Source organism: Molothrus ater, chromosome 5, assembly GCF_012460135.2.
Source record: "Molothrus ater isolate BHLD 08-10-18 breed brown headed cowbird chromosome 5, BPBGC_Mater_1.1, whole genome shotgun sequence".
NCBI classification, from domain to species: domain Eukaryota; kingdom Metazoa; phylum Chordata; class Aves; order Passeriformes; family Icteridae; genus Molothrus; species Molothrus ater.
This window is the reverse complement of record NC_050482.2, coordinates 34,802,738-34,871,722: the sequence shown is the minus strand read 5'-3', so window position 1 is coordinate 34,871,722 and position 68,985 is coordinate 34,802,738. Positions and strand designations below refer to the sequence as shown.

The 68,985-nt window shown below is 38.7% G+C and overlaps 2 protein-coding genes across 5 annotated transcripts; both read right to left on the bottom strand.

Annotated features, from left to right (window-relative positions):
• Nucleotides 1-9,441: 9,441 nt before the first annotated feature.
• YEATS4 (YEATS domain containing 4) lies at nt 9,442-14,802 on the bottom strand. Its single transcript, XM_036401619.1, has 7 exons — nt 14,711-14,802; nt 14,498-14,617; nt 13,856-13,922; nt 13,671-13,765; nt 12,171-12,263; nt 11,999-12,086; nt 9,442-10,026 (listed from the first exon to the last, which is right to left on the bottom strand). The coding sequence occupies exons 1-7, from the start codon at nt 14,759-14,761 to the stop codon at nt 9,857-9,859; spliced, it is 684 nt and encodes a 227-aa protein (XP_036257512.1). The 5' UTR covers nt 14,762-14,802; the 3' UTR covers nt 9,442-9,856.
• Nucleotides 14,803-23,645: 8,843 nt separating this feature from the next.
• On the bottom strand, nt 23,646-55,535 carry CPSF6 (cleavage and polyadenylation specific factor 6). Of its 4 annotated transcripts, none has more exons than XM_036400287.2 (11): nt 55,432-55,535; nt 44,697-44,906; nt 43,440-43,543; nt 42,549-42,694; nt 41,726-41,899; nt 40,164-40,668; nt 38,862-38,954; nt 37,747-37,862; nt 37,255-37,408; nt 36,471-36,665; nt 23,646-28,975 (listed from the first exon to the last, which is right to left on the bottom strand). In XM_036400287.2, exons 1-10 carry the CDS (start codon nt 55,489-55,491, stop codon nt 36,476-36,478), a joined length of 1,752 nt encoding a protein of 583 aa, XP_036256180.1. In that variant the 5' UTR covers nt 55,492-55,535; the 3' UTR covers nt 23,646-28,975; nt 36,471-36,475. The 4 variants fall into 4 exon arrangements, with proteins under 4 accessions (XP_036256180.1, XP_036256181.1, XP_036256182.1 ...); XM_036400288.2 differs by having other exon boundaries at nt 36,471-36,662; XM_036400289.2 differs by lacking the exon at nt 38,862-38,954.
• Between the last annotated feature and the right edge of the window lie 13,450 nt (nt 55,536-68,985).

Sequence of the window (68,985 nt, the reverse complement as noted above, 5' to 3'; positions counted from 1 at the left end):
GATGGTGATTGTTTTAATCCCGTTTTTCCAATCTGAGTAGAAAAAATAAAATTCATTACTTCAAATTAACTTTTATATAAATAGTGACATAAATTGGACTCACTGCAGTTTCTCTGGGATGGATATAGTACTTCAGGAAAAACATAAAAGCTTCTCTGAAGAAGTCAAATTATCATGTTGAGAAACAGTAAAACACAGTCTCTCTTTTCCAAAACAATTCTGCCTACTCAGCAGTAAATCTACAGAGGGAACCCAAGCTCACACTGGCAGGATTACGCTTCTGCCTCTTAATCATAATTTGTTAGTGAAAGCAGTGGTCAAAGGAAGTGCAAGGTCAGCTGTTCTGAGCACTGGTAGAGCAGGCTTCACTCTCCCTCATTCATGTGCCGTTATCCCACAGGCTCCAAAATCACATCTGGACAGGAGTGGATGAGTAGATAACGAAGCATTGTGATTTTTACAGACAGGTGAAAACTGGAGCACTGAAAGGTATCACCTACCCTCCCCTGGAAGGGTCTCACCCCTGCTTAGGGAAAGGCTCGGTTTTTGAAGCTGTTGCTGAAGTAGTGATCATACCCTGATGTTTTAAGAGAAGAAAAGCATAAATGGCAGGGGTTTTTTTAATTCCTCCCCATCATATTAGGAGTGGGCTTCTTCAGGAAAAAAAAGAAACTTATTACCATGTGGGCAGAAACCACCAAGTGAAGGTAATGGGCCATCCAAAGTGATGAACCACTCCAAGCCCTTCAAAAAACAACTTTTAAAGTTAGAGTTGAGACAGCCAATGTAAAAGTCTGTGGAAATAACTTTGGGCATGTTCCCTCAGAAGAGGCATAGAAGAAAAAGAGGTGACTTGTGGCAAAGCAGAATTATTGGTAATGAAATGTAAAGCTGTTTTTACACTGCCTCATTTTGCAGCCAGCATATTATTTCTCTCTTTTAGGACTGCCTAAGTTCACACATAAGCCAGTGGAAGCAAACTACATAATTGCTTGAAACAAGGGAAATAAAAGCAGAGTTGTTAATGTAATGATATTTTAAGCAATAATTATTTCAAGCAGAAATAATTAGATTTCCCTTCAGTAGCATATAATAGCTTACATTTTAAGGCAATTTAGGGACAAAATCAAAATATATACCAACATTATTTCCTCATGCAGAAACAAGTACGGGGAAGAGTCTGAAGGATGGAAACCAAGGAAGCCTTGCTCATAAGATTTTTCCTGAAGCAGTTTGGTTCAGGTGGGACTAACTAACTCTATTAATAGAGATTTGCCCAGTTGTGTTTGTTATTCCCCACTGCTTCACTGCTTGCAGGAGGAGGGAATAATGACAGAACAGTTTTTGCTTTAATAAAGCATTTTTTAAAAAAGTTTTGTATTTACATCAAAGAACCCCAAAGAAACAGGCCTTCAAGATGAAGTGAGAAAAGGTGAAGAACTTCCTGCCTCTTGGGGAAGTTCATTGCACTGCTAAGGAAATTTCTACCCCTGGTGATAGAGAGCTTCATTATGTCAGGAGAGCCAAACTGGTAACTGTGGGCCATAGATGCTCCTTGGATGGGCTTTTCCTTCTCTCTCTGTCACACTCTTGGCCTTTCCTGAGATGTTCAATTAGTTGCTGTTTGTGTCAGAGCTCAGGGTAGACTGCATATCCTGGTTTTAAATGAGACCCACTCGTCAGTGCAGACCACTGTGAAGCAGCCTGAAGTATTTGGGGTTTTTGTTCTGCCTTCAAAATTGGTGGGTACGGGATTATTTTGTCAAAGTATGAAGCAAGATGCTTGGAGTTTTTGTTCTTAAGTTTGGTTTTTTTTTCCCAAGGCTACTTAATTCTGTAGCAAACATGCACCCACTTCAACCTTCAAGTAACCTTTTTGCTACACATTGCAGATTTTCAGAATATTTTTGCTCTTTTTCAATCTCTCCTTTTTTAAAGCCATAACAACATTTTTCATGCAAGTGACTTCCTGGAATACTACTTCTTTTAAAATAAAAATAAGTCTGATTTGTTAAAGATGGCGAATTCATAGACAGCAGTTGCTTCTCTTACCCACTACAGTCAGACTGGGTTGTGCTGCCACAGGATGAGAGCTGTACTGTACTGAATGCTTCTTCAGATCAAAGTGGATGAAGGGTATAATTTTAGAGCTGAAAGACATTGCTTACATTTTGAGTAAAGAACTGCAATTTATCATACCACCCATCCAATATTGCCCATTCAGATTGCAGGCCTTCAGGCCTGGAACTCTGCCTGTGCATTTTACATGTGCAGTATTCTCAGGATACAATATAAATAATAATATATCATCAGTGAAGGGAATAGACCAGTGGAGCAATCCACAACTGAGTGAACCTTTCAGATATTGTGGAACAAGGCCAGCAGTACTTCAAAAACATTTCTTTTTTCACAAAGTCAGTCAAATGCCTAAATTAAAATCCCACTCAATTGCTTTGGTCTTATCAGATGAAGTATCTGTGTGTTCATTTAATATGCCTCTCATGCATTTTATCTTTATGCTTCATTTAAATATGAGAAGCAAACACATTTTATATAGTTGTTATTCTCCAATTACTACAAAAGCTTCTTGGAATCTTTGATCATGAGAATGTTATTTCAAATCCAGTTCTGCTTCACTATTACAAAGTGTCTTCACTGAAGTCAGTTTGGATGCAATTCTAACTCCAGTAGAGTAAACCACAGTCAGTCCTCAAAAAACCTGGTATGACTATGGAGCACTAAAGAGATCAGAATGAACCCAAATAACTGAGTTGATTTATGTGGTGTTGGGTTTTTTTAGACAGAAATTCCAACCAAAGCTGTAATGGTAACAAGAATCTGATGTGAAACATCAATGATTTAGCATTACATGGCATTTACAAAATATTATTATTAAAATACAGTAGATCAGCAAATTTTATCATTTGTATCAGGGATACTAGGATAGAGGTTCAGCCCCAGAGTTTTGGTTTCTTAGGAGTATTTTTACACAAGGCCCCAGAGAAGTGATGCAGGTATATAATGACTGCTAACCAAGTTCAACAGCCTGGAATGCACATTTATTCAATGATCACAATGTATTCAGGATTATCACATAAACTGTCTCTAAATTTAAGTAAGACTGAAGCTAGCACTCTACAGCATCAGTGTCAGATAAAGCTCAGGAAGCAACAGCAGCAGCAAAACCAAGTTACACTGCTTTTTGTCTTACAGATTGTTTCTCTAGTATTTATTGAGTGGTGAAGTAGCTGTAGCATAGAACTGAGGAGAATGATGGAATTTAGAGAGGGCAAATCTTTTGGCAAATGTGTAAAATACAGTTTAAAAGATATCTTTACTGCAAAGTCAACAACAGGGCATGCAGTAGCAATGGCTAGGTGACAAATTGACAAGTGTTTTGTTTAAATTTGTACATAGGGTATCTTCAGATTTCCAAAAGCCTTAGCTTAATACTTGTAAAGTCTTAACTATCATGAAATATAAAACATTACTAAAGTGTCCTTTTACTATTAAAATGTGGCTTTTTCATTTACTGATTTATTACCTTCATTCACCAGAGGTCTGATTGAAATTCAGTCACTTCACAGGGATTGAAGGTCAGGTTTATTTAGTGAAGGACCAAGCATTTCCATCTCCAAACACAGAGACAGAGCAATTGCAAGCATTTAGTACCATATGGAGTCAGATTAAACTATGAACAAAGTATTTTCAGACAGTGAATCCATGAAGAGTTTTACGGCTTTTCCATTTTAAAATACATATACTGTGTCAGCCTGTTCCAAAAAGTATTGACTTTGTTTCTGCCTTTTATTCCTGAGGGAAAAAAGAACACTAGGAAGAATTCACAGCCTTAGAAAAGTTTCTTCTTTATTCTCAGCAAATTGCACAAGGACTAGGACTCTTTTCTTATTTACTAATAAAAACCAAGCAAAACTCACAACACAGTTTAGTTTAAATTCAGCTAGACTGTGTTTGCTATTTGAAGTTGTAGACTCCTGACTACTAAATGATGTCGAGTGAATCTCTCAGGATGCAGCACTAGCAGACCCATCGGTGATGGGACACTCCAGGAGCACAAAGCACCACCCAAGAGGAGCAGCCTTGTGGCCGGTGACTTGCAGGCCTGGCAGCTGAGCACACACCAAATCAGCCGTGCCCTCTGACATGGCCCACGACTTTCTGTCCTGATCCCAGGCAATGCCCATCTTCATCCAACACTGCACCTCCTGGCTGCTGCTGATATGGACTATACAAAGAAGATTCAGAGCAGCCACAAAGCTTTGCAAAGCAGCAGATGCTTGGATCATTTAAAAAAATATGCACTGGGTGCTGGAGTCCGGTCTGTCTAGTTTAGTCCTGTGTCTTTCTTCACCATGCAAACATACTTAACCTGTAGCAAGAAGGAAAAGAAAAACCAGTTCCAGTTGTCCAATATATGTATATATATACATATTTATTCTACAATCACTAAAAGGTTGTATAACTTCCAAAGGTAACAGGAAAATAATGCCATCTAATTTAGACTTATGTATTTACTAAGGATGCTACTCTTTCCTGAGATGTTTTTTTTTTTCAGCTTGAAAAAAAGCACTCCATTTGTTTCCTCTAATGCCCTAATCACTACATGAGGTTATGCTTTTTCTTGCCTGTTTCCTGCCCGGTCTTAGAGAAGTCCTGCAGAGCTGACTGTCCACAGCTCACTGAGGGCAACAGCACGGGAGAGTACTCTCATGATCTCATGGTGAAGAACTAAAACTGAGTGATGCAGTTTTCCTCAGGAATATTTAGCTTACCAAGTAAATGCTTCACCCACTACATAATCTTACATAAAGAGACCGGGAAATAACATCAAAAGTTAGCTGCAAGCTCCTCAAACATAACTTCTCAACATTCTCTTTTTTACCTGCTCAGAGTTCAGGTGGATTGGGACCTGAATAGAGCTTTAGGTGGAACACAGTTATCACTCTACTCAGGACAGTAATTAAAACAAAAATAACCTGGATTAATTCTTATTTTAAAAACATAGAGATGCTTTTTTAACATTCCAGATCAGAGGTTAAATAAAATGTTCAATTTGAAAAATGCTGGTTTGTAGACTGAAAAAAAAGTGAGATTTGCCTGACATTGCAGAATTAAGATATTAAGAAGAAAATAACATATTGGTCCCTTCAGGTGAAAAATTTGCAAAGCAGAAGCCAGTAGTAGATCAGATAAAATTGGTTTTCTGTCCTAAAGTACAGAATTCCCCACAAGTGTGGGGGAATGAACACCTAATATAACAAATGAACACCTTAAAAATACAGTCATTATTAGGGGCAGAGTAGGACAAATACTGTATATTGCAAAGTTAATGAAGTTATTTTTGTGGCCTAATCACTGACATTCAAGAGATTTTTCCTATGAAAATCAAGATGTAAATTTTAATTTTGGATATGTATTAGCTATTTGCATAGGCAAGACTGTTTCACTAGAAATTTACATGACTTCATGTGCTAGCTTAAAACATTTTTAAATGGAAATAGTATGAATGTATCTTAAGCGAATGTTACATACATTCCAACTAAATATATATATAACATTAATTTCTCATTGCTGCTATTCTTTTCTGCCATCCTAATTCTCTTTTTTCCTCCCTTTTTAGTGAAACTGTTCTTCCTTGCAGTATGCAGGAAAATTAAAGTTCCAACACACTTGGAAGCCAAAAGTTCATTTGTAGTATTCATTAAGCAGTAAGCAGTCAAAGAAGTTTATTAACTTTATCAACATTAAGTTGATAAAACAACAAAAGTAATTACTTTTACTGGTGGAAAATCCTGCAATTGAGTGCGAGCAAAGTATGCAGTCCAGTAGTGTGCCTGAGTTATGTTTCATGCACTCACATTGTCACACAATCTTGGCCTGAAAAAAAAAAAAAAAAAAGAAAACAACTAAAAGCAACCCCAGAGATTTGTATTTTGAAAGCTCCTTCCCTTCCCAAACAGGAGAAAAATTTTAAACACTCACGCTTATTTTATGTGCTTCCTGGAAGGCACACTTGATTTGTTGACAAGGCTGCTGAACAGTTCTTTAACATGCAAGAGATCATTTGGTCATCTCTACAGAAACAAATACAGGTGTTCTCATCAGATGACCAAGTCTCAAAGCAAATGAGATTAACCAAAGATGTCAAGATCTACTAAAATCGCAGTAATTAAACTGTTGTAGTGACTGGAGAATATTTTGGGCATACCTGCCACCTGGTGTTTGGAAAACATCATGTCTGAAAACAACCTGAAAATCTCTTAAATCTGAATTCTCATTAAGACACAAACACACATTGATGTATTTTATATGGATGAAATACATAAGCAGCAAAAGGTTGGTGTAATTACCAGCATCTGTCTAGAAAGAAAATGAAGACAGTGCTTTAATGTTTCTTCCAGCTCCATCTCTACTGACTACAGAAATTCTTTAACTGGACCTACATATCTCCTGTCAGATAATGGCACCTCTGGTGAGAAACATCCTGGGCAACAGCCTTATAGTACTTCACAGTCTGACTGTAACCTACAGCATGCCAAACCCAAAGAACTGACTTATATGAGATGGAGCTAGGTAAGAAAAGGACTAGTGATATATAGTACTGGGTACTGAGTAATGAATCATTGTCTGAAAATACTGTGATGAGTATTAATTTGTCTTATCTAAAACATTTAAAATGCCCAAGTCTTTATAGTGGAAGTGGCAATGACACTAATAGTTTTGCATACTTGATATTGATGCTCACTGGTAAAATTCAAAACAATAAGCATGTAAACTGAGATAAACCATGTTTATCTTTACCTAGCAAAAGGTTACTTCAAGTGGTGGCTAAAGCTTTAGTGCAGACAACTGAACAAATCACTGTGCAATTCAGTGATATCAAACTGTACTTATAGCACTTTGAGATTTTTGTCTCCTCCTCTGCAAAGCAAGATTTAAATACAACTGTGTTTCCCAATGATAACTCAGGGCGAAGCCACAGTCTAAGGTCAGTCTCAGCAATATAAACAGCATTTAAGTTTGCACCCTGGCAAGCACAAACTGGAACTATTTTTCTGGAATCACATCTTCGTAGGGCTGCCAAAAATGAAGCCAAGTGTAGCATTTGGGTTTGTCTTTTTCTTCAAGGCAATGGAGGTCAAATGCAACTGTGTCCTGAGGTGCCCCACTCCATTTCAGTTCTAATGACTTTGAAAATGACATGCACTAGAAGATCAACACTGTACATTTACTGTGTACACACACACTCCCGGCTGTTTGCATCAATAATTTTAACTGCAGTGCACATGGGAACAAACACAACCTCTCAACTAGCTGAGATCCATGCAGCTCTTGAGGATGGCCTGTGCACGGCCAGGAGCTGGATTCAATCCCTGTGGGTCCCATCCAACTCAGGACACTCTGTCACTGAGTCTATGATTAATTGTCATTAACTTCTCCCAGAATTTAGTTACTGTCTAATACAGGGCTCAGTTGCTTTCTCAGCACCTGAAAAAAGTGTTTTCTAATGAAAACACAGATCCTAACGTGGAACTTTGTAAAGCAGAACGTGCTCTTCCTGTCGTCTGTTGACTGACTACTCAGCAGACAGCTGTGTTAGCAAATTAGAACTATTTTCTTATTTTTGAGAGAGGAGTCTAATGACTCTTCTAGGATCTTTGCAAAGCGTGCAAAGGAGAAGAAAAAAAATACCAAAAAGTTGAAAGAAAAACTGAAGAAAAAAAGACCACTAACTCCAAACAGAAAATACATCAATGGTCTAGTATGCTGATCGCTACTAGCAGTGGAGCCAAGATCATTGCTTCTGTATCCTAGGAAACTAAGCTGTTTATTGGATGTAAACGAAAAAAAAATATTTCAGGCTCCCACAAAGGATTCAAAAGGTACATCTCCATTATTTTTTGGTCAGTTCAAGTCTGTTTGAGCAGACCTGTTCATGTTAGTCACAGCTCCTGCAGAACCTCTTTAATATTCCGTTTGAGTTGGTCATCATTACTATTATTTTAACTGACAAATACGAAAATAATAATGTTGTATACACCAAAAATTGTGCTTTCCATTCCCATTTTTATTTCAGCATGCACAACATACTGTGGCTCATGCAAGTCTTATTCTCAGTGCACAGCTCTGAAAATGGCACTCTTCTTCAGCTGCTGCTTAAAAGGAAATTGGCTACTGAATAAAGAAACCAAAGCACTTAGGTAGCCAAAAATTGACAAATTTGGATATTCTTCACTGCTAGGAAGGATCTGTCTGGATACCACAGTACAAGCTGCTCCTCAACCTATGTGTACTCACAATACCATAAACCAAGTATGCCAAGTAGCTGTTCTGAATGAAAACCTTAAGTCTACATACTGAGTGATGAAACTTTCACTTTACCAAGCCATGTAAAAGCCCATCAATCATCAGTTGTTTCAAATATGAAGAAAGGAGTGCTTTGTTCTAAAAGGATTGATGAGATCATGTAGATTTTAGGGGAAACACTTGCAAGTGACTTAAGAATTATGTGGCAAGGCTTTGGTAGTGAGGGGGCTATAGGGGTGGCTTCTGTGAGGAGCTGCCAGAAGCTTCCCCTGTGTCCACCAGAGCCAATGTCAGACAGCTCCAGGATGGACCTGCCATGGCCAAGGCTGAGCCCAGCAGGTGGCTGATTTAAAAAGGGAGAAAAAAACCCTGCTTGGGCAGGGGGAAGAGGAGCAGAGAGAGTGAGAATGTGTGAGGAACAGCCCTGCAGGCATGTGAGGAAGGAGATGCTCCAGGTGCTGGAGCAGAGATCCACCTGCAGCCTGCAGAAGAGCTCACACCAGAGCAAAGGGATGCTCAAAGGAAACTGTAATCCCGTGGGAAGCCTGCATTGGACTGGCTCCTGTGGCCCCTTGGAAAGGAGCCCACGCTGGTACAGGTTTGCTGGCAGGACTTGTGACCCCATGAGGGACGTCATGCTTTGTGAAGAAATGTAGCCTGTGAGCAGCTCTCCAATTGGAGGAATTAATGGAAGACTGTCTCTTGTGGGAGGGACAGCAGGCTGGAACACGGAAGAGTGAGAGGAGGAAGTGGCAGAGACAATATTTGATGAAGTGAGTGTAGTACAGTACAAATATGAAACAAAATCCTACAAAACAGTACTGGAATAATTTGCTGCTTCTGAGCATAGTCTGTAGCATTGATGCATTTGTATGTGTTAAAGCAGCTTTGGGGCTAGAAACTCTTACCTGTGGATATACAAGTTATTTAAAATCCTGTTTTCAGAAAGTTTCCATTGTGCTGGTAAAGAGAGACATGCCAAAAATCACTGTAACCAGACTTAAATAACTTGCATACCTTTGTATTTCAACCTCTGCCTGAAATCAGAGTATGCTAGTTACAGTAGCTTACTTACAGATGTTGAAGCCCACAGCTGGACAGAGACAAAAAACATTAAAATAAAAACTGCATATTTTATTTTTAGCTTTAAAGATGCATGTCTAAACAATCAGTAGAAAAAAAAAAGTAAAAAAAGTAAACACCAGCATTTTGTAAAATCACATTGAACTAATACAAGACTTAATACAAAGTTTTCATACACGACTCAAATGCAGTTTTCAAAGAAAAAGTAGTCTGGTCTTCAAGACCACTTCCACTTGAAAAAAATCGTTAAGTACCCACAGATTTTAACTATAAAACAAGGATACATTCTTTCTTTTTTCTTCCATTTTTGGAGTTGATTGCCACAAACTTCAATCATTTGCCAGTGAAATTCTCATAGTCTCAGTTACAGAACTGAAGAGAACTCATACAATGCCACGACTGAAGTCTTTCCATTTTCAGTACACACTCAAGTCAGCACAACTTGTCACATATCCTTAGACTGATCATCTTCTTCAAGTTTTCTGATTTCATTCTTTAAACAGTTGATGGTTTCACGACTTGCTTTTAGTCTTTCTTTAAGCTCAGCAATTTCAAAACTAGTCTTCTTTTTGGCAGCTTCAAGCTTCTCCCTGGTTTTCACTTCAAGATCTGCAACTGTGGCAGTTGATAAAGAAAAAATATCTATTTTAAGTGCCATGAAATTTGCCTTTTTTTTTTTAACTGAAACAGTAATTTGGATAGCATTTGTCCTGAAAGAAAAAAATCTGTTACTATTAGCTTTAGAAATTTAATGCTTGTAATCAAAATGGTATCCACATAAGAATCTGGATTTAAAAAAAAAAAGTTTGTTTTGCAGCCTCATTCATCCCTCAGCCCATCAGTTTTGCAGATAGCTATACAATTAATAAAATAATTTTCTACATATTTTTTTTAAAGATTAGGTGAAGAAAATAAAATCTGACATGGTGACAGCAAATACATGGGAAATTACAGAGAACTATGAATACGTGGTGCCCAGTGACAGCACGCAAGGCCACAGGCACAAACCGAAACATGGGAGTTTCCCTGTGAACATCAGGAAACTTTTCCTGTGGAGGTGACCAAGTGGTGGCACAGGTTGCCCAGGAAGGTTGTGGAATCCCCATCATTGGCCACATTTAGAGGCCATCTGGATACAGTCCTGGGGAGCCAGCTGTAGGTGGCCCTGCTAGGGCAGGGGATGGATATGATGCACCCAGAGGTCCTTTCAAGCCTCTACCATTCTGTGTTTCCTTCTCCATGTAACTGTAATAATTTTCTATCTCTCACTGGAGTTTAATTCTACAGATCTGAAAGTTTCAGTTGTGCTGCCCTGCTTTAATGAATATCTGACATCAAGTACCTATTTTTTACTATTTTTACATTCACAAGTTTTAGGACAAAGATGGTAAAGCCAACAAGTCCGTGAAGGCTGTGGAATTCACTCACATCCCACAAATTACATAGCTATGGGCAGTGGTAAATATTATCTGCTTCATTAGCACATTTTAAGGAAGTCTTTATACAAAGAAACCACACTGAAAGTTTCTACCTATTGTCTGGAGAAATATCCAAAAATTTTAAATGAAAAAAGTTTAAATTTGGATGTTTTTATCCATCATATTATTAAACATATTTCTAAACAAAAACTGTAACATGTAACAATAACAAAAATCCACCTCAAGACTAGCTGAACTGAGGCAGGAAATACAATTGGCTCACATATGCACAGAGATAAGCAGACATCAGGCAAATAGGAACCCTAACTTTGAAGAGCTTCAAATTCATAATCACTCGCCATTCTTAGCTCTGCTGGCCAAAAACGACATGACATTTGTTGTTGGGTGAACAAAAGGCCAGGTGGGGTGGACTGCAATGGATTAATGTTTGTAATTAACAGGGCAGGATTTTGGCTCAATAAATACTACATCTTCTACTCTCAGAAAGCAAATAACAGATGAAATATAGATGATCAGAACAGAAATAAACACTAAATGCATTACAACTTATGAACCAATGGATCTTTAATTTAGTTTCCTTAGTTCCTTTAATATTTTTGCTTATATTTGGAAACAAATTGGATAAAAAGGACACAAAAACCATTACGCTGTACTTAAGAAGTATGTTTGAAATTACCAACATACGTAGTTAAAGAAGTAGAAGGGAAAAAAGAGCTTTCAGACACTACTCTTTATCCACAAAGAGTTGCTGTTTTGACTTAAACATCACTAACTGTTCCGTACTTCAGGCCTCAAGTGTGACCTTTGCTTGCAGTGCTGAACAGAACTGTACCATAATGTGGCCTCCATTTATCCTCTGTTTTAATTCATTTCAAAGATGTCAGAGTAGGTATAGTTCATGCCATCACTCTTCATACCAAGTAATTCCTAATTCCTTTTTTTTAGAGCCATAGGGATAAGAAAATCTTAAAGTTTTCAGGAAAGTATTACTACCCTTGCAAAAGCTGAAGTTAAATTTAATGCAAAATTACCATCTTTTTGCAGCATCCAAATCCATTGTACTGTTACAGCTCCCCCCCAAAATACATTAAAAGTGAATCAAACTATTGTTATTTCTAAAGTTTAAAATATTTTAATTTTCAACTTACACTCTGTTTCATGTTTATAAGCACCTAGTGTTAGTTGACGAGACGTCGTTAACAGCTGCTGCATCATTGCAGTAGGATCTTGAAATATCTAATGAAGGAGAAAAATACATGGTATATGGTATCACTAATACTCTTCAAAATAAAGTGAGGATTACAATAAAAATGCTCATACCATTTCATCATAGAATTCAGAAACTACAGTTTTCTTCCCCAGGATGGCATTGGTATCTGACTGAAAAAGCTTCAGCAAGTGATATAAAGTTACCTATTCAAAAGACAGAATTTTATTAGCTTAAAAATTGTAGCAAAATAAAAAACTTGTTCTACATATCAACAAGTAGTATTTGTTCCTACAAAGTAACTGTATAAGATTTAAAAATATTTAGGAATGCAAATATAAATGTCATATAGCTTCAGCAGAGTTACTTTGAATTTAACATTAACTTTTAAAACATGCCAACTATCTAAAGGCCTCTTGAGACTAAAAATGTCTGGGAAAGTGGTTTAGGACTGGTATATAAAAAATACTAATACCACCATTTCCAAATGGGTGATTTAATTCAAATTGACTTTCTCAATTAATCAGTTAGAAAGTGCTTTCTGTGACCTTATCCTCTATTGAGAAAACGAAGCACCAGGGAGGCTGTGAATTGCTTTTCACTGAAATCTCTCTTTCTGGGGTGACTCTTCCATCCCTGCACTGCAAATGGCAGGGTGGGGAGAGGACTGGAACTCTCTGTGCAGCCCTGAGGAGCCACTGACCACCTGGCCTGGGAAGGGCACACACAGCCCACGCTTCTCCCCTTCCACAAACAGGCCCAGGAGCCATGGTGGAACAGAGCAGTACCTGACTTCCCTTGGGACCTCCTGGAAAGGAAGAATGTGACAGGCTCCCAAACAGCCTTCCAAGAACAGCAGCAAAGAAAAAACACCCAACCAACCTTAGGAGAGCTTGGTCAAGCTGTGAATGGAATTAATAAAAGTCAGGGTGCTACCGAGCCCAACAGCACGGGAAACCCATTGTGACCAATCACCACGTATTCCAGGAAAACATGAAATTCAGTTTCACTCTCATTCAGCAAAAAATGGATTAAAAAAAGGATTGTTCATGTGACAGAAGGAACTCAGTCCTTCCCGAAATAAACATCATTTTCCCTAAAACAGAGTAATCAAGTTTCCTACTAGATCTGAAGAGACAAACCTACAAGATATGGCTAAAACACAGGAATAGAAGAAAGAAATTAATTTCAGCACTTTACGCAACTACAGAGTTTCTTAACCTGGTCTTCTTAGGCAGAGATTTATGCTAGTATAGTAGCCCTGCTGCTTTTTGACTGATTTTGATCTGACAGAAAAAATAAAAATTAAAATACTTAAATATCCTAGAACTTGGAAGCTCTGTGGAAGAGAAATCCTCAGTGTGTGCTCAACCCAGGTAAGGTGCAATATGTAGTCACATGTTAGTAAATGTCAGAGAAGCCAAGCACAGGAAAAGCAGTCATGAATACCAGGAGTGTAGCACAGAAAGAAGAAAACGTGACCAATCCTTAGAATAATTTTCTACAAGAAGAGACTTTTATTACAGTGAGACTTATTTTGTCCAGCAATTTCCTAGAGCTGTCGGCCACCATAGTTAATTATTTAAGCTTTGTTAAAAGTTCAGTGTACTTACAGGTCTTTCATTTGGATCAATGAAAAATATCTTAATGATTATTTCAAATTCACCCCAGCCTGTTTCGGTGATTTCATATGGTGGTTTGGTAACAACTGCAATAGGCAACACAGAAGTGTTAATACCATGATAAAGCCGGAACAAAAGCCCAATTCTAGGAACAACTGCTGAAATGCAAAACCCACCTCTTAAAGGATTACCGTAGCTTTCATGCAACTTGAATTGAATTTTTTTCACATATGCAGACATGTCCTAAAACAGAAACATTGTTATTTCTGATTATTATTATTTCAGCACACCAAGGTACTATTCAGTCATCTATCCTATGTGCCTACATTCGTTCTGATTTTAAATACTATTTCTTCTGACTTTAAGCACAGAAGGAAAGCAAAGCGGTAAATCGAAAAATTAGTTCTTGCACACAGTTCTCTTTTATTTAGTTTCATCCCCATGAATGTTCTCCAGTCTTCCCCTACACTGGAAAGATCACTCCAAAAAACATAAACGAAGCATGCCTTTCCCACGGTTTTCCTTTTTGGAAACCCACCAGCCTCTCTATTTTCTCAGCTTACAGCCAAAGACCCTCCTGCCCTTTCCTCTAATCCCGGCTTTTCAAACCCCCACGTCCCGGTGCTGCTCGGCAGGAAAAGATCTGTAACATCACGGAGCGCAACCCTTACCCCAAGGCCATCACCACTAAGCCATGACATGACCCAGGTGCCACATCCACAGGCGTTTTGCACATTTCCGTGGATGGCAGTTCCCGGTTTCCTAGCCCGCCTGTTCCAAAGCCGCACCAGGCTTTCGGGGAAGCGGCTCTGCCGTACCTCGTTCCGGTACGGCTTCACATACACCGTCCACTGGTGAGTGTGACCATCCTCCTCTCTCTTCTTCCCAAAATACCGCGCGACGTTGCCGTACACGATCGGCTTCACGATGGTAACGCCCTAAAGAAAGGAGCACAAGCGGACAGAGCGCGTTCAGAGAGGCGCTGCCGTACCGCGCCGCCCCCCGCGGCCCGAGTCCCGCCGAGGCCGCACCTTCACCCTGCCGCCGGAGTCAGGCCCGAACTCTGCCATTCTCTTGAACATATTGCCCGGGGGCGCCGCCCGCCGCCGCCGCCGCCCGCGCCCGCCCCGTCCGGCCCCGCCGCCGCTCCCGCCGCCGCCGCCGCCCCGCGACCGCCATCCCCCGCGGCTTCCGGGGCGGGGCCGCGCCGCTGCCGCCGCCGGCCGGGGCGGAACGGAGCGCTCGGGAGCGGGCCCGAGCTGCGCCGCGGGAAAGGCACGCGTCCATGGACGGGACCCCAAAGGGCGCCCCGCTTCCACGCCCTGCACAGGGACACCTTCCGCTACACCGGGGTGCTCAAAGCCTCCTCCAGCCTGGTCTTGGAACGCTGCCAGTGATGGGGCATCCACGGCTGCCCCAGCAACCTTTTCCAGTGCCTCAGCACCCTCCCAAGGAAGAATTTCTTCCCAATATCAATTTAAAATCTGTCCTCTTTCAGTTTTAAAGTCATTCCCCTCGGCCTGCCACTACATGCCTTTGTAAAAAGTTCCCCTCCAGCTCTCTCACAGGTCCCCCATAGGTAGTGGAAGTCTTGCTCCGAGGCCTCCTCCAGGCTGGCCCCAGCTCTCGGAGATGACTCTGAGGGGGTTGTTTCTTTGTGGAGCTGCTCCGTGCCTCAGCTGCACCCTCTGGTCAGCCCAGCTCTGTCCCTGTGATGGACTGGAGAGCTCGGTGGACTCCTCTGGAGAGCAGCAGCCAGACCCTGCCTGCAAACCATTTTCCAGAGCATCCCCCGGCCCCTCCCGTGGCCATCCAATTCCTGTGACAGGCTGGGACTCCTGGCAGACAAGAACACAGTGAACATCCTGCTTAACCCTCTCTCAGAAGGTAAAATTTCCTACCCTCTTGCTTGTACGATCTAGATTGTGTGAACAGCACTGCTCAGCTCTGAAATGTTACAGCTGTTTTCATTAAAGCAAGTTGGCAAGACTGGCAGCTGGGCCAGTCTTTTACAAGTGCTCAAGCTCTGTCTTCAAAGAAAAATTTTCTGAGGTTAATCTAACTTCTAATTAATAATTGGCTTCTGTGGAAGACTCTTTATTCCAATAACAAGATGAACAAGAGGGGGAATGGTGCAGTTCCTGATCTAAAGAAACCTTTTCCTCTCGACCATTTCTGCTTTAGCTTTTAAAGATAGAGGAGTAACCAACCTTGTTAATCTGTCAGAAAGAGAACGGTATTTAAGAGCATCAAAAACTCCATCAGAAGCTATCATACAAACCCTGTTAAGACCCCATCTGGAAAAGAGTGCACTTTTCTGTTAAAAGTCTATACTAAAATGGGTTGGGTTGGGAGGAGCCTTAAAGACCATCTTGTTCTCGTGCTCGTCCCTACTGTGGGCACAGACACCTTCCACCAGAGCAGGCTGCTCAGAGTCCCATGCACCTTGGCCTTGAACACTTCTAGGGGTGGGGCATCCAGAACTTCTCTGGGTAACTCATTCCAGTACCTTACCACCCTTATAGCACAAAATTTCTTAATATCTAGTGTATTATCTCCTCTTACAGGAAAAAAAAAACCTGAAAGGCTAATACACAAGAACAGGGCAAATTGGTGTCAACACCATGTGCCCTAAAGAAGGCTAGAACCTCCTTAAACAAATTTGTCAAAATAAAGGTAGAGAAGATATTAACTAGCTGTTGCAAATGCCTTAGGGGGTTGGGAGTTAACAAGGGAAATAACAAGAGGGCGAGCAGTATCAGCACAAAAATCAGATTAATATAAACTAGCCAAGAAACAACCCAGGCAGCAATTTGCTTTTGTAACCCCTGGAGCATGGGAGGAGCAGGATACTTGTCCTGTAAGAAGTGCAGGAGCTAACACCCCAGACAGACCCTACGAGGTTTTAAGATAAAGCATGGAAAAAGTTAAATGATGCAGATGCCTGCCCCAGGACAAGACTGAGCTTCATATCTTAGGCAGCATTTTCCAGTCTTTCTTGCTATTTTGCTTTCTTGTGAGGCCTTGCAATGGAAGGCTGAAACACACCCACACCATTCCCAACCTATTTTTCCTATAAGTATGGCCAATCATAGAGATATAGGTTGATTGAAATAATTAAATTCCTTTTTTAAACCTGATACAAAGATTTGTTCACCAAAAGAATGGTTAATGGATTTATTATCTAAACATTCACAGGCTTGAATGTTATTACCAAGATGGAAGCACATTTAAGAAAAGAAGTGGCAGAACTGGAGAAACTGGCACTGGACATGTACTCTGTGACAACTGAAATGAAGGAAATCATCTCAAATGCAGAAAGCTTCAACACACTCACTGAATTTCAGAGTCACATTGTGACTATGGAGGGAAAACCTTTATTGGAACATGTGGAATGAGAAGAATCTGCATAACAAAAGACTGGAAATGGATGGGATTGTTTGAACTAGACCACGTTAGGCAGGTTCCTGGCTGTAGCAAAGGGCTGGCAGCACCCTGAAGAATCTAAGTGCTGAAATCCACTTCTACCAACCTGTTTTTGGGAGCTGCTGGACATAATGTGCCACCATGCTGTAACTGTTGAGCCCAACCTGTGTCCAAGTGTGCAGCTTAGGTGAAGATTTTTCATATGCCACTGTTGTGAAAGAGCCACATACCGGGAGCTGGCTGCTCCTCAGAACTGAGCTCTTTACCTGCCAGCTGTCCAGATGGCACACACAACACTGTGATACTGGCATACACAACAAATAAATAAAGAACAACTTCCAACTCCAGATTCTCAGCAAAATTACCGGCTTCCTTGGCATCTTTACCCAGGTCAGGTCATTCCAAGATTTAATTCCAAAATTGTGAGGTTTAATTTTCCTTTTTCTTTTTTTTTCAAGTTCAAAAGAGATGGCTACATTTTTATTCTTTGTAAGGGGATTACATACAATCTCACAGGAGTTGACCTTGCAGAAGTGTCATGTGAGACTTTCCTCAAACTTCTTCCAATCCTGGAAAGGACAAACTGTGTGGGCAAAGAGGCCACCTGTCCCAAGGATCAAGTGCAGCTAGAGGTAGCACAAGCCTGGCTCCAGCAAGGAATGGTATACCATCATCTTTCTCACTAACCCTGTTTTAACAGACTATTAATTTAATTTGATGGTAACGTGGTTTTGGCAAGTTGCTACTTTTCCCCCTAAATAAAGTTGCATTTTTAGAAACCTTCCCTTCTTCAGTAATGTACCCAAGCGCCCCACAGTTAAAAATTTGAACTAGCTATTGCTGTAATTATAACCCAAAAAAAGGAGACGATTATGTAGAGGTTTAAATTTTTTTCTAAATTCTTTTTGCGTAAAAGGCATAAAACTAGTTTTAAATATGATAAATTACTTAACTAAATGGAACAGGCAGGGGATAACCAGGAATTAAGAGGGCACAGTAGGAATCCTACATGACAAGATAAGTTTGTTTTCTGAAGTATCATACTGTTACCACTGTGAAATTAACAACAGAAAAATTTTCCTGGACTCCTGCTGAGATGGAAGCCAGCAAGCAGATAGTTTTTAATCTTATAGAGAATTTATACTTACATAGAGAGGCTCAAAATGCAGCTTTTAAGAGCTGCTGATAAAACACTGGCCTTCTCTGATGTTTTTTATTCAAAGTACTTTATGTACTCAAAAAAAGAACCCACCAAACAACTTAGACATTATTTTTAACAGTATCTTCTGCAGGGTTCTGTTAGTCATTCCACACTATTCACCATTTTCAATACCCTTACACTACAGGTCTAGGGGAAAGTAGGGGCTATGCTTCATCTTGCAAAGAATCCAGGCTAAATCACTTTCAGGAAAGTGAGAACTGCAGTTTTAATTACATAAAGGCTCCAATTAACTTTTTGAGGTGGGAGCCCAAGTTCCTTACAGCTTGACCCATGAATAAGGATTCTGTTTGGCATGAATGGTCTCCTTTTCTATCCCCTCCCACCAGTGTGGAGCTGTAACACATCCAAGCAGAGCCATATATTTTTTAAGAGAAGCACAGGCTGCAGATAGTAAAAGGTGGCAAGGGTAGCTGCCTGTCGAAAGAAGTAAATGGCTACAGGGAAATGGGACACCAGCAAGCCTCAGAAATCAGTTTTAAGTATAAGAGCAACCATTCTGAAATGTGGCAGCTCCAGAGAGCTCACTGCTCCTTCAGAGGCAAATGCTGCCTGCTCCACAGGGGAACCCACCCATCTTCAGAAGGGTTTTAGAGGTGCATTCCACTACAGGCAACATTTTATCTCCCTGTGTGGACAATATCTTTTCCCTGTGTCTTAGCACCAAAGAAAGGTTTCTAAGCCTTCAAGTATTTCAGTACCAGTGTATCATATAGGGAAACACACACAGGAAATTTAAAAACAGTGCACTCAAAAGGCATTCAGACAATAAACAAGGATTTGGATTTTTTCATGAGATGTCAAGGTAAGGAAAATAGAGGTTGTTCATTTTGTGGAAAAGGGGAGTAAAAAGTGATGGCTATCTTCTTAAATTTAGGGCAGTTCGTTCTGCTGACAATGCAGACACAATTAATGAGATTATTAATTAAGTGAATAGAAGTGGTTTTTTTGTTGCCACTAGATGGCAGAAAGAGCCCTTTTACCCTCTTTGATCACATCTACACCATTTTGAACATACCCTTACAGGACACCTAGGGGCCTATCTTCACCACTAAGATGCTGGATAAAAGAAAAAAATCTACTCAATGACTGCCGGTGCTAAGTAGATTAAAGTAGTTTTGAAAAAAATGTTCAGCAATATATAATTTTTAAAACCATCTGTTTACACTGGGTCCTTTCTGTAAAGCTGAGAAGCCTTGTTTGTGAAGAAATTAATTTTACTTCCCACTTACACCAAGTGCACAGGATTTACAAGACTTCCAGCAGTCTGATGGGAAGCAAAGTGCTAAAAATTTTCAGCAAATTGTTCACAAGAGATGCATAAACAGGTTCAGATTGAATTAATTGAAAGGAATAGCAATCTTCTATCTGCAGCAAAGAGCTCTGTTTCTACTGGGCTGCATTTGTTTTTCACACTCTCTCGAGGAACAGAAAGAATGGAGAAAAAAGCTAGCAAATTATTGATCAGTTCCTTGAACACCATACACTTTTATGCTTCAGCATTAGGAGCATGAGCTGATCTGCATCTGTTTTCCATAATATTACACATTATGTTACAGTGTCACTTCTCTGATTCACTTCAAGCTCAAACAGTAATTAAAAATCTGTCCAGCAGAAGAGCTGAACTGCACCAGCCCTTCACCCTCACTCATCCCAAGGACAGCACCGCATCTCTCAAGCTTGCAACATCCTTGACAAATGTGCTTCATTCCCCAGCTGTCACTCCACAGCAGAAGCACAGCTTCTGCACCTTTCACAAAACCCTCCTTTCTCCCCGAGGGGAAGAAAGGAAATATATTCCCACCTTGCTCTCACTTTGGTCTCTGTTGTCTCTTTTGTACATCTCCCAGCAAGTTACTTTCCCTGGACACAGAGCAGGCTTATCATCTCCCCATTCCCAGCCATTTACTTACATTTTATAGAAGCCATCACTTGTTTTTGTATCTTCCAAGAGACAAAATAGCTAAAAATTCAATGTGACAGGTAAGTTTTCCTCCTTATGCAGTTCCAGTTCATCTGTCCATCTATTGTGTAACAAAGTCTCCTGAGCAGCTGCAGCCTTACCTATACTCATAGAACATGAACATGCATTAAGTCATAAATTCTTCACTATGTCTGGAGTAATCTCTGTTGTTAGTCAAATACATGCAGAAAGTAGTATCATGCTTTAAGGAACTTTAGGATGTGCTAAAGCCATTGTCAGAAGTGTTGAGTGTGCAGACTATATTCCTTTAACAAATTTGCTATGCTGACCAGGAGGTTATCTTTACAAAAATGCTAACTGGGCAAAACTTTCTCAACTGACTACTTTATATCTAGGACCATGATACTGCAGGCCTTCCAGGGGACTCAGCTAAATCCCAATGCAAAACAGAGGTCCTGGCCCCAAAATTACTAAACCGGTTTTTCCTCACCTTGTGTGTTGTGATTTGTTTTAGTCCAGAATTTTGGGGTACAGACACTCTGGTGCCTGCACCCGAACTTCATGTAATAATGTTTGTAAAAAAGGCATCTTTGTGATCATGAACTACACACATACCTCTGTCTTCCTTTACTCAGTCTGCACTGGACAAACATACCTTTTCTAGCTTCATAGACTTCGCTCTGCTTATCTGGGTGTTTGATTTGCTTTCTGCTGCTCCTCTCTTTTGCAGCTTACCATTTTTCCTGGACAAGCTGCAGTATTATTAAACTGTCTGAATGATGAACCAGGAGAAAATTAAAAGACAGAGAACAGCACTAATACTCCAAACCTGAGCATCTCTTTCCAGCCCAAACAAGGGTTAAAAAACACTTCCAACTCCTTGCTCAGTGCATGCTTCCCTGAAAGTGCTCAAGATGTCTCACTTCCATAGAGACGAGTTTTTAAAACTAAAGCCTCTCTCTGATCAGTAACTCCTGTACTGACAATAAATAAAGCAAAATGCCAGCTTTGCAAGAGAAGAAACTTCAGTAGTGCTTTCAGTGAGGCTGGTGCAGAAGAGGCACAGCAGCAAAAGGGCAGACTTCTTTCTGTAAAAACATCTGGAAAACTCAGCTGTCCCACTGCCTGGGATGCAAAACCCTCAGCAGGTATGCACAGGAACTGCAGAGCTTCCTCACAGAAAAAGTTTCTACAGTCCAGTAGTCTCCCTTCAAATGCTTTAAGTGTAACAACAGAAGGCTCACAGAACTATTTTAGGCTCCCCTGCCAAACCTCACAAATGCCTTCCACCTCCCTCTCCTCCCCACATAACTAACAGTCAATATAAGGGCCACACAGTGAGGTTACTCTGCTAACTGCAGCCATGTTCAGGAACAGGTTTATCCTGGTGTGGGTGATTTTGGGTTTTTGGCATTTTTATTTTGTTTCCAACTGTCAGAGGATGTAACAGATGGGAAGAATTAGCTCTCTTTGCTGAGGTGGCAAAGAGGAGGCTTCTGCACCAGATTCCACATTGCTAAGCATTGGGGACTCTCCAGTCGGAGAGAAACAAGCAAGGACAATAATCTGAAGCCTGGATTCCACCAGGATCTCTCCCTCCAGCTCACTGAGGTCTCTGGGACTTTCAATCTGTAGCAGTTATTAAGAAGATCCTGAAAGAGGTTGGAGGCAAGGTTCTTACAAGCAGAATTAAGCAAGAACACTTTCCTAGTCAGCATTATCAAATTATTTCTATGTCTACAACTCAAAGGATATTTTCCCTAGAGAACTCTCATGGAAGAAAACAAACCCCATACTTGTTACATTACTTTCCCATTCTCCAATACCATTTCAAAGCATACCTTGATGGTCCTGTGTCCTGGTAAGTTGACCTATGCTTGGACACCTCCACAACGAATTCATCCACGTACTACTGAATCCTCACTGTGTTTATCTTAGAGTATACATCCCATGTTTTGGGGGACAGGATGCTTTACACTTGTCTCACATTTCAGCAATTGGAACTGCTGAACACCCTAACCTGGAGGAAAATTGCAGGAAGATACTTTCAAAATCAAGAGTTCACAATGATTTCCCCCTCTGCTCTTAACCCAGAAGAAAGCCTGGAGTCCCCTAACCCCACCAGCCACAGCCCAACACCATTTCCATCTCTGTCCAAATTTTCACATGGTCAATGAAACCAGGCTACAACACATAATCACATTAAGAACTCAGGTTGTTACGGTGAATTCTGACACAGTACAGTAAACTCAGTGGCCAAGCTGGCTTTGCTATCCTATGGTTTGCTATTTGGACAAATAATGTCTGAGCCCTTTCGAGCAAGTGAATGCTCTTTCCATTACTGCAGGTTTGGAGCACTGCCCCAAGAAATTCAGATTAATTTTCTAATGAACATTTTGTTTTCCTCAAAGAGACCTGTACAGTTCCACATGGGGTTTAAATACAGTCATGAACGTTGTGTTCTTCCAAGCCAATTAGATTAAATTTTGACTGTTTTTTTTAAACTCTGATTTTTTTCTGACAGGAACACCAGCGTTCTCACATAATCTTACCACTGTCAAAAGGCAGAGGGTCATCACATGCCAAAGGTGGAGCCAACAGCACAGACAATGATACCAGTAATCTAAGATGGTACAATGGATCTAGCTTGTTTTGTGCCAGAGTGAATGAGCTTTATTACGAATTATGGAAGTTCATCACTAGAATGGCACAGTATGGCAATGCAAGTGGCTTTTTGTTTGTAACACAGTGATGTGTTTTATGTAACACAATGTTCTGCTTTAGCAGTTAAAATATTTGCCCATGTAACCCCAGTATCAAGAGTAGTTTTAAATCATCAGAGGATGGTTACTGTCACTAGTACCAAATCAGTATTTTGCATGAAATGAGCTGACAGCAATTCAACCTGCCATACAGCTGTTTTACAGCTGCTGTGTTTAACACTCACATGCTCTGTAATGATTAACATTTGCCAGGTTAAGTCAAAGCAAGAAACCAGATTAAAAAGAGAAAGTCCACAGCTCCAAACAATACTATACTGATGTTTGAGTCTGAAAATGTAACTTTAAGATACTGAAATTGCTTTATGTACATGCTTATTTTATCCCCTTTAGTTAACAGACTTCATGTGGGGGCACTGTATTTTACATAAAAATAAGGTTAGCTTAAAAAAAAAAGTCTGCACTACTCACTGGTTGTAAACTCTGCAAAAAGTCCAAATAAGGATAAGAGCTAGTATAAACTATTTCTAGATTCAGAAGTAATTACAGCACAGAACCTAGCTGTAAGTATCTTAGAATGTCCACCCTCCAAGTTTTAATGTCTGAAAATTTGATAAGTCTGGCAATAATGAGAATTGTGAAGAAATTAGACAAGCTGAAATGAAGACAGACAAAAGTATTTTTTAATATAAAAATGGTCTTTATTTCTTCAATACAAGGTAAACTACTATTGCAGTTTAAGACCAACACAAAAGTTGGACAGCAAATTGCTTAACAGTCTCCTAAAGGCTGAAAAAAAGAAACCTATGAAAGCTAAAAGTTGTGCAATATTTCAAGTATAACATCTAAAAAAATGTAATTATCCCTAAATTTACAGATTATTTAAGTACCTCTGCTGAAAATGTATTGAAATCCACATTTGCTAGGATACCATCTTACCTTGCAGAGAAATAAAGGTCTCCAAAAACTGCAGTATTCAACAGACTCTTTGGCCTGCCAGCATCAGGGAACTGTTTGCTATATATATAAAATCCTTTGGAGTCAGGCATCCATTTCCTTACATTTTGCATTGCAATTCTGCATTCCACCTTGGACAACCCCCCTCCTGTATTTCAAACCATTTCTTGAATATTTACTCATATATCCTTGTGCAAAGCAGGAACCAGGAAATAGAATGGTACAGGAAGACAATACAGCCTTTTGTTTAGAAAGTCAGCAGTGCTGGTAATCATCATAAAAATGTTAGAGTTTACCAAATAGGAATGTATTTCACCTTCAAAACACTTGGCTTTTTTTTTTTTTCCTTTCTTTATTATTTTAAAAAAGGACAACTGTAGTAGTAAGGAATATGAATTTGCAACCACTTATATTTATAAAAGCACACACATTCCTCATTTTCTTACATCTGAAGATCAAAGGAATGTCTGTTTCATAATGTGATAATAATATGCACAGTTTAAAATATTTTCTATTACAAAATACTGTGTACAAGAGGGTGAGGCTGAAGTCTATTGAATATACTCTAAAGTGTTATTACTGAAATTATGTAAAAATCACATTACATGGTATGAATAGATAGGAATTTTTACAACTTAAAAGCTCCATTCCATCAGGATCAAAAGTATATGTTTACTATTTTCAAGAGACTTCTGTAAAATTAGTGTATTTTGAAGATTTAAGCACAGGCATATGCATCATCCCAGAACCCATTGCAATCACTGGGGCTACAGAAAGGGTTCATGAATTAACAAACGTATTATATATAAAATGGAATAAGGAGCTTTATTGTATTTTGTCCAACATGGGGGAAAACAAATCCCACACAAACATCAAACTGATGAGCTTCTATACCCCAAACAGCTCCTTAGTAAATTTAGCCTCTATAGCTAAATGGAAATCTAAAAATACATGGGATGTCAGACCTTAATAGGGTATGGGGAAGAAAGGAGAGGAAGGCAAAACAAGTACAAAACCAAAAAAACCCCAACTCACCACCCCCATCCACCCCAAGCTAGTCTGAAGTATTAATTGCAAGGCATCATAATTGCAAGAGACAGTATTTCTGCATAAACATCATGATTCATCAGCATGGTGCAACCACTATGTTCAAGACCTGTGCAGTCAATTACCAAAATAATTTGAATCTCTACTGAATCCACATTGCTGCTTTTCTATATTACAATCCTTATTTTGGAGAGAATTCAAATTAATTCATATTTTTATATGGACACTGACCTGCACTTTCGTTCTCTAAAATCTTGAAGGGTTTATATTTCAATGCAGAAGCAATTTAGTGTCTCAGATCTCTGAAGAGTACCAGTCCTAAACGTGCATGGTTTATATTTAAATCTACACAACTGACAGTATCTTAACGAGCATTGTATTAGGAAATTTAAGGCTGTATCTCAGTTCACACAAGAACCAAAGACAATTTTAACAGGCTATGTATAAAATTCTGTAAATAAAAATGGGAGCAATGTCTGTTTAACCTGTACACAATGAGCAAGTGGATAAGGAAAGAAAATCAGGAATTAAGTATTTCTACAAAGAATGCCATGTATTTTACTAGAAACACAGATGACAAGTATATACAACATTTAAATCTCCAATTTTCCACATACAACTAGGAAAAAAAAACATTTACAAGGGTTTGGGTATGCAACTAAACAATCAGGTAAAAAATACAGTTAGAAAAACTAAGCCTCACCAATTTCAAAGGAACAAAACCAGAAAGTACTCAGTCCATAAAGAAAAAAGCTAATGTCTAAATTTAATAAAAGTATCTTGTTTAACACAAAAAACAACAGCTATCCAAGCTTATAAGCCACACTGTAAATAAAAATCTGAAGTTCTGACAAACATTTTCCAAAATGCCATCAGAACAAAAAATATTGGCACAGAAAGCAAAAAAGAAATGAGGGGGAAAAAAAAAGACTCTACAGTTTCCAAAATGTTATGTTCTTCTTCTTAAGTACTTTGACCTGTCAAAATGCATAATCCTGTAAAAATTTTACTTTAAAAAAATCACCCTCTATTTCTAAAAAATAAACCACCAAAACAAGTTCTGTTGGTAAAGCACCACCACCCCTAAGTCACTACTTGTTAGTTTTGTCTTTCAAGATAAAGGACATAGCCTTAAGATAATATTTTCAATGTTACTTATAAACTCAATATTTGAAAAAAATTAAGTATTTCCTCAGAGATTATTTCATCCTTTCATCAGCAAAAGGAAATGAAATACAATTGAATGAATATTAAACAGCAGTAGCCATCATGGCATCACCACCATTCAGCAAGTTTCTATACTGTCATTTCCTGCACGTGTACAGGAAATTGCAGGAACCTTTAGTAAACCAAGACTTGGTAAAAATTCTACTACAGATCCAGTTACACATGATGTACATTAGGCATATTCCTTTTTGGTGTTTATCAGGGTCTTTGGATTTTTTCTGTACATTTTTTTTCTTTTATAAAAAAAAAAAAAACTAACAAAGGAAGATCACTACAACAAGAGAGTATTACCTAAAATGCAACACAGTACATTTATCGGTTAAAACTAAATCTGGAGAACAGGCAGAAATAATGGGCTTCATACAGGGATCTCATCTCTCAGGTCACAATGGTCATTCTGTTTAACTTACATTATTTACCCCCTGCTATTCTCTCCCTGCTATTTCCATTGCCAGCAATGGAAATATGTGAATGAGAAATGACAATCTATGTAAAAAGAGCAACAGTCTCAAATCTATTTCAATGTGGACTAAAATATCAGTTCCTACATAAAATGCTTGTAACATTACTTTTTTTTATTTTAAAATTTCATATATCTACGCAATGGAACATTACTTACCTGCTGCTTTTCCAGTATTAGCTATTCCCCATTTAACTGCTACAGGCAGGTAATTTCTTCCTTAAAGTTATTACACACAGTAGTAAACAATGTTTTTAAGTAAAGAAAACAAAGTTACAACAGTACTGTTTGTAACCAATACCTATTCACAAAAAAAGCAAGAAGTGATTCATGACTTGCTTGATACAACTTTCAGTTTTACAAAATATTTAAAGGCAGTTTTCATTTTCAAACAGGATTAAACAAACACGTGAAATATCTTCTCAGAAGCAAATAGTTCAATTAACACCAGTGATCCCATGTGTGAGGAACTGAGGTACACAGTTTAAGAAAAAAAGAAAAAGGGGCGAGTCTGAAGTCCAACAGCATCAACCTGGCTGCAGGAAACCTGGTTCAATAGTAGGTGCCAAAAATATTAGAGCATTTCAGGCTTATGCAAAACTTTAGCAGTTGCACAAGCTACTGGTCCCAACTCAGTAAAGCATAAAAATCACTCACATATGCAAATACGACACTTAAAGCATATGTTTACATTTCTTGAAATTTATGAAATATAAGCACATGCTTTATACGCTCTGGAAAACCAAACAGATTTAAATGCTTTCCTGAACAGGGTAACATTTTAAGTCAGCTGTAAAATCTTCAAAACTGGTAAAAAAGAAATCAAGAGGCTTCTAAGAGTTGCCTCTTAAAGCCATCTGAGGTCTTGAAACTTAACTTAAAACATTAAGTGCAGCTATTTGAACAAGTGACAACTCCAAGAGTGTGTCTGTTACATAACGTTTTACAACAGACTAAAAGTGAGCCTTTGCACAAGGCTGACTGAAATGAAGCTTTTGCAGCTTTTATGAAATTTGCTTGCATTTGACACTTGATGAAATTTAAAACAAATTCTTTAATTTGATGCCTACTTTCACTGAGTGCTCCATTAATTTGTTTTTAGGTAAATTTACAAAACCTCATCTGACAAATTTAATCAGTGCCATTTTTTGCTGAAGACATTTAAAATATTGCCCACTGGTGAACAAGGACATACAAATGTACCTTCTCTTTTATATGCACGTGTGAATAAACCCCAAAGTATTAAGAAAATACCAAACCCATGAAGTCATAAAAATGGTAACATCTTGTTTCTTCTGGCACATTTCTAATATACAACTATGTACAGACTGCTACGGCCTTGGGGGTGGACAGGGAACACACACAAGCACTATTACCATAAAACTGTAAACAACTGCAGGATTTTGGGTGTTTTAAACCTAACCTTCCTACCCCTTATTATGGGCAGTTTAAGTTCATATGAACAGTTTAAGTTTATATTAACTGTAGTGTCAATCAGGATCAAAGCTATACGAGAGATAAAATTTTCAGTGTGCTAAAAATCACAGACCTGGGACTATCTCTCCTCAGAACAACCGACCACAGAGAGCTGCAGTTTTTACAGTTTTATAAGTCAATTAGCAAATTCACAAGCCACCTAGGTAAACACTGCTAAAAAGCAAAACAGAATTAAAGGTTTTATGTAACCACCTATTTTTGTATCAAAATTGAGTGGGAGAGCGTGACATTAGTATGTTTAACTCGCTGAATCCAAGATTAGGTTGAGGCATAGGCAAGAACTATTGCGATGTTTCTGAAGACAGCATCAATGTTTTCATTGTAACATTATCTTTAAATATTGCTGAACACATGACTTTCCCTGAGGTGTAAACATCAAATAACTTGAACAGCTTTACACATCAGCCCCATTAAACAGTTTATTACAACACTACATCTACTGTAATCAGTGGTGCTGTGTACAGACATTATATGAACAGTTTAACATGAACAAACTACTATAAAAACAAGCATTTACTTGACTTTTTTTCAATTGCTTGCACATTATAATTGCCAAATGTATATAACCAGTAATAAAGTTGCAAAAGCTATAAGGTTTAAATCACACAGGTTTCCCTCAAATAAAACAGTTAAGCAACATAAAAAAGTAAAAGAGCTACTGGTTACCATGTATGCAGATTTGCTTTATTCAGATCTATTCCTGTTCATATTATCCATGAATCCTTACAGGCTCAGTTCAATCACATGAAGCAAACTGCTGGACAAGCATCTTTCCTTGAAGAATGTATCTTGTCTTGCACGCTGTTCCTCTTCCTTCAGCTGTAATGTGTCAAAATTTGTGATGTAGATTTTGCTACTCCCCAAAACACACAGAAAATTGTTGGCTTATCTATACATACATAACTTGTGCATCTACTTCACCATGATGTTAACTAACATAAAACACCCAGAAGCAGTAGCTACTCATTTGAAGTTGTTTTCTAATACATTAATTAAGATTAATGTTGTTGAACAACGAAGTTGAAAGAATATAAACTTCACAGTTAAAGTATTGATGATAAAGAAATAACTACTGCTTCTGTGTCTGACTGCCAAATTTATATAGAACACTTCCTAAAGTATGCATTCTGCAAGAGTAACTGAACAAGAATTTAAAGTAATTTTACCACAATTAGATTTTTACATTTTTACCTGCCCACTTACATAAGTTTTAAGATGGTTTGACATTTAAGTAATTAATTGATTATATAAAGAAGTGGATGGCTCACAGCTCAGTAACATTTAAAAGCACACAGAATCTGACACCAGTACTTCAAAAGACTAGTGGCAAGCTGGATGGGGTTCACATCTAAAAATACACACTTGCAGTTATGCACAAGAACCCACTTTTCAATTAATACAATGTAGATTTGCAGGTTTCCTCACCTACTTGCCCTTGAAAAAACCCCAAGCCCTACTTCCTGCTCTCATCTATTTTGGCAAATCAGGGAACCACACAATTCAAAGTTAATTACTGTAAGAGTTCACAAAATACTTGGGATAGTATAATTTCATACACTGGATTTCAGTTGAATTCCATTACAAAACAATTAGCTATCTTAATTTCATTAATAATTCACAATTTCAACACTCAATTTCAAAATAGTTTCAATCAAGTTCTTTCAAAAACCCAACACATTAAATTATTCATTTGAAAACCAAGGCATTTAGAGAAGCAATTTCATGAACGTGCAACAGTACACAGCTGTCAAATATTCTTCTATTAGTACAATACTTTCAAAGCTGGGAAAACTAAGTATGCAATTTTTCTTCATTTCCTCAAAATGACTGTTAACAATAACTTTTAAAAATTCCAAAGTATAACCAAGTATATCCTATACACTATAGTATGCACATAAACTAATCCCAATCAGTAAGCGAAATGTCTTCTCTTATTCAGAGATTTTGTTCCCAGGTCCTGAATGCATCAACAACTAATTTTGGGGAAGCTCCTTCCCCAGAGGCCAGTGTTTCCATGGGAGTTATGTACTTCTGAAAATAATTAGTAGCAAAGTGACAAGGTGCTACCTCCCCAACAAAAACACGTTCGGAGCTGTGAGCTAAGTTAGCACAAATAGACAGGAGAGAATCTCAGTTTTCTAGTGGAGAAAGTCAGTACTTGACAGCTGTGAGAATGCACATCAGAATTTGCTGCTCTCATCATACAATTGCTGCAGCCAGAACTATGGATCTTGGTTATGTCTATGGCAACAGTTAACAGATCCAAAGCACCCTATATATGATTTAATACTACTATAAGAAAGCTTCAGTTCCTGGGAATAATTTGCTATATCTGTAAAGGTACTTATGGATCTACAGGAACTCTAAAGAATGCACAATAAAGTGAATTTAGGATTAATGCTTTTTGGTATAGGGCTTTTAAGATGGTCAGCGCCACACTGAGCCTTCATTTTTAAGAACGTGACCAACTAAAATCCAAAGTAGTGTACATTTCAGTTCCAAGTATTCTGCCAGCATATCTTGGCAAAACTGGAAACTCTTGTGGTTCCAAAAAGAAATAAATCTGTATGGATTATACCTGCATGCTCAGCTTTTTTCAGTATTCTACAAGCAAGTAGAATATTGAAGAAACAAAAAACTTTTTAAAAAATTTAATCTCTAGTCAGTATTTCTTGGCATCTTTTCCATCTGCCTCAAGCTCATACATAAGCTATCTGTCCCAAGCACGTGTTAGATTTGTACAATTGAACACCAGACAGCAATCAATTTCTCAGCATTTCTACCGGAATTTACCAACTCTCTCCAAATTTCAGACTTAGGTGTTGAATAGAAATTTTGTGGTTTAAAAGTTAGGGGTTTATGCCAGAACATTGCACAAATGAAATCCCAGAACTTGAGTGATCAAATATTTCTATATTTATGCAAGATGCAACTTGAACACTTTTTTACCCACAAAAACACATTCTTACAACAAAACCCCAGTAGATTTCTTATATATATATATATGTATCTCAAAAGCATCTTGTTATAGCAGCTCTACTTTTTCCCTTTAATTCCAATTATCCAAATATTCACATAAAAGCTTTAAACAGCCCTTAAAATTTTGAAAATTCTACAGCAATTTTAAAGCTGTATATACATACAACCCTCAAGTTTTATTATAGTAGTTTATTTTCAGAGATTGGATTTCAATCTCACATGTTCACATTTCAGTAAAATGCACAAGATACATTTGTTATTATATCCTAGATGCTCCTATGAATTACTTCATGTAATTCTCCTTTATTTTATTCTATACATGAAGAAAAAGCAATATACAAATAAAAAAATCCCAGAGAAAATACCAGCTTAAAAGCCAAAAATTTCTTTTTAATTTAACCTACATTCCAGAACATCACAAAATACCCCAAATATTCTGATGCTTTAGCTGTAACATAGTGAGCAAGAAGGAATTTCAAGCTTGACTTTCTATTTGTCTTTCAGCATGTAAGCACAGATACTCATGTGGTTCTGTTCTGTTCACTATACACGTACAGACCATTTTATCAGCACTAGCATCTTCTCACATTTGTTGCCTGTTACCCCCTCTTATTTTGAGTGTACTTACCTGCTGTCTTTGCTCAGTCTTAGTGTATAATTTAAGATCAACACAACAACAATTTCATGACTGTATATCAATAATTTTACATGGGGGAAAATCCTCCTAAACTAACTTAATTTGTCAGGTATCTTTCTTCTATTATCCCAGCCTGTCTATTCATCAAAACTAACTGATGAACAGAGAGGGGCGTTCAGAAAATTCCATCTTTAGTTTACAGGTTAAAAAGATACTAATTATTGGCAAGTATTTTTCACATTCATATATGAGGGAGAGACTAAAAGGTAGATCAAGCTGCCACATGTGTCTCCTCTTTTTTTTTTTGGTAAAAAGAAATCTTAGTTCTCAAACCACAATGAGCAAAAGTAAAAAAGTTTTTTTTTTTCATTCTTTGAAGAACATTGGTTCTTCATTTTCATTACTGTACATTTTCACTACTGTATTTCATATGCATAAAAGTTTCTTGGGGAACTTTTCACACAGATCAAATTTGTCAAAACTAATGAATTCACAAATAAAGAAGCCCAGGATATAAGGAACAAAAGAATAGAAGTGTGTCTACACACACCTCAGAAGTCAGTAAAATTACAGCAACATATTTATGGAAAAAAAGTAATAAAAGTTATTCATTTGAAAATAAGTAGCATAAGATATTCTGTTCATTTTTTAAATCCTTGTTTCACCCTCAAGAAAATCAATTCATCACTGAACATTAATAGACAAACTCTGTATTTCTGCAAAGCACCAGAGTAATGGTTAAAACAAATTTTAAGAAGCACATAAACCAGTGGCACTGCTTGCCTCTATTCATGCTATGCTGGATTGCAAATACTGAATCAGATGCACAAAGCATCATTTCTCTGGTGAATGCTAAACACAGAGGAATAGTGCCAGCCCCATATAAAACACACAGTTAAAAAAAAAAAAAGAAATTAGGTAAACAGTATCAATAATAGCTCAACACTGAGACCTGATATAATTCTAGACAGGTATATATACCCAGGTCTTGAACAATGTTACCACATGATTCATTTAATATTAACTAGAAGCTTATTATTAAAAATAGCCTATTAAAAGCAAGCATTTGCCAATTCATTCCAAGTTTTCTTAAAAGGCTAATTTCATACTTCACTTGATGTTTAAGTGGTTATTAGCATAGTTACAGAACCATTCCAACTTAGAGAAGCAAAAATATAATGAATACTATGTACTATGTAAGCCATCAGTACCATTTCCCCTCCTACTAACACAAAAAATTCCAACCATGTTATTTCTTGAATCACTCTAAAGCTGAAAGTAATTTCAGAGTGATCTGAGAGCAGAAGAAGCATACAAGCCTCAAACTTCAAATTATTTTGCTTACAGTGGTTTGAGAGCAGAAATATCAGAGAATAAACATGAAATATGGAGTACAAAGTCTACATACATATCAACTGTTACAATGTTGTGGTTTTGTCTTTGCAATTCAATCCAAATCCAGTTTAAATAGGAAGTAACCAATCAACCCAGTAACAAAAACATAAAATGAAAAACTTAACATTCAGCAGTTATAGAAATTCAGACAGATTAAGGTTGAGACAATGTATCAGCTAGAAATACATTATTGATTCTCAGTTTAAAAAGAAATTCTGCCTAACAAGTCAGGACTCATGCTGATGAAGTTACATTACTATTCTGTTTGTACACATTAATTCTTCTAAATATCGTTCTATTGGGTTCTCAGTTTTCTTGATTTATACAGGTTAGACACTTGTCTTAAATCCATTGTTCTATTATTTACAAAAATAATATCTTTTATATTTATATTTGCTTTCTATGAGCAAAGGCAAGATGTTCCAAAGAAGCATTCAGTTTATAGTAATTCAGGAGAATGGGTTGTCAATGTACATAAAGTTTTATTCAAGTGAAGGCACAAAAATCTTGCAACAATTTGATTTTAAGTCATGAAGTGTACAAACAGAAGTGTAAATACCTGATATGGTACAACTAAAGTTTTTAAATTTTTGCTGTTATAAACATATTTTGTAAGTTATTCCAATTTAACCCATCTCTATAAATGTAATACAGAACAAACAGAATTTCACTGTTCACAAAAGTTTTCACAATGGACCCTTAGAATCTTTCTGAACTAGACGTGTAACATTTTGGAAAAAATGCCAGTACAGTATCACAGTCATGACTATAGGTACACAATAAAGGAGAAATATAGGTGCCATTCATAGGGTGCAGGCACAGAGGCAACTTCATGTTTTCTGGCAAAACACAGTAATACGGGGAATAACTCGTTTCAGCACTGTTGATATTTATTAAATGACTGAGTGTTAAATCAGTTTATGAATATTATTCAATGTAAAAAATGAAACAAAAAATGTATGGGAACATACATCTTAGTGAAAATGAAACATACAAACCAGGAGATAACTGTATTTCTTTTATATGTGCGTGTGTGTGTATAAATATATAAAAACAAAACTACAATAAAGCTCTTCTTCATTAAGACAGCAACAAGACAAACTGTTTACAACTTAACTTAAAAAAATACCAAATGTTTTAATTTACATGTAGTATACTAAATTTGCCATTTAAATCAAGTTCTTAGGACCTATTTTCTTTGCACAAGGGAATCTTACCAAGTCCCCTTTTGAAAGAAAAGAGAAATCCCAGCACACAACAAAGCTGAAGGATCTTGCAAATATAAAGCCCACCTGAACTGAGACTGAAATCACAGCCTCAGTGCAAATTATGCTTCAGAAATTATAAAATGCAACCTAATGCTGTTTGACATATATTCTCGGGGTAAGAGTAGGAAATCTGTACTTGGCACAGTAAATCTGTATCTATGTGCATAACATTAAATTCACAAAAATCAAAGCTAGATCAGTAAACTATGCCAAGGGTTAAAAAAAATTATCTTTCGTTTTTCATTCCAGGCTATTAGCCATTTTTAGTATGCTTTATTCATCTCCACCAGAAGGAAAACACTCTGGAAATGTAGCCATTACTCAACTCAATGGTTACCTCTATTAGTAACAACTATTTGCAAATATCAAAAATATGCAGTTACTATAAAAGGTAAAAACCCAGTTCAACAAAAGAAATTACATTTACTGTTGTTATATCTGTAATTTTACATTCTCTTATTTTACAATTAAGAACCAGAGTTGATTTTTTACTAAATTCCAGAAATATTTCTAGCAATCCATTTTCAATGGCAAAAAGTAGCACTAACAGAAATATACTGCCAACTTTATTTCAGCTGCCATGTTTCACCTTCCTATTTAAGACTTTGATTCCCCTTCTTTAAATCTGTTATTTCTTTTTGTGTCCCCTGCTGGTATATGAACCTGAGACAACATCCCACTTAACTCTCAACACACTTAGAGCATTTACTACCATAATTTGTTCTCTCCCAGAGGAGTGGCAGTGACACAAAAAGCCTGACTGAAAAACTAACATTTAACACATACAGAACTGTATTTTCACTTAGGACTATACTACATTTTATTTGACTTTTGTAAGTTTTGCTCTGTAACATCTATAAATGAACTCCCATGAATAAAAAACACATGCAAATCTGGAAACTAAATCTGAAGTTAAATGTAAGAAATGGAAGCTGGGCAGACAGGCACGTCTACAAGCTTCAATTTCAGTGCAGATGTAGTGGAAGGTTCTTTCAAGAAGAGAAAATGTCACTATAGAGTCACTACTAGGTAGGGTTGGTTTTTTTCAATTGTCAAATATAAGGAATCATGGGAATTAGAAATCAACCCTAAAAATGGTACATTATATAATGTCAACATTTCTATGTATTTTAAAGCAGTGCATTGAAAAAAATCATTGTTTAGCGTGCTACTCTAGCTGTCTAGACATTTGATGCATACAAGACTTCAGATACATGAAATAAAAGAGCATGTTAGTTTGTGAACAACCAGAAAAGAATCAATTCTAGTGTTACATATTTGTTTACTAGTCTTCAGAAAATGACTTTACTACCAGAAGGGGGACAGACTAAAAAATCAGGGTGGTGGGCAGCAACTGATAATAAATTTTACTGAAGGTTAATACCTGGATTTAGCTAGAAGGCAGAAGATACTGACAGGTCACATTTCATAACATAAAGAACAAAATCTGGTTATATTTCCTGAATTTGACTAAAACTCACCAGGAAAAAAATAAAACAAAGGCAACACAAAACAAAACAACAAAACCCACAAAATCACCACCAGCACCTGTGCAAGGACAACTGTATGGACACTGAAATAATCCACACACAATCTATGAAGGGCTAAGTGCTACAGTCTTTACAGAAATATAATTTAAAATACAAAATTAGTATTTTTAAATACAATTAAGAAATAAAACTGTAAAACTCATATAATCTTTCAAGATTACAAAGAGAACAGTCTGACTTATTGCCTTTTTAAGGAGTGGTTCAATCACATTTCATAAAAACTGGGAACACTATTATCAGCCAAAATAAGAGAAGTGGCATGCAGAATGTAGAAGATAATTGCACAAATACCTGCTCCCTCCCAAAATGAGTTAATTACCTGTTATTACTTACCTGTGTTCATGTCAGGTGCTGCAAGAAGAAAGTGATTCAGTACATACAGAAGGATCATTTAAATACAGACATGAATGGTATAAATAATCTCCAATCTAGAGTGGTTATTTTAGTAAGTCGGTCAAGTTGAAGAAGACAAAAGAAATGCTCACCTTCTTTAACGGTGGCGATATTCTCTCTCTCTGTCCCGCTCTCTGTCCCGATCTCTGTCACGATCGCGGTGCCTCTCCCTCTCCCGGCTCCTTTCCCGGTAATAGTCATCGTGACGGTCTCTACTACGTGATTTGTGCCGCCTACTTTTTTCTCGTGACCTACTGTGGTCCCTCTCTCTGGATCGCTCACGTCTTCTAAAAGAAATTACTTCATTAATTTTTTTCTTCAAAATATTTGCCATCCCCATGCCGGTTTTGTACTGCGCTTACGAGTATGAATTTGATCAAAAATAGGTATAAGGGTAAGATCTGTTCATTGTGATGCAGGTATGTTTTTGTATGGAACATTAAAGATGCCTGGTACAAACAGTGCTGGCTAAGAACTCAGTTACAGGTAGTAAGGGGCTCCCACTTTCTAATGTAGCAAGGAAAAGTCAAAGTACATACTCAGAATGGACAATGACTGAAATCAGCTGGGGGAAATGCACCACATATCAAATGATCACTACAACATGGCTACTAATCTGCATATGGAAAATATGGGCCAAAACCAATAAATAAAACTAAGAGTTAAATTGAAGCTAGTCAGATCAATTTTGAAAAGAGGGTTCATTAAAAGGCAGCTTTCCTAGGTTCAGGAAAGCCTTATTTGGTTCCTTCACATATTTCCTGTGCAACTCAGCAAATCACTGACTTCTTACAAGCCTTAGTTTCTTCTCTGTAAACTAGTCCTGCACCACACCTTCTCTTTTAAGTAAGAGCAGATGGAAGAGGAAAGTTTTACCTGGATCCAGAACCATAAGACTTGGACTCAATTCCATGAAGGCAGTCCTGAAGAGAGCTAATAAGTACTTTGCAGCGATCATCTGCAGATACTTTGGACTGTTTGATTAAGGAAATCGCAGTTACCAAGGTCTCTATAGCACTTCCATAGTCCCCTGAAAATGATGTAAGATCAAGATCAGAAAATTATGCAAATTAAAACACAGATTTTCATCTGTAACAGTATTACCATTTTGAGTATCTTCTCTTAAACAGCCATCTAGACAATTTACTCTAACACCAAATATTAAAATACTGTCCTGATCAGTACTCAGAAGGTTTTCTTAGAAACTAACTGAAGCACAGCACAAAATCAGTCATAAGTTGTATCTAAATTCAGTGTTCTATCAGGAAAATGTGGCTTCAGACCTTTCAGATTCCTAATTTTTAAAAAATCCTATAAATTCTTTTCAGTTGGGTAGAATAACAAACACATTAATTGAGTTTTACTAACCAGCACTGGCATCTGATACAGCTCTTGAAATGGCACTGCTTGAGATTGCCCTATTTCTATTCATGATTTCTTCAAATTCTGCTTCACTTAGAGGTGTCCTCGCAGCATCCATTTCTCTGCAAGCAATAAAACTAGTATTTTTAAAATGTTAAGGAGAACTTCAGAAGCTATCATTGCAATTTCAACAATCCAAGTTTGCAATTTTAAGCAGTGACAAACAGAAAAGAAAGCAGGATCTGGGTTTGGTTTTGGTTTTTGTTAAGGACCATCGTTACAATACAAAATCCTGAAAGCTTAAAAAAAACCCCAAAAATACCCCAACAAACCAACCAAACAAAAAAACCCCAAAAAAACAATTAAGACATTGCTGTATAAATAGACTTTTTTTTTGTTCATCCCATCTATTTCAAACATTCGGCAGCACTTAATATTGTGCTTGACAAATATTTACAATTTTCGTAAAATCCTTGAAGGTACATAAATAGATATTCCCAACTGAATGGATGTGGAAATACATGTACATAGGCAATGCAGCTTTGAGCAAAATTAGAGAAAATTTTCATAACAGTACTGGAATCAGAACTATATGATCCTGTTTCCCAGATCTTAACTAAGACCAGAATGCTGTAACTTTTGAAAAACAAATATAGTTATCATCTTTAAAACACTCAATTTTCTGAATGATAGGTCAGCATTTTACAGCAATTTTTTTTCTTAAATTTCTGGTCAAGTTTAAGGTACTCCAATTTAATCTCCCTACTAGTCACAGTAAGGAGGAAGCAATAAAGCAGAATCCTTGTACTCATTACACTTCAATTATCAGCTACCTATACAGGGTTTGCAAAGTAACAGAAGTAAACCTAAATTTTCCCAAAAGTTTTGCAGTGTCCTATTAGCCAGTCTCTGTGTCACATAGAAAATTTGGAGAAATGTGTTAAGAGATAAATGCTGAGACTGTCAAACTGGCCCACTGCTTGATATTTCTAGAACAGTGTTAGTTCTTCTGGTAGAAAGAAAATGCAGAATAATAAGCAATGCTATCCTCTTAATTGCAAGAAGTGGAACAAGATCCTATAGCCAGTTTAGCATAAGAGGAAATGTCTAAAAATTCATACCTCCCTGAGTTTTGAGTATTATTTTTCGTGTGCCTCCCATAGAATGGAATATGTAATTTTTCTCTTATGGACATGTTATTTCCAGTGAAACGCCTATGATATATAATTAATGACAATTTAAATAGTTATGGATGATAGCTTCAACATTATTAATGAAAATACTGGACAGTAAGTTATACTGTCCTATTCCCACTCCTTCCCTCCCCAGACATTCTATAAACTGCAGACAACCTTGATTTAGTCCATCAAAAAACACCCAACACCTTATAGTCTTATATTTTAGGCAATTAAGCCAAATGCTTGGATTTCTATAGAGTTTTTTTGTATGAACATCACATGTACACAAATGCTTGGGGGTTTTAAACTTTGCAGTAAAAAAAGAATCAAAGTACAGTATCTTTGCAGGAAACATTTTAAGCCAGAAAAGCGTGTCTCATGCTAGCAGTAAAATTATTACTGAAAAATTCAAATCTAACTATGTAAAATCATCTCAGAATTTATGCCAAAATTTTTTGACAAATACAAATATGGTGAAAATCAAGAAACAGCAGCAAGACAGAGATGCTTGAAATCACAGATGAAAAAGATGTTTCAAACAAGATGTGAAAAACTTGACAAGTCAAGTCAGGGACTTAAGAACTCTGTCACAGATAGGATTAACCACAGGAAAAGCCACTGCTACAAACACAGCAAGATTGCACCGAATGAGCAGAAACATCTTGATAGGAAAGGAAGGTAAAAGTCTTGCAGTAAATTCACACCTGGCTTTTAAGACACACACTAAATTTTAATTAAATCCTGAAGAAAAAAGGGACAAGCAACACTGCTGAAAGATGTAAATGGTATGACCTCAACAAATGCACATATTCAAAAAGGAAAACTCAAGAGCATTCTTAAAAGGCAGCCTGCAAAGCACCATGATACAGGTAAAAGTCAGAATTTCAAGTTAAGACAGAAGCACAACCAGAAGCTGCTGCATAAGAAATTATATATAAGTTTACATGTAGAACACATGGAATGATGACACTGCCAAATACAGCGAAGACAAACAGTTCAGAGCTGAAAAGGGAAGTGAGATTACTGGTGTTGCACTTCAGGATTTTCCTCCTGCTCCAAATATGTTTCTCAGATTTAATCCCTTGGAGAAGTTAAAAGGGGCAAACTACAAGATTGGTGGGATCCTTTCTGGCCCTACTTCTAATTGTTCCTAACATTTGCATTAAAAGAGAAAAAAAAAATCAAATGCTTCCAACAAGAGGAGTAAAATCTGCTACCCAAACACATTAGACAAAAAGAACTCACCTTCCAGGTGGCCCATAGTCACCTCTGTCATATGGTGGAGGTCGGCCATATGGGTCTGTCGGAGGTGGGCCACGGCTGTCTGAAGTGGGTATGCCACTATTGGCAGGTGGGGGGAAGAAAGCTGGATTCACATGTGGTGCTGGTGGTGGAGCACCTGGCGGTGGCCCAGGGAGATGTGGAGGAGGAGCAAGAGTCAGGGGTGGCCCAAGAGGGCCAGGTGGACGAGGGGGAAATGGACCCGGAGGTGGAGGTGGACCCTGCTGAGGTGGTGGTGGACCTGGTGGTGGCCCATAGCCTGGAACTGGTGGTGGAGGGCCTGGAGGAAGTGGCCCAAGTGGAGGCTGACCAAAAGGCTGTCCTGGAAACAGAACTGGTGGTGGTGGACGATCACCACGATTAGGAGGTCCAGCTAATGGAGGTGGGAGGACCTGACCAGGTGGTGGAGGGCCTGGTGGGCCTGGTGGGCCAGGAGGACCTAAGGGTGGACGTGGGGGAGTTTGTCCAGCTAAAATAAAAACAAACAAAAACAACAACAATAACTTGAGGAATAAATAAATTCTTCAGGCTTTTTTTTTCCCAGAAAACAATGACAAAAAAGAAACCAACCCTCCCTCCCTGAACACTGTGCAACGTGTCCAAGACATGCATGTTCCTGTTTTGGGTCCAGTAGCTTAGAAAATTTTTAACTAATCTGTATCTATTGAAACTAGACATCCAGAGATATCTAAAAAGAACAACATTATCTTGTACACCGACAACTCCCCTCCTCAAATTACTTCATCACCTGCTGTTTCCAAAACCCTCAAGAAGATTACAAAAGCTAGAAAACATTACATCTTACTGCAGCTAGTCATTCATGTGGGGCTTCAGATAAAATACATATTAAAAATATGGGAGAAGCTGTATTGGAGAAAGTAATGTAATTGCAGTACCCAAACATTCCTTTAGATTCTCAACTGTTTTTTCAATTTGACTATGTCCCTTGGACTGTTGGTAGACAATCTATTACTGAATGACAATTACTAAAAAATATGTCAGCTGAAAAAAGAACTTCACGGCAGTGCAAACCTAACTGTTTAACGTATTTCTTCTATATCAACTACCTAACTAAACATGAAGACCTCCTCTTCAAATTTCTGGTGTTTCACGTGCCTACTAACTGACCACTCAGTGGGCATGAATCAAAGCTGAATTTCTGATCACATGCAAACTTGTACTACAATAAGGAAATCAGTTACTTTACACTCCTCAACACAGGCAATTCTGAGCACATACAGCAAATCACAAAATCTCAACTACCATACACTGAAGCCAAATCTAATTGCTAATGTATATTGACATCGTATAAATAATTTATCTAAAAAAGCTCTTGCCTTGCTACCAAATTTACTAGGTCCAACTTCCTGTTGAATATCAACAAATGAACAGTCAAGTCCTACAATCTAGCTGTGAACACTGATTATGGCTCATTACTGAATTGCCTTGATCTTAATCATTTCCCAAATAAGTATGCCATATTGAAACACATGTAAGACTGGAACTCCATATATGCATAATTGTACCTGGGAAAGGTGGTGGTGGCCCTCCTGGCCCTGCCGGTCCAGGGAATCTGTCTCCACCTGGAATGGCACCTGGAAAACGGCCCCGACCTCTGTTACTAGGTGGAAATGCTGCTCGTGAGCTTCCTCCCGGGGGACCAGCTTTACCTTCCCCAGACATCTGGCCAGACTGTGTGGCTGCAATGGCAAAGCACATACATTACATGTCATTACACAGATCAAAATAGGTTGAAGTATTTCAACTCTTGACCCAAAGTTTTATGCAGTGCTTAAGCGTGAGCTTGTGAGCACCAACTTTCTTCCCGTACGCAAACCCGATGCATTTGGGAAGGAAAACATTCTTTGCTAAAATACTAAGCCTCATACTAAAGGAAGAGGATTGGAGAGACTGCCAGTCCTTCCTTCAATGAAGCCCAACAGCCACACTGAGAAACACAAGACATGGTGCTAAAGTACAGCATGGAACCACTCTTCCCCATTCTATCATAAATACAGACCATCCACACATCAGAATTTAGTCCAGTTTGTCTACAAATGTTCAATTTCTAAATGATCTTGCTTTTTTTTTTAATTATGTCCACAGGAAATTGAGAAAACATCCACAGCTGTTAAGACAAGAGTTGCACGAAGCTGCAACCCTCTGTCAGAATGCAGCAGCTCTTCAGTGTATGAAGTGATTTCTTTAAACAAAGATAGAAGTTCATTCACCCGGACTCTAAGTATTTTATGGCTATTTTAAACTGTGTAGAAATTACAAGATGCTGGGCTAAAAACCTGCCATTCTACTTTTTCTGCTTTTCCAAGAGAGCACTTAAGAAAGGCTTACTTTTCCTTGACTGCATTTCAAATTGACTCAGAAACTGTTTATTACACGGAGTTACAACAGGATTCTGGCCATGCAATTCTCTTTTAGGCAACAAATCCATCAGCTTTTTGGAGGATGCTTCCGATCCCACACCCACAAGGGCAAACCTGAAAGGAAACAAAAAGTGTTACACCACAATTTGTTCATTTTCTGACATCCTGATATCTCATGAAAAAGATTACACACAGTAAGCAAAGGAATACTTGACAACTAGACACCAACAATGTCTCACAGGTCTTAGTCCAGTTTTCAGAACAGATAAAATAATTTATTCTAGGACATAAAAGAAGGAAACAAAACAGCAAGTACAGGATGCATCAAAATTTATCCCAACAAAGGCAGCTTTTTTGGCAGAGAATCAAGAGACTACATAATGAATTCATATGATGAAGTTATTAAGCATACACTCATACACTGTGCTCATTGCTGCCAAAGAGACAGAAAGGCACATTCAAGCAGTGAAATTTAGGTTGCCAGTGAAAAATGGGCTCAAGTACTTACTTAAAATAGCTAATAGAAAATAAAGATGTAAAGAAAGATTGAATAATGAAGGCTGGAAGAACAGCATTTACACTGAAGAAAAACAAACATCACCACCACACCAAAAAAATCATCTAGAAATAGTCTTATATGAAGATCATCAATGAGCTTCAACTCACAAACTAATGAGATACACAGTACTATCACAAAAATTTATACCTGAAACTTAAGTCATTAGTATGAAATTATATGCCAAATCATTTCTGGATCAATAAGCTAAGATGAGCAGTTCAAAGACTGACAATTATGAAAATTGAGAACTCCTTCCTCTCCCAAACTTCAGTCCACATATAGAAAAAAACAAGTTCTTACCCTTTAGACTGGCCATTAGCACGATTTTCAAAAAATTTTATCTCCAAAATGTCATTTACCCCCAGTGAATGAACTGCTTCAGTTAAGTCTTCATCTGTTGTCCACTGAAAAATATTTTTAATATTCAACTATGAGAGCTTATCTAAAACACCAGGCAAAGGGCAACTAAATTTTCCATGGATTTTTGAGTGTGCATGCGTGTGTGTGTGTGTGTAATTGATCCAGAGGAATATTTTATTCAGGCTGTCAATATATTCTGACTCTTGGAGCAGTCATTTTCATTTTACAATTCAACAATTAGTTCAGCTAATTCACGCACATTTTGCTGATTCCATTCATGTACTTCAAAATGGGATAACTTAAGTCAACAGTCAGGTCCTTTACTTACCTGTTAGCTCCTGAAGTACTGTAATAACTAATGAAAAAAACACCCACAGTAAGAAATTATCAGAAACGAAAAAAAATTATTTTTTTTAATTTATCTTTTAAAATAGAATTTTGCATATGTGGGCCCTGAAGAACTTGATTTCATGTAACCAGATAAAAGCTCAACTTAATTCAGCACTGACCAGCTCTTGCACTGTTTGCTTTACTGCAATTGATTTTAAAATACTTTCATTCTAATGAAAGTAATTTTCCTAAGGGCACCTTCAGTTCAGTGAGTTATCATAAACCTGTTCTTCTGGGACAGAGAAATAAGCCTCAAGACAAATACCTGAAAACAGTTATGCTGAAAGAGTCACTGCCGATGGAAATGGCCCTGGAAAAATGTGAAAAGTAATTTCAAGAAAATCCCAGAGCAACCTCCCTTTAAACTAAAACCTTCAGCAAGAGTTTAGGAAAAATTTGGCCTGTTTAGTAACCTTGAAGTGTTTACAGGCATGAAGTATTTAACAGTTTAAACTTGTTCTCTTCTTTCATTTGGTTCTCTGAAAACCTTAAGAACACAGTAGCACAAATATCCTTTAATAACACTTAAAATGTGACAGAAACTCTCAAGTTTATATCTACTGAAGACTTTCATGATTTTTAAGACATCACGACAGCTCCAGACAGGCTCTCTGAATTTCAGGTAAAAGGAAAAATGATCCCACAACCACAAATGAAAATGGAAGAAAATCAAACCAACAACAAAGACAACTGGGTTGTGATACACATAATATTTCAAATAAAACATTTTAAAGCAAAAAATTTTACAAGTAGTTACGTCCATAATTAAAATTCCTGTCTACAACTAAACAGCAGTAAGATACTTACCCAAGTGAGATTTCCAATGTACAAGGCAATTCTCTTTCCAGTATACGTATAGACAACATTTGGTGCAGCTCCTTTACCTACATCATCCCCAACAGATGGCGGAAGAGAATCCATGTAATCACGATCCTCTGGAGCATCTCCATTATTTGCAGATGGAGAAATTACATCATCATATAAATCAATCTGATCATGCCCACCATATTCAGCCTCCTAAAATAAAAAAGACATCTTGATTACAATTAGTATTACTCTTAAAACTTACTGAAGCAAAAGTTGTGATAATTGCCATGTTCCACAGACACAGTAAGTCTGATCAACCACCTACACAACATCCCTGTTGAAAAGCTAAGCACCAGTTTCCTCCACATCAAAACATATAAAATTCTTATGACACTTACTACATTCTAAACTTATGTGGAAAAAAATACTTCTGGCCACTGTTTTCAATGCCAATACTTTTGCCCTTGTAATATAAGCAGAAATCAAAAAATCTACAAACCCTACTCCCAGAATTGTATACATTAGAATGCAGAAGTTTCATGCTTTAATCCCAGATTGCAACTAAGTACCACACAATTGCTTACTCACTTCTCCCTCCCCAAACACTCCATGGGACAGATGAGAAAAATCAGAAAAAAATAAAACTTGTGGGATAAGAAAAGTTTCAAAACTGAAATAAAATAAACTGCCTGTGTCTGAGCAGTGATCAGCCTCTTCCACCCAACTCCCACCAGTTTATGTACTAGGCATGGTGCTCTCCCACCTGATGCGTTCCTATAATACAGCAGGACCCATCAATAAACTAGGTATATTGCATCTCATTTTGTGGTAGTTTATTATATAATGGGGTCCCTCAGCATGTGTTATCTCCTCCTCTAGTGACATTCTGACATCTTTGTCTTTTAGACAGTCCACGATCATTTCCAAGATTCTTGGGCAACTGGGATATCCTATTTGAGCTCATTATATGGTCACTGCAACCCATTTATTTCATGTAGCACCAGCTACACGATGCGAAGACCACCCCCCCTTTGAACATCCAGCCCAGCCCTGGGGAGCTGGAGGAGCTGTGCTTCAGCACCAATCCCTTCCAAAGCAGCTCCTTGATTGGACTCCAGTATCTCTTTCAGCAGGAGTATAGGAGGCCTCAGATACTCAGTCTCCCCAGTTCCATAACAGAGGGCTGGAGATGGCCTGGAGTCTCTCCTGGTGCTTTCTGTCAGACACTGCAGGTAGGGTCATTTGCCCTGGCTGCAGTATAGAGCACTTTTTTACATCTTGCCCTGCCCAGACTGGCCTGGGGGCTGCTGCATGAACTATGTCCCATTTAATTTGTTCAAAAGCTTTTTGTTGCTCAGGGCCTCATTTGAAATCATTCTTCTTCCAGGTCATTTGATAGAGAGGGCTTACAATTAGACTGCAATCTGGAATATGTGCATTCTCCAAAAACCCACAACACCTAAGAAAGCTTGTGTTTTTTTCTTACTAGTTGGTGGAGACATTGCTGATGTTTTGTTGATCACATCCATTGGCATCTGACAACATTCATATTGCCATTTTATTCCTAGAAACTCAATATCCCATGCAGGTCCCTTGACCTTGCTATGTTTTATGGCAAAAACAGCTTTTGGAATAATTTGGACGTTTTTCTTCCCTTTCTGAAAAACTTCTGCTGCTGTATGGGCCCACATGATGATATTATCAATGCAATGCAGGTGTTCCAAAGCTTCACCCTGTTCTAATGCAGTCTGGATCAGTCCATAGAATTGGCAGCGCTGTGTTTCCACCCCTGGGGCACTGGATTCCAGGTCTACTGGACATTCCTTTAAGTGGAAGTAAATTGTGGCCTGTCAAAGCTATTGAGACACATTAGCAATGTCAGCTGTGGCAAACCACTTGGCAGCTTTTGACTGCAGCTCATATCAGAGTTCCAGCATGCCCAGTACAACAGCACTCAGCCAGTGTGACTTCATTCAGGCCACCATAGTTCACTATGGTTCTCCATTATCCAGGCCATATGGTCCTGCTGATCACTGCTTGATTCTCCAGTTGATAAATCAGCTTGTGAATGGGAATCACAGAGTCTCGGTTGGTGCAATGCTGCTGCTGGTGCAACGCCATGGTAGCGACCAGCACCTGTTCTCTGACCTTCAGCAAGCCCAACAGAAGTGTCCTCTGAGGGAACAGGCAAGGCAGGCAGCTGCTTAACTTCCTCCACCTCCAAAGCAGTGGTACTGAACATCCACCTTTTGGGTGCTTGAAATACCCTCTCCTAAGGCAGTCTGTGCCAGGGAACCAGAACCTTTGGGCCAGACACAGACAGTGCTTCTGCCACATGTTCCCGGTCCAGCTCACTTCAGCCTCCAGTTTAGTCAGCTGTTGGGTTCCCCTCTCTCTCCAGAAACAGAAATAGGTTCTGCCCCTGCAGAGCTGGATGGCATTGGGGTACCCTGTGCACTAGAGCCTTCCACTCTTGTGGGCCTGATGTGCCAGGCCACGGGATCCATACACTCCTGCAAACCCAGCATATGAAAACGGCATGCTTGGACAAGCTGCCACAAGGATCACATGCACTGGAATTCTTCTGGGTCTGTGGGTGACTGCACACTGTCTGGGTCATAACAAAGGTACTAGATACCTCTGTGGTGGCCCTGGGTGACAGGGAGCATCTTCCTTAAAGGGATGTCTTTCCTTCACACTTCACAGGAGTCACCTCCCGAAGGCTGAGGCCTTTGCCAATCACTTTGTCAATGCCCCCTTCCTTACAAGGTGATCCCAGCTGCTTGATTTCCCTACCCTGATTCCAAGCTACAAGCCCTGTTCCCCAGCATCCCAGCAGCCAGGTGATCACCTGCTCACCTGGGTGATGGCTGAAATCTCTTTGCATATCCCACAGCTCTCTCAGGGATAGGGATTGAGTGGTTCCCTCTTGTTCCATCTCTTCCTCCTGCTCTTGTGATGGCCCTGCTTTGTTCTCCTTTGCTAAACAAATTCTCTTGTGTCCATTTCTCCTGGTGAGAAGGGGTGACTGATACCAGCAGGGTTGTGCTCTGGGTCAGCTGCATCACCCATTGCAAGGGTTGGAGCACCTGCAGCACCTGCCACAAAGGCCTGAGTAGCCACAGTGCCTGTCACACGGTTTGAGTAGCTACAAAGAGTTGTCTAACCCTAACCACGACCTGGCATACAATCATGATTCCTGGCAATAGAGCCACGTTTCAACATCCCAATGATATTCAAAAATTTCAAGAGCTACTGTCATTAGTCTGGCAGAGAAGGGGAATATGTAGGATCATGATTCCTCCACAGATTGAGTCTCAGAGGATGAAAGGTAAAAGGTGTAATCATTAAGAGTTTACAATAGATCACTCACAAAGTACAAAGATGACAGCAGAGCTGAGTACAAGTAACAGATTACTTTCACAACCAGCAATTCTGTAGTATCATATGCTAGTGTTCACAAGATCATCAAATGCCTTGGGTTAGAAGAAACCTTAAAAACCATCTAGTTACAAGTCCCCTGCTGTGGGCAGGAATATCTTCCACTAGACCAGACTGCTCATGTTAAAACACAACACAACATCAGACCAGTTCCCACAGGTGAAAAACAACACAACAGGAAGCACACACTGGAAGTAAGGAGTTAAACGATGGAGCTCTGAGAACAAGCAGAACAACTGCTTGAGAGTTGAGAGCATAAACTCAACATTGTGTCCAACGACTATTAAACTAATTAACAAATGCTTAAAGAATTTTGTTCTAGCATGTTCTGGTCAGATTTGTTGTTTTCTCAACCTGTCAAGCCCCATGATGGGTGATCAAAAAAGGGCTATTGTGCTTTAACTCCAGCTGGTAACTAAGTGCCACACAGGCATTTGCTCACTCCACCCCTCAAACTCTGTGGAACAGGGAAGAGAATCTGTGAAAAGGTAAAACCCGTGGGTTGAGACAGGAACAGTTTAATAACTGAAATAAAGTACAATATAAAAAGAATAATGGCAATGATGAAAAAGAAGACAACAAAAAGGGATGAAATATGCACAAGCCAGTAAAGTGATGCCTAACCACTGATGCTCACCACATGCTGACCAATGCCCAGTCCATCCACAAGCAGCAATTGCCCCTCCGAGCCAACTTCCCTCAGCTCCCTGTACTCTCATACCTTCCTGCAGAACAGAAACTGCCTCTGCCAGGTTTTGGTATCAGAGATATTTCAGCACCCACTATGAATTTGTATCCAGAAACTCACAGAAGCATCCTAGACAGAATAGTTCAAGGTACCATATATGGCAGCTAGAGATAACCAAACTGGACTCCACAAAACACAGGCCACAAAGGTGGAAATGCTTGCTGTAAACCCAAGATATCCACAACCATGATCAGAAGATCCACCGTCTTAAAAATATAAAAATATTATCAACTACTGCTCATACAGGGAAAGTGTAACTAAAACAAATAATATAATTGAAAAAAACCCCAACAGGTAAACTGAATTTTGGCATTGTCAATCAAGTGCATTTAACCCTCAGTAAACTGCATCGTCCCAATAAACTTCAATAGAAAAATCTCTCTCTAAAGGTAAGCTTATCACAATTAAATTAAGGGTTTCATATTTCACCTAGTCTATCCAGTTCTCAGTTTGATTCCTCCTACCATCATAGCTAATGAAATCAGGTACACAGAACTGCCTCAGACAGGCCCAAACATGACATCTTACAGCTAGACTAAGGTTGATGTCACAGGGCAATTAAGGAAATCCTCTGCTAAATGTACAGTAACTCTAGTCATCTATGTATATGAATGATTACTTCAAGGAAGTAGAATTTAGTCTTGGTAGACAGATGCAAAAACACAATTACCAAACTTACAGCAGATGTATGTACACTAACCTATCTCTCTCTGAGGTCAACATTGCCACAACACCAGAGTGGGCAGCAGTCCACAGCTCTGCTGCAACAAGAAAGTCCTTTGAAACAGATCATTTGTATCACACAGGCTTTCAGGTCTCCATCAGTGGAGAGAGAAAATTATTAAGACAGCAGAGTCTGCGTGTAATTGAGAGGGGGCAGGGCAGGCCCAATAGCACCAGTGTCTTAATTTAAATAAATAAGGACCCAAGAGAAAACCTGATGTTGTTCACTAGACTTTCTTCTCACATCATGCTGGTTTTGCATCCAGCATGGAATTCATTCACTTACCAATCTATCAGCAAGGTGTGTGCTTTGATGATTAAGAATGATCTGAACCAGCAACTCCAAGTGTAAACAGAAGAGAGCTGTCCTGGTGGATGTTGCACAAGATGCAACAACCCTTTCTCTTTCATACCTGTTCTGTGGAAACTTACCTAAACACACCCTTCCTTCCCAGATGCAGAAGAGGGGAAAAAAGGACAGGAAGTGTTACTTCCCTAGTCTCAGCTATTTAAACAAATATTCTGCCTGTATCAGGAACCAGTTTTCACCTCTTCCAACTTTCTTAGTTACAAGAAGAACACCAAGCATGAAGAGAAATTATTTCTTCTCAATTACTGTAACTCACAATCTTGCAGATAAACATGCTAAGAAACAAAGTGAGCACTGCTGTTCTGGCCCCCTCTAAAACTAAATCAGACAGCAATGCAATTTCCAAAGTCTATGTTTTAACTAGACCACAGTCTGAAATACTTCATCATAAAATCAGGACTGAAATTCCACATTCTGCGCTAATAGGTGGTATTGGGTGAAACACTCCCATATGAAAGACATGAACACAATGAACTTCACTGTCCAGAAGGGACAAACTTAACATGTTATTTCTTATTTGGAACTTAGTGGTCATGCTCCTCTGAGCTGCAGAGAACTACTTACTTCCTTTACAAGTGCTGTTTTGGAAATGGCTTTTGTTGTTATGTAAAATTTCTTTAAGCTGCCCATACATCTGTTAGACTTGCCTTTTCTGCAGAACTTTGTCCAATTCAAGCATTAGACACTAACTGACACCTCAAAAAACACATTTGAAAAATCAGCGAGATAAATAAAGTTTCATTAAAAATATTTACTGTTGCTTCTGGGGAAAAAAAAAAAAAACCAAAACAAACAACTAAACTATCCAGCTTTCCCCTTACTGTTTTTTTCACTCAAGTTACCATATTTGTGGTCAAAAACTCTAAACACATGTTAGTATCCTCACTTTAAAAAAATAAATTTGTAGGTCCTGAAGAATAACAAGTTAAACACATAAAAATCTTTCTGGTCTTGATTAACTGCCTGAACATAGAAACTGGAACATTAACAAAAAAGGAGGTCTTTGATACTTCTAAGATAGCAAACTGCCTATGGCAGAAGTGGACAAGTTTGTTAGACCATAGGATTCACATTTTCTCTACAGGCCCAAATGCTCTTGGCCTGACAAACGGCACAGCACTAAAATTTAAGCAACCTGATCCCTTGTAAGTAAAAATTACAGAGTAATTACAGAGTTACAAAGAATAACTAAACAGTCACAAGTAGTCAAAAATACAAACTAAACATATGTAGTATCACTGTTCACATTAAAACAAAGCGAAGAGGTGCCAGGTAAGAAGGTCTGAAGTTTTTCTGCAGTTTAATATTTACCAATATACAGAAGTTACATCTTCCCAGGGCCCCTTTCAGCAGAACTGACAAAATGCATATGCCATCACACGTTGTGGACATATTTTATAACACATGCAGATCTGCCAGCTTATGTTTCTTCTGACCAGGACAGCCCTACTGAGCAGAAAGTTATACCACAAGGTGTCCATCCCCTCTCATGATAAGACACCTGTCTTTCTGATATAAAGGCTATTCTTAATAACTGGCTTTAAATGGCCACTAAATGCTAGCTTTTATTAATTATCACACACAAAAAATTCCTTTGTGTTACAGATCTGAAGACATTAACTAACACATTCCTAAGACACTGTAGTTTTCAGATAATTACCCTCTTAACTGCTATTCCATCTAAATCAGTTTTATTATCCAGTTACAAAATACAAAGTCTTTCATCCCTAATTTGTTAGCATTTAAATATCAAAATAGAACACTACAGGCATGTTTAGACACATCCACAATGCAACTATCCAAGTTTACTCACTAAGAGTATAAACAAAGTAAGCACCTTGTCCACAGCATTAAAATATTATATGCTTAAATTCTTTTGCATCCTCTTTCTGATCAGAAAGATTTTTACATGTGTACGACAAAAGTTTTTACTGTTTAACTACATACATGGAAAGGATAAAGACATGTGGAAAAAAACCCTCCAAGCATGAAAATGCAAAGCTGATCAGAGCATCAGGGAACTTGATAACACATGGTCAAATTTTCATGACCATAAAAAAGCAACCCAGTTTGTTGGCCAAACTGGCAGGCAGCCTCAGGTCAGACCCAAACTGGCCTCCTACACAAGCTCCTTATTATCTCTGCACCACACAGCAGTATTGTAGGGTTTTATGTATAAAACCACACCCTAATATTTCCTAAAGCATCCCAAACGTACTGAGGGTCTTCTGCCCTTGAGAGAATGCCATCTCCAGCTATTGACGTGCAGGTGACAGTTCTAACAAGCATCAAAGATCTCCCTCTCCTGAAGAGCAAGATGTGCAACATGTAGGGAGATGCTTAAGGTAAAATAGTCCATGCAATACCTATTTCTAACAGGGCACAAGCAATGCATGCAGGAAGTACTACATTTATGAGGCTGTCACCTCAAAATGAGATTTTAAATATATAGGTAAGACTGCTGGATAGGGAAGTCAGCTTAGAAGAAAAAAATGAAAAATTACTCAACCAAGTTTCCAAGAAAAGAGAAAAAAAAAGAAACCACAATTTAAACAAAAATGTAATTGGTCAGAGCCAAATTGACTAAATTGACTAAAGCTGTTAGCCCAAGGACAAAAAATAATATTTTGATGAAGTAAGTTAATAAACGAGTAAGAGGCAACAATGACAATGAGCTTCAGCTGGAATAGGAAAGATGCATTCATTTTCACTCAAAATATCCAATATCAAGTTAGTCAGCTCATTGCAACCAATACTAAATACAACCCAAGACAGTTTACAGCTGTCATGCATCTTAGCCAGCCTGTAAACCCATGGCTCTGTGGTCTTTATTTCACCTTTATAAGCTATGGTTCATTTAGCACTAATCAAGCAGAACCTTATCTTCCACCTGCTTGGAAAAAAGGCATTTAAAAAATCCCAGAATAGCCTCAAGGAAGAGTACCTTGAGGTGTAGAACAAGACAAAACAAACAAGGGAAGTTTATCCAGTCACAAGTCCTAAATGAAGGGTTAACTCCAGATGCAAACACAAGTCTTGTCCCAGCTCGGGTATAAATACAGTTATGTACTGCTTACATAAGAACAGCAAGCTCCACAGTACCTGTTTCAGTCCCTGTTACCGCCAAAACCAGTGGAAAGGGTTTCTGTACTCCAATTTTAAAAATATTGTTACATTATTAAGTCACATTACTGTAGAGCAACAAAATCAAAAAACAAATTCATTTAACAGATAAAGACAGTTTATTTTACAAATATGATGTTTGTAAAATGCTCCCTACATAACCAAATTAATAATGCAAATTACTTTCTCCCTAAAGCATTTTTTATTTGTCATCTTCACACATCCACAGAATTATGTTCCATCTTATCAATTTAAGCTCTCAGCTTCAAACCAGGAACAGCACTTCATGAATAAAAGTTTCTATGCACCTTTTCTCAATTATGTCAGAATTAAGAGGCAGTAACTAATACAACTCGCCTTCTTTTATATATGACAGAAGGAAATAGGAGAGTGCAGAGGCATCAATCTCCTACAGTAAAACTTTTATATTGTCTCAACACTTGCTCAGTTCAACAATATTACTTTAAATAGAAAGTCACAGAAATGAAATTTGGAAAAGAACAAACAGCAATTTTTGGGGGTGTGTGACACAGATAAAAACACAGAAGAAACCCCCCTAAAACAAACAAACAAACCAACTCCTCAATCCAAGCTGATGGAAAAAGGGCACTAGCCTCTTCTCACCTTTCTGCCATATATTTTGCAAGATTTATGAACTGGAACAACAGACTGCAGAAATGCAAACCCAAGAGGGAATCAACTGGGGTGAATACAGCGAAAAAAGCAAAAGGTTTTCCTGCCTGCTGGATTAAGCTAAACTAAATTATAACAAGACTCTCTTCATTCATACCACCATGATTATAGAGAATATCAACAGTAATGATGACCTGAGTAGACCAGGACCGTGTGAGTGAAACAGATCATCCCCATCACTTTTGTTCCAGCACTATCTCTTTACACTATATTTACAGCACATAACTATTCTACTCTGAGGGCTTCTGCACACACGAAATTACACAAACAATACCAGATTCAAGTGAGGGTTTTTCCCCTGAAAAATCTGCTTTGTTATCGGTTTTATCTAGAATCGACTAAACCAAATTCAAGTTATCACAGAATCTCAAAAAACGTACTCTTTTGCTGAATGATGTCTGTCCTAGAGTTCATTCCTGTTTAAATTCATACAGTGGGTCTTCAACTCTAAGGGAGAAACCTTCACATGCAGACAAGCTAAGAGCAAATCAGCGCTTTTCATCATCTCCTTTTAGTATGGCATTCTTTCACAGTATACCTTTATGAGATTATTAATACTTAGAATTACTGTATTAATCGATATCTGAAGAAATAGTCTTCTGAGAAAGCTACAAGTTGCTAAGAAAGTTACTGCTACCTGTGAATTCCAAAGCCATTACTTATTTCCCAGTTCTCCGTAGGGCATACGGCTGGGCCCCGTAAGCGCGTGAAAGTGCAGTTCTTCCCGGTTATTTATGCTCTGGGGCAGGAACAAAGCAATCTGGGGCAACTCAACCTGGAGAAGTGCAGCACTGGCTAACAGGGCAAATGGCATGCAAAACTGATACAAACACCGCGTTTCGGTAGGAAAAGTTGGCACGCGGCTATTTGGTAAAGATGAGGGGCAAAAAAAAGAGAAAAAACCAGAAAAGTGGAAAAACTAGAAAACTACTTATAATCCAGAGAAGTTGTTTTTTTCATCTATATTTCCTCAGCAAAATATGAACTTGTCCTGTAAAAAAGGCTTGCGCCACTTTTTAAAATGGACGATAATGACAAGCAAGAAAAACAAACGAACAAAAAAGAAAATATAAGAAGCTGGATAGTTTCTCCAGCGATGCAGAATAAAGCTGCACGAGTTCCGCCTCCCCCGCAAAGCGCGGCCGAGAAGCAGCCGCCGCTCGGCGGCTTTTTGATTCATCTGCGAACAATGGCAGCCCTTCCCCTCGGCCGCCGGCGGGAAGGGGCCGCTCTCCCCGCCGCATCCGGGAGGGTCCCGTCCGCCGAGCCGGCACGGGAGAGCCCTCTGGAGCGGCCCCTGAGAAGGGAAGGCCGAGAGGGAGGAAGGCTGGTAAGAACCGAAAAAGCGAGGGAAGGACGGAAGGAAGGAAGGCGCTCGGCCCCCCCGCCGGCAGCGGCCGCCTCTCAGCGCCAGGCGCGCTCTCCGCCCAGCCGGGCCCGCCGCCGGCACCCGCGGCCCGGGCGTGAGGCCGCGCCCGCCCCGGCCCCGCGCAGCCCCGCGCTCGGCGGCGGCGGGAGCGCCCGAACAATGGCGGCGGCGCGGCCACCGCGCTGAGGGCCCTGCAGGCGGCGCGGCTACGAAGGCGAGCGAGGGCGGGGAGCGCGGCGGAGAGGCCGCGCCCGCCGGCCGCGCGTACCTGGTTGAACTCCTCGCCCACATCGGCGTAGATGTCGATGTGGTCCACGCCGTCCGCCATGATCCCACCCGGGGCCGCCGCCAGCCGCGCCCGGCTCCCGAGCCGCCGCCGGGAGGGGGAGGGAGCGGGGAGGCGGAGCGTGGCGTCACTTCCGCGGCGGCGCAGCGGGGCTTCCGCCGGCGGCGGGCAGCGGGCCGCTCCTCCCGCCCCGGGCGCGCCCCGCCCGCCGGGGCCGCCTGACGCCTCGGCCCGGCCCTGCTCTGTGCCGTGCCCTGCCGTGCTGGGCGGTGCCGTCCGTGTCGGCGCTGCGGGGCACAGGCTCGTGTGCCGCACACAGTCACAGCGCGCTGGGTGCTCCGCAGCCAAGGACCGAAATTGCCGGCTGAAACATGAGCACCGTGCTGCGCCTTCAAAGAGGGCAGCGCTGGGCTCCGGAGCGCAGTAAAATGAGCGGAAAGAACACAGAACAGGCACACGCCGAACTGCATTGAGCCAGGACTATACTGTGCCGCTGCAGAGCTCTCTTTTTAACATCACAAAGTGAAGATAATTAGTGTCAAATCAAGCGGTGTTCTTTTTTTCGGTGTTAAGGTTTTTGTTGTGCATTCAGAGCTGTTAGGGTTCCAAGACAGCTTCAAATTAATTTTGAATGAATGCTCTGTTACCCAGATCTATGTTTAAGCTCCAGGTGATTTTTGGAAACATCTCCTGGTTTATGAAGGGCAGTGCACATAATGCTCTACACAATAGGCTATGTTCTGCTTTGTACATTATGTTCCACGTCCAAAAATAAACCTGCTTTTTATACTTTATCACAAGCTGACAATAAGAAGCCTGTGCTTCTCAGACTGAATCAAACTGATGTTAAAACATCATTGCAATGAATAAAAGTGTTATTTTTAGCTTGACTCAAGTTTCTTGTTTCATGACTGGAAGTGCTTCACAGTGTGTGGATCAGCATCCAAAGTGTACTGGTTTCATCTTGGGTCCTGGGCCTGTGTGCAGATCATCTCTGTCTATCTTGCAATCCCACACTGCTATGTCCATGGAAAAGAAATATGAACAGACCAAAAAATAGCTAAAAAATTAGAGATCCAAAACAAAGGATGTATTGTGGAGCACACCTGCTGACAGTCTAGATATATTTCAGGTATGGAGATTCTTGGGTTATTCCTGGTGTTCTTATCCAACTCATGACATGATGAATTTATCAACTGCAGATCTTGTGTCATTCCTGCTGCTAATTCCAGAAGACAGAAATACTATATTTAAGGGTTTTTTTATTGGAGTTTCTAGGTTAAACAAACTAGCAGATTGTGAGCCCTTTGGTAAAGTTCAGAGAAGAAAACATTTTAGAGGTGGTAGTTAGGAACAAAAAACAAGACATATTTATTGAACTTCTACTGTTAGTTGCAGTTATGATTTATACTAGTACATTTGATCACAGGTTAAAAGTACATCTTCACATCTATGAATGCACAAGTTGCTGGTGAATGAAATGATTGATTGGTTTTGCAAGGAGAATCCACTCTTCTGGATTTCTCACAGTCCATGCAGATGCTGTTAAAGTGTTGAGATCTGATTGGGTTCACATACTTTCCTAGTGGTGAACTGATTTAGTAACTAGTCTTCTAGAGAATAAAGTGAAGCACTGTGACAGTTACCACTTCTGGACATGCTAAATAAAGTTGCTGAAATCAAGAAGTGCCTTGCTGTCCTAATGATCAGATTAAAAAATAACAGCAAATAGTAGTCAGTTGTGTGCAATGGAATGTTTTGTATGCTCCTGAGTATTACCCATAGATAGTTTAAAAGGGCGAGGAAATGAAATATGAATGAAAAAGTCATCATCGTCACCTCAGAACCACCTCAAGGATTACCACTGGCATTTGAATGATCCCATCTGGGGCCTTTGAAGAGGCAGGAGAAGACATCAGAAACTGCTGTGCTCGTTGTGATAATGAAGGATGATCAGTGAAGCCTGTGGACCCCCATATGCTCTGTCATGCTCAGGGGGCTTTTCCACTTTGAAGCCTTCTTAAATAGTTTGACTTGCTAGATATATTGTCCACAGTCATTTACAGAGTATATTATAATAATTTTTATTCTTTTATGTGTATTACTAAGCAAATCCTGTTGGCAGTGTAGGAGACTAAATATTATGCAAGCTGTTCTATTTATTTGCTGTTGTGTTTTCATTCTTTCCATGAGTAGACTTACTAAATATGTCTTCCTCTTTCTTGTGGTCATCAATAGCTTCTTTGTGAATTACTGTGCCTCAAGGGAGCAACTTCAGAGTTGATCTACTCCAGTGAAAATGTTAATGCTTTATGTATTGTACACGTTTAAATTATTTAGACAAAATGTTGCTGTCCTTCACCCCCTAAAATTCAGGAGGCTGAGGTGAAGCATGGCTGGAAATAGAAATGTGATCATGACAGAAAGAATTTTTGGCAGTACAGCATAGTCTTGGAGAAGTGTCCTCATAAATTTTGTTGGGGGCAGCAGGAGCCCCGACTCATGAAGTAATTGCACACCTTCCAAAGCCTCAGCCCACCACGGGAACAAGTGGCAGCAGATGAACTGCTGTCTTCCTTCAGTTCTTCTTTCACACCGTGGGATGGTCTGTCACTTGATGATGACAGCTGGAGCTCCCTTAATAGCAAAAGAAGGGGGAAAAGGGACTGTAACAGTTCTACATAAGAAGGTAGCCTACAAGTCCCTCTTTCTCGTGGATACACGAAAGTCTATTTATTTGTATATTGTTCCTTTAGTCTCTTGTGCTGTTAATGATGCAAATTCAGATATAATCCTCATTTTGAACATAAAAGCAGCAGCTGGTTCTCTGAGGATCTTGTGACACACATCTTGTTAGCTAACAGAACTCTCCATACCTTCCTCTTCAAAGCATTTCAGACCTGCAAGACAAAGGGGAGGAGAGCTATTTTACCCAGCCCTTTTTATTGTATGTGATTATCTCAAAAATATTTAAATATATTACTTTAGTTAAGAGTGGCAGAACCAGTTTCAATATAACAGTGCTTTTTAAACATTAACCTATTTTTGCCAATATCAACATGGCAAAAATATACATTTACATTTTGAAAAATAAATTTATGTAGAATTCACCTGAGGAATCAAGACTGAGAATGGATGGTGCAGGAACTTTCAAATGGACTTTCATTTCAAAATCAGCATAAACTTTTCATGCAGTAATGTTATAGGCAACAAAGTGAAAAGCTAAGCTATATAAAAGGGCTGTGTTAATCAGGATAGTACTCAAAATCAGAGGAGACCTCAGCTTAGTTGAGAAATGTAGTGTATGTTTTGTTATATAAACTTATGTCCTAACTATGTCAGTCCAACTGTAATGAATATGTTTTGTTTCTTTACTTGTAGTCCTGAAAGCTTTGATCTTTCCAGATCCTCTTGAAGCCAATTTACAGGCCCTTTTTTTTGTTTTTCTCCCACTAAAACATCCAAATGGTGAATGTCTGTACACTCTAAGCTATAAGAAATTGATTTTTTTTCCACTGAAATGCTTTCATTTATAAAATTCCACAGACAAAAAGTGGGAAAATTGTTGTATTCTAAATGAGATGGCAAACAGGCACAACTCTGCATATTTGCTTTCAGAGGCCAAAATTTCAGGTTTTGTTAACTCTTGTGTAACTGCAGGCTGACATGAAAAGAGACAATTGTGTTCCCAACAAAGGTAGCAACAGGCTGTGCTGGGAAAGAGGGAATATTACCTCATCTTTTGGTTGCAGCTCACAGTTAGATTGGATTAAGTGTAATATAAAACTGCATCCAAAGGGCATCTACAAGAACTCCTACTGACAGAGCTATTGTAGGAAAATAGCTGGCATTATTCATTGCTTGCTCTGAGTTGTCTTTTTATAGGTATTCAATTGTTTCAATTGTACATGTGAGCATTGTGCTCCATCTTTTTTCCCCTCTGTAAGTGCCTGTCAGTCTGCTGATTCTCTTGGTTCAACTGTTCACTCCCTGGTTCAGAGCCAAGTTGAAAATTATGGTTAATCAGGATATGATTTGCAAATGGTATGCATAATCTAACCCTCAAGGCAGAAAAGTTTATTAGAGAAGGTAAGTATAGTGCAAAAGGTGATAATAAATTCAATTGCCTCATTTGAATCCACTTTCATATGAGCTGCTAATCAGAGGGCTCAGTTACCTTCAGCAAAAGTATGAAATTGAATTTCCAGCTTAATATCATATCCTATTTTTTGATAGCTTCACTTTCCCTTGTTTAAAAACCTGTCTCTAAAATTTCATTTTTACCCTTAAGACTGTCACTAATCTATTTTTCCCTTCTGCAGTTCAACTCCTCTTCTAAATTGATTGAAACCTCCTAAACTTGTTAACGGCATTAAACACATCTTTCTTTCTCTGAATTGGCTGTATGCATATACAAATAAAGGAACAGCACCACGAAGACCACTTTAGGATGTTCTTTGATATTTCAAAGAATTTAAGCTCAAGGATAACTTTGTTACATAGTTTCTGTTTACTTCTGATACCAGGAGCCACTCTGAATTTGGATAAAATCTTCACTGCTCACTCATGCATCGTGCATGCCTTAGTGCTTTGGGCACAGGCTGTCACAAGTCTGTTCTCCAGGCTTCCTCTTTGTCAAGCTGAGCTATTTAGAAATAGATTTTCAGAGAAGGAACCCTACTCCATAATATTCAGGTTTGGTCTTTTTTTAAACTTGAACACTTCCAGATTTCAGGAGGGGTAGTACCTGTCATTACTGTGTTATAAATAAGCAGAATGAGTCTGGAACTGGAATTATTCAAAGAGCAGGCCAACATTGTCACTCTGGCCCTGATCCACGTCCCTGCAGCTCTGCTGAGCGATGTTCACAGGAGCACTTGGCAAGGGTCACAGAGGACATGTCCCTGCCTGTGCCCTCTGTGAGCTCCTGCAGTAGGGACAGGATATCAGGTCCCAGCCCCTATCCCACTGCTGGGGTTGCACCAGCAAAGCTGAGTGTCTCATTTGTGGCACCAAGATTTTGAGGAGATGCTGTCCCATTTGTGCCACTGACATTTTCAGGAGTGGCTGTGCTGGGGTATGGTAGGGAGGTGCAGTGGGATGGGCTGTGCCAGGTACCTTTGCAGAAGTGCTATAGGGAACAGGGATCACTCTCATCTGCAGCTTTCATAGGGACCATCCTGCCTGCAGAAGCAGCAGAGGGGAACAGAGGGTCGGGTTTTCCTTTCGACAATCCCTAGGAGTGCCAGGGACATGAGGCTGCACAGGTAGCAAGGAGTTTGGTCTTGAGGATACTGCAGAATAAATAACCATTTAAAGTCCCATGGCAGCTTCTTTCTGCTCTACAAATCAGGGACTCACCCCAGAGGAGGAGCCATCACCATAAAACAATTATGTGTGCATTGATTGCAGTTGTTACAGAACAGAGGTTTAGATTTAAACACCACAAAGGGAAGCAAATAAGCAGAATATGAATTGATGAAAGCCATGTGCACTGTTGGGCTGATACCACCAGGTTTAATGTCAGAATACCTGTATGTCATACAGCCAAGTTATGGTTTCCCAGGCCATTCTCAAGGACAGCATTGTTTTCATCGGTCTGAATAGAACATCCTTTTGCTGTTAACAGCTTAGTGGCAGGAAAGTATTCTTTATTCTCAACAAGGTTAGTTCTTTAGGAATTTTAAGGGTATCTTAGGAATAAAAAAATTGCATATGTAATAATTAACTTCTGGCATAGAAGGTCTCATTCTGAATTAGCCCAAATTCATTTTGAGTTACCAAAAATACACAAAATACTCATAAATACTTAGAATTTTCCCAACACTTTAAATCTGAAGTAATTATATAATTTACAAGTGCTATGATTTATGTATTAACTCTCTCTCTGTAAGTTAGTTAAGAGTACCATGGCACTTATTTTAATCAAAAGGAGACATTTGAGCTCAAATTTCCAAAGTACCTATTGAATTTGTGAGAATCAGACATCTAGAATGTCAGTCATTGCAGTACCAGCAGTAGTCAGGAAACACTGGTGAAGTTTAGCATCTTTTTATACTTGAGTTGCTCAAAATCAATGGACATTTTAAAAAATATTGTTTTTCTCTTCCTGCAGGTGTGAGGTCACAAGATATCATTACTAAAGGAAACAAAAACCTAGAAAATTTCAGAATTAGTGGAAGAACACCTCAATCAATGCAAACATTCACCAAAAAAAAATGTGATTTGACTTAGTTAAAATGCAAGCAACTAAATATAAACTCCTGGTTTCTGCCTGGAATCCATTTGGGATAACTGAAGAGGAGCAAACTAGGAGAACAGTTGGGAATCTATTAGAAGAAAGATCTCATCCTAATATTAATCTGATACTTTATTGCAAGAGAAAATAAACCAGTTCCTATAATTGTAATCTTGTTTCATATGTGTGTCTTTATTTCTTTTCTTTATTTTCAAGTAGGAGTATATAATCTTATTATGAATTGAGCACATATATATTAGGAGCAATGGAGAAATTCACAGACAAAAAGAAAAGAAATTGTATCTGTGTTTCAGGTAGGAGTTATGTCTCTGTCAGACATTTTGCATTGAATTAAAAATCAGACATGAAAAGATAAAAAAAAGAGGAAAAAAAAGCAAGACATCTCAGAAAACATGGGATTTGTCAGCTAGATATAAAATGGCTCTAATGGCGGTTTCTATGGCAACTAAAAATGAATGGCTCTGAAGATAAACTCAGTAATTTTTTTTTTAGCAGAGGTAGTAAGGTTGCTGTCTACTGCCACACACCCCAAATAATATTCTCTGTCCCAAGGTTGAACATGTAAAGATTCAGTATCACCAACATATAATTTCACACAGATGAACTGCAACAGCTTTTAGTTGCAGGGTTTCATCCATGATAGAGACTCAATTGCTCTGCCCTGAGCAGTGAAGCAGAGCCCTGGTTTACTGAAACTAAGCAATTTATTTTCTGAACTGATGCTCATCAGTGCTCACCCATCTTTTACATTTCCCAAAGCCAGCTCAGCAGTTTTTAACTCCTTGGAATGATGTACCCTTTCTTTAATATAAGTTTATTACACATCATTGCTATGGGATTCACAGCACCCTTCCAAGCTGAAGCGCTCCAAGCGCTCAAGTGGAGGCTGCCACTGGAGGAAGGGAAGCTGGCCTTCTGCAACCCCTCCTCCTCTGCCTGCACCTTCCCTGTGTGCAGTGGCTGGCTCATGACACAGTTTAATCCTGAGCACCCCTGACTGGGTGGGACAGATAAGACTTTGTTAATTCTGGCTCCCTCTCTCCTATTATCAATGCCCTCCCTGGCCGTGGTATCGCAGAGTGTGCCACACATGCTCACTGTTTCATGCAATAGAAAACCTCTCCTGGTAAGCTGCAACGTGGCCATCCCATTCTTTCAGACTCTTTGAACTGAGGAAAAGCAGACAAAAGAGCAGTTATGACTTGGGGCCACAATGGTACTATGTGTGGACTGTTCCAGGGCCAGGGATTTGTGGGGAGGAAGGAGACATTCTCCAGAGGGACCAGCTGTAAAGACAGTAGCTGCAAGTCCCCCTGCACTGCTTGGCACTCTCTTAATTAGCAGTAAAGTCCTGGCTTGTGTAGACTGTGGTGAACTGGGTCACAGCAGTGATCTGACTCAAAATGGTGAAAAGAATAAAGCTGACATGAGGCTTTAGGATCCTTTGTGTGACTAGGTGGGAGTGGTGGGGGCTGCACACACAAGGGTCTGGAAAGGGCAGGGTGACTTCTCTCAGTGGCGATTCTGGTTTATGGTTCCAAACAATAGTGAAAATAAGGCCTTGCTTAGCACCTTAGCTTGTCTGTTTTGTTGAAGTTTTGTTGGGCTTTTTTCCCTCTGAAGTTCTGGTGAACTGGCTATAGCCAGTGAAAAATTATTTTTCTTTTTCCTTCAGGTGCATGTGCTACAAACGTGTTGAACAGTGGACTTTCAAACAGGAGTGCCTTCAAGCAGTAACATATTTCACACCAGCTTACTAAAAAGCCCAGTGTCAAAGCAGCTGATATGGAATTAAATCCTTAGGGGAAGCCCCATCTGAGACACAACTAACTTGCATCAGTCTTTATATGAGATGACCTCTCAGTGAACTACAGCACCATGTGTTTTATTAAGGTCTGTTTTCCATTGCTCAGTAAAACTTCCAACATTTACATTTGCAATACAAGTGAAAAGGAGCAGGGTGCACAATGCAGTTCACTGGAAAGAGGGAATTAACCAGCTGTAAATCTCTGCAGCCTTTGCAGTGCAACTGTCAGCTGCCAAAAGGTCTGAGGAATCAGCAGGAAGGGCAGGCTGGTTTGGAGAAGTAGAGAACAAAGAGAAGGGAGCCCCATCAGTCTAAGACACAAAGCAGTACAGTCTTGTATTAAATTTGATGCTTGGTGATGCAACCAGGTGCATCTTGGATGTGAATTCTCCTGACTTTATTTGGAAGCAAAGGTGTTGAGAAAATATGAAATACCATTTGGCTGCAGGTTCAGTAACTTAGTAGATGTGGTCTAGAGTATGAACAAAAATCATAAAAATTATGATTATTATACAAAACCTCACTTTTCAGGGTCATAGTTTCTTTCTTTGCATCTAGAAAACTAAAGCCTGACACAGAAATAGTGCTAGCACCTTTTATTCCATTCTAGTATGTGATGTATTTACACATTTGCATGAGAGTCTCTGGAACACAATTACCTCTGAGTTAATAAACATGTAGAAAAACTAGATGATTGCATATCATTGATTACTCTGCAGGGCTGTCCAGACTACGGCAGCACAATGAACATGGGCGACAAAATCTGAGCTGTGTGTGTACTACACCTGTCCTAAGAGCTGGTTGTGTCCCAGTCATGATACCAACATGCCTGAAAGATCTCTGAAAACTGCTCTCTTTCTCTGCCCTTATCTTGCTTGAATCAGAGGAACTGTCTCTGACTAACATCTGTCCTTTCAGTGTGTTCCAGTTATCTACAAAATGACAAGGTTTCCATGCCCAGTTCTGTCTTTGAGATTGCAATGTGAATGTACTGGGATATTTCATGTATGCTCATTGTATGGAGCACTGGGATTCCTGTGTATGGAAATCTACAACTTTGCATTCCTGCTCTGGCAGATGGGCACAAAATTCGACTCTGTGGCCTCTCTTTTGGTAGGAAGGTATTTAAGATTAGCAGAAAGTACATTCAGTGGAGTACAGAAAAAAGCCTTCTGTTTGGCCATCCTGAGCTCTGAAGCAAGATTTACACACCCTCAAAAATCTTCATTGTAGTTTATATGTCTGTCCTAAAACTGTATTCTAACTTTTCTGTTTTAACTCTGGATGTCCTTCCATTTATATTCATATATGAGATGACTTTGAGTGCTTGTAAACTCAGATGGATTTGATTACAGTTACAGTGGAATATAAATAAAAAATAAGCTCAGGAGAGGGAAATTTTAGAATAGATCTGAACTCTCTGTGTCTATTACTACAGTAGATGGCACTGTAACTTAAGTCAAATGAGTAAGTCATGTACTGGGGATCTCACAAACCTCTAAATAGTACTCTTTAAGCAGTTTTAAAGAGCACTCCAACAAGGAGTAAGGATCAGGCTTTTGGCATGCATCTGTGTTGTGGCTGAATTCCGGTTTTAGATTTTTCAGGTCAAATTGTTTCCTTAGGAAAACTCTGAATCATGCATTTACATAATAGTTTTTTCCATCTGCTTGCATTTCTCAACTCAGAGAGTTTTTTTGTTACTTTTAATATTTCACTTGAAAACACATGCATCTTGTTTTCTTTATTAACTTCTGTTACAATTTTGGGCTGTTACCAGCAACATACAACATGATGATCTAAACTTGCTATCTTGTTATTACTAACTGAAACAGTTATGTCTTGCAGGAAATTGTGAGGATAACATCCTGGAAAGATACTTCAAGCACTTGGCATTTACACATTAATAGGACTTACCTGATCTAGAATTGTATATCTGACTCTATATCCCTGATACTGGACCCCAAAATTGTTTACTGATTGGGCTCTCATAATATCCCAGGAGGTAGGATAGCAATTTTATTTATATTTCTAAATAGAAAATCAAAGAGGAGACCAGATAACTTCACCTCATTCACCAGGGACTGTGTTAGAGAGGAGACTTGCATTATATATGGAATGTATCTTTATCTCAGCTATACATAGAGCATATTTTGGTTCTGCATATCCTATTTGAAGAAAACTGTGCACTTTCCTCTACACTATTATTTAGATTTTTCAGATGTTTTGCAGAATGAAGGCTTGGTGTAAAGTGATTGTTGCTGTTAAGCCATATATACTTTGGAAAAGCCTTAATGTTTGATATCCAAAATAAAGATTGTTAGACCAACTAAGGCATTTGTAGCTGTTACTAAACCTCTTTCTTGTTACTGATCTTTGTTTCTGGTGTATTGAGAAAAATCATAGAGCTGTAAATAATTCAATTCTCTAGCTTGATAATATATTTAAAAGACAAGCTGAATCTCTCCAAGGGGCAGAGGAAGAATTCCACAAGAAAGCATAAGAGATGTAAATCTTCCCATGATGTATCATTTTATTGTCCAGTGTATACAGAAATACAGCTGTGGCAGCTACTGCATTCCATCAGGGTCATCACTTTCTTCAAGATAATTTTAGTTTTCTATGGCCCTTTGTTTCTTCACTAATACAGAGCCAAGATAAAACCAGATCTTGAGGTGTAAGTTTTTTTCCTAATGTTCAAAACGAAATGCAGAAAGGACTGCAGTATGTTTTACCATATTTAGTTGGCGTCTGTATGTCTGTGTTCATCAAACAATTATGCTGCTGATAGTATTTCCTATAATGTAAGGACATGGTTTTTTCTAGTGTAACAAAACGAATTTTAAGACAGCAACAGCTAAATCTGAAAGTCAGGGAGAACAAGATATTGCTGTCTTAGGAATACTATTAATTTGGCAAAGACTCACAAAGCCTTTCCAAAAGCTGAATCTTCTGTGATTCATTTGCACTGGGGTACACTAGATTGCCAGAATGAAAGCAGAGAGCACGCTTCAATGAGGAGAAGGAAAATCCTCAGAACTGTTACTCATAATGTATTTTTTGCTGAAGACTGATTTATTTTTTCCTACCTCGACACATAAACAATCACAAAGGAAACCTCAAATAAGCAACTATTCATAACTGAGACATAATTTGACACAGTAAACAACAGGGGCTGGATAAGATAAACAGTTGAAACAGTAAAAGAATTAATCTAGATAAGTACAAACTGCAGGCATGGATTTTGTTCCAAAAAGAGCAGTTACCAAGGACTATTTTAAAATAAAAGATTGCAATGAAAATCTTGAAGGAAAACATGCCCACTGTAGTTTCACAGGTGTCATGTACTTCATATTTAAAATCTTTGCATAATTATTGCTAACAGGCTTTCAAGCAAGATTAAGTTAGTTAACCTTCAGAGGAACCTTACTCATTCCATTGATGGGGGCTCCTGAAATAGATGCTTCAATTCAAACAGTGTGAATGTTCTTGTTGGGTTGCTATAATTTTTAAAATATATTTCATTTAAACATTACATATGTAACTTGTTTATCAGATGGTAGAGTTACATCACTAAACTACAAGGATTTAATAAAAGTATAAAAATCCTTAGCTCCAGGGTACTGCATTAACTCCGAATGTTTATAGTTTATTCTAAGCCATTAACATATATAATTGAAAGAATAATCTTGAAAATATATTTTTATAATAGTGGTTGTATTAATTTTATAGTCAGAATTATCCTTTTCATCTGACCATAACAGATTTACAAACTAAAAAAAGCTTGCCATGTATGTACTGAATCTCTGTTTGATTCTACTGTGCCAGAACATATATTAAGTTTTTTATTTCTTCCACAAGTCCTGTGAGGTTATGAAAAGACTTGTAAAAGAATTCTTCAGTACCAACTCCATATGGGTAGGCAGTGTAACTCTGCTTTTGACCCCTTGAAGATTCTGGGTTGACTCAGACTAACAATTCTGCTTATGGAAAAATTCATTTTAAATTGATTATATCACATTTTAAACACATTATTTGCACGTATCTTTTCTAGCCCCTCAAAACTTGCATTACAGTTTACTTCTTAAAAAAGGAATTAATGGAGAGAGAGCCTATCCCTGCTCTTAGGTCTTCAGCTTTCTCTTCATTTGAGGCTGGGAAAAAATTGTCCTTTATACTTCTTTTGCAGGAATGGAACACCTATGCAAAACTGGAATAAAATTGAAGCCTTATGTTTTAAAATGTTTTCTAAGAGATTTGTGTACTGAGCTGCTGTACATTCTGGCTCAGTTATAATCTGATAGTGAAATTTTTTACCTATATGATCAAGGAAACATGGCCAACAGATCAAAATGGTAATTCTTTGCTTTCCTATTATGGGGAGCACATTTTCATATACAGTCATGTTCATATACAGTCCATATACATATTTCTTAATCTAGGATTTTTATTTTTCTTTTGTAAAGTAGGAGAAATTCTAAATGTTTTCTATTGTGTTTACTGCCCTTACCATAAACAGTAGTTTTATAATAATTCTTTGATTTCACATATTACCTGATATGTGACTATATTGACCATGACTCACATGGGATTTACTGGTGTTTTCTATTAATTTTTCTTTAATTTTTATGGGAAATTCAACATTTAAGTACTCAGTAAGTTACTGTTTTCTTGTGGGCATGTTGATATTACATCTGCTATGATGATTTAACAGCCATATGCCAAATGAAGCACATTCCATTAACAGAAAAGCTTAAGGAAGTAGGAGGGAAGACTTCAATGTAACACTTTCATTTGGAGATGGCAGTAATGGGTAATCACATGGGGCTTTTGCTTTTGTAATGCTTGGTGCTGTGCCAAAGCTATCAGAGTTTTCAACTGTTTTTTACCCAACTTCTAAAGCATCTCCCAAGCTCTCAGCAAACTCTTTATCCTTAATTGAAAACAACTCATTGCCTGTAATTTCTGAAAGGAGAGAAAATATCAAAATATTTATCTTAGAAACAAAATATTGGATCAAACTGTGTCCTGTAGATAATTTGTTGGGACAAAAGGAAACTTGGCTGGAAAAGGGGAGTGATTATGTAAAAAAGATTTATGACTTATACAGTTCTCTGCATTGGAGTCAAATCTCCAAGTAAATGAACATTTCTTCAGGTTCTATCTTATATTGTGTCATTTTAGAGTCTGTGTGGATGAAAGTGGGAGGAACATCAGGGAGGAATATCCTGAAGAAACAGCAGACCTTTCTGTTTGCTTTCAGATATTTTAGGGAATGCTTTACCAACATAAAAAATAGGCATCAGCTTTTAATTGTTAGCTGGATCTCAGAATAGGCTAAGCATGAGATAAACAGATAGGGAGTCTTAAAAACCCCTAGAAACAAATATAATCCTTCTGGTGGTTCAGCAGTAGCTTTCGAAATTCATGCAAACCTCAGGAAGCAAAAGATGATAGACACAAATGGTTG

What these genes read in the sequence shown, in the direction of transcription:
- YEATS4 (XM_036401619.1), bottom strand. Translation starts at nt 14,761, where the DNA reads ATGTTCAAGAGAATGGCAGAGTTCGGGCCTGACTCCGGCGGCAGGGTG. An exon ending in TGAAGCCGTACCGGAACGAG is followed by an intron (nt 13,923 to 14,497) that starts GTACGGCAGAGC and finishes TTTCTGTTTTAG; the next exon opens with GACATGTCTGCATATGTGAA. An exon ending in CTGAATTCTATGATGAAATG is followed by an intron (nt 12,087 to 12,170) that starts GTATGAGCATTT and finishes CTCCTTCATTAG; the next exon opens with ATATTTCAAGATCCTACTGC.
- CPSF6 (XM_036400287.2), bottom strand. Translation starts at nt 55,491, where the DNA reads ATGGCGGACGGCGTGGACCACATCGACATCTACGCCGATGTGGGCGAG. An exon ending in TGAAATGCAGTCAAGGAAAA is followed by an intron (nt 41,900 to 42,548) that starts GTAAGCCTTTCT and finishes TTGCCATTGCAG; the next exon opens with CCACACAGTCTGGCCAGATG. An exon ending in GCCACCACCACCTTTCCCAG is followed by an intron (nt 40,669 to 41,725) that starts GTACAATTATGC and finishes TTTTTATTTTAG; the next exon opens with CTGGACAAACTCCCCCACGT.